The 71,194-nt window shown below is 39.2% G+C and overlaps 5 protein-coding genes across 7 annotated transcripts in view; 3 read left to right on the plus strand and 2 right to left on the minus strand.

Annotated features, from left to right (window-relative positions):
* Positions 1-10,389: 10,389 nt before the first annotated feature.
* LOC146465857 (RCC1 domain-containing protein 1-like) lies at positions 10,390-32,100 on the minus strand. 2 transcript variants are annotated; one of them, XM_085127954.1, is made up of 7 exons: positions 31,730-32,100; positions 30,280-30,534; positions 27,854-28,034; positions 27,252-27,373; positions 26,378-26,575; positions 24,840-24,869; positions 10,390-10,775 (listed from the first exon to the last, which is right to left on the minus strand). In XM_085127954.1, exons 1-7 carry the CDS (start codon positions 32,085-32,087, stop codon positions 10,636-10,638), a joined length of 1,284 nt encoding a protein of 427 aa, XP_084984080.1. In that variant the 5' UTR covers positions 32,088-32,100; the 3' UTR covers positions 10,390-10,635. The 2 variants fall into 2 exon arrangements, with proteins under 2 accessions (XP_084984080.1, XP_084984079.1); XM_085127953.1 differs by lacking the exon at positions 10,390-10,775 and adding an exon at positions 23,248-23,727.
* LOC146465858 (uncharacterized) lies at positions 19,798-22,691 on the plus strand. Its single transcript, XM_085127958.1, has 2 exons — positions 19,798-20,845; positions 21,142-22,691. Exons 1-2 carry the CDS (start codon positions 20,294-20,296, stop codon positions 21,175-21,177), a joined length of 588 nt encoding a protein of 195 aa, XP_084984084.1. The 5' UTR covers positions 19,798-20,293; the 3' UTR covers positions 21,178-22,691.
* A 250-nt stretch (positions 32,101-32,350) lies between the features above and the next one.
* On the plus strand, positions 32,351-43,831 carry LOC146465859 (uncharacterized). Its single transcript, XM_085127930.1, has 7 exons — positions 32,351-32,672; positions 36,247-38,016; positions 38,891-39,291; positions 40,347-40,630; positions 41,242-41,430; positions 41,650-41,773; positions 43,416-43,831. Exons 1-7 carry the CDS (start codon positions 32,360-32,362, stop codon positions 43,419-43,421), a joined length of 3,087 nt encoding a protein of 1,028 aa, XP_084984056.1. The 5' UTR covers positions 32,351-32,359; the 3' UTR covers positions 43,422-43,831.
* Positions 43,832-44,203: 372 nt separating this feature from the next.
* Positions 44,204-58,308, minus strand: LOC146465860 (SMC5-SMC6 complex localization factor protein 2-like). The gene is made up of 11 exons (XM_085127932.1): positions 58,201-58,308; positions 55,752-55,795; positions 54,214-55,599; positions 52,247-52,371; positions 51,010-51,264; positions 48,777-49,211; positions 47,876-48,097; positions 47,651-47,779; positions 46,868-46,954; positions 46,108-46,179; positions 44,204-45,368 (listed from the first exon to the last, which is right to left on the minus strand). Exons 1-11 carry the CDS (start codon positions 58,236-58,238, stop codon positions 45,213-45,215), a joined length of 2,949 nt encoding a protein of 982 aa, XP_084984058.1. The 5' UTR covers positions 58,239-58,308; the 3' UTR covers positions 44,204-45,212.
* A 6,732-nt stretch (positions 58,309-65,040) lies between these two features.
* The window catches only part of LOC146465861 (fibroblast growth factor receptor-like), a 10,842-nt gene continuing 4,688 nt past the window's right edge, over positions 65,041-71,194 (plus strand). Inside the window, exons 1-4 of one of the 2 annotated variants that reach the window (XM_085127956.1) lie at positions 65,041-65,345; positions 67,873-67,905; positions 68,521-68,817; positions 70,082-70,459. In XM_085127956.1, the coding sequence (XP_084984082.1) occupies positions 65,255-65,345; positions 67,873-67,905; positions 68,521-68,817; positions 70,082-70,459 (799 nt within the window). In that variant the 5' untranslated portion in view covers positions 65,041-65,254. The remainder of the gene's footprint in view (positions 65,346-67,872; positions 67,906-68,520; positions 68,818-70,081; positions 70,460-71,194) is intronic. The other variant, XM_085127955.1, reaches the window with a different exon arrangement.

Here is a 71,194-nt window from a genome sequence, read left to right on the forward strand (position 1 = left end):
ACAAGCCGTAAAATCTAATTTTCAACAATACTCGAAAACAGGCTACGTTGGTTTTCAAAACCAAAGAAAACCAAAAGAAAGCCTAGGAAACAACAATCTTAGTGTCCATGAAGTCGCTTTCTATACTGACCAAGCAATCAAATTTACAAAATCTGCTAATTTTAAAGTAATAGGAAGTGTTCGTGGCCTGGGGGGAAGGGGGTAAGGTTACTCCCCTATATGCCCTATACCGGTACATTCCACTTGAAGGGGCCCCTCTGCCCTGAACAGGGTACTGATATAATTTCGAGCGAGTCTGTCCAAATCAGCGTCTGGACCTATCCTAGACAGGGTATGTCTGCAAGACAAAAAACCGGCGTTGTCCTACACATGGAAGGTATTTTTAAGGTTATTTTTGTCCCAAACAGGATTAGGGTTTCAAACCCCCAGGGGTACCCCTATACCCAAAAATGGGTCAAGTACCCCCCATCCCTGGGGGAGGGTGTCATGGCTTTTCAACCAAGGCCATATTAAAGCTTGGATACTTCTTCCCATACTTATTTCTGCCTGTTTAACTCTCAGCTATAACTGGGAAACGTTATTACGGCATTGCTATAATTTTTGTTTTTGTTTTTGTTTTCTTAATCACCAAAATCTGGATCTCAAGCAGGATCTCAAGTCAGACCTGTTCAAACGCTAAGCACTATAGACAAGGTTGGCACAGAGTGTGCAATTCTTGAAAAAAGTATGGAAATCTGCAACCGAGAAATCCAGACGCGGGAAAGGTTTGGAAAACAAAGATGAAGTCTGGAAATAAGTGTAGAGTTTTGTTCAAATCTACAACAACTACTTTTAAAATTGTTAAGTGAAATCTCTCAGCTAGTCGAAAATTCTGTCTGTTGTAGGAGTGTGATATGACTCATAACGTTGAGTCTGGAAAAAGAAAATATGGAAAAAGTCTTGAATTTTGGATACAAAAATATGTACGAACCTTGTATAAAAAGACAAAACTTTTTGCAAACCAATATAGGCCCTTCAATTGCTCTGTTTCAACATATCCTACGCGGTGACAAATTATAAAATGTAACAAGGAGCCATCAGAGCTCATTTGGGCAGTGAAAACAGCGTTGGTCTAATGCACGGAGTTGCCTCGCCATGCGATAGATTCAGTTTAATTCAATGTTCTGTCTGTCCACTGTTACATTTATTCCATCGCGCATATGCCACACATGACATTCCAATCCTAACAGTATGCAAGATGTGTGTCCCTTGAACCTAGTATAATGGCCTTAGCTACCACAAGTCTTCTGTAGCTCAGTGGTAGAGCATCCGAACTAGTAATCGTAAGGTCTTAGCTTTGGTTCGACTCCTGACAGGAGCACTCGGATTTTTTTCCGAGTATGCCTGTGTCACTTACTGAATAATACATCATTCTTATTTATTCACCAGGCTTAAAATATTATATCATCACATCAGTTTATTCAAGTTAGAAGATTGTTTCCTCATTCCTTGATCTACTCAGACTAAATTCACACTAAAACACTGATGAACGATTCAAGCAAAAATGACCGTTTCCGTCTTTGATGGCGGAAAGCAGGATGCACAGATGTTACTTTATCAAAACCTGCTTGACTCCAGATGTAAATATTTAGCGAATGAAAAGTTGGATGCTTTTTCTTTTTTCCAAGCCACGAGCGTGAACACGAGAATTAATAAAGAATCAATCGCCTCGCACGTGAGGCTCGAAACTTAGTTGCAGTATCACAAAGGAAAGGTGGATCAGGGTATACAAGCCTATTTGCATACAATACAATTGGCGGTTCAGTCACTGATTCAAATTGATATTGCTTGTGTATTCAAAATTAGAAAACTAACTTCGATTTAACTCCAGATGTAACTATTTAGCGTATGAGAGCTTCCGTTCAAAGTTGCAGGCTCTTTCCAAACCACGTGAGTGAACACGAGAATTGAACAAAGAATCAATAGCCTCGCACGTGAGCTGACACGCAGTCTCTCAATTTTTTTGTTTAGTGCTGGTAATAATAGCAGGTTTTATCTCGAAAGAAGCGTATTTAAATGCAATAAAACTGGAGTTTCAGTAGTTACTAATTCAAATTTATAATGTTTTCGTATTCACAATTAGAAAACTGACCCCGGTTTAAATTTTAGCAAGCGTGTAACTATTGTTTCCAAGACCTTTCAACAAACTTCGGCCAATAACAACTGAGATCCAACATTGTGTGTGATGTCAGAACGTTAAACCAACTGAACTGCCTTTGTAATGCAAGAAAAGAGACAAGCATTTATATGCCTAAGGGTGTTAGTCCAGTCAGCTGAGGCACGAACTGGACAAGACTGATGTATGCTTATTTTTTGGGTGTCCTTAGATTATGCTCCAAGTGTTTTACGGCAATTTAACCTGAAATGATTCCATTCAATGTCACTGCAGGTGTAAAAGTATTCCGACCTAGGAATCTCCAGGATTTGTTCTAAAAGAAATCTGATAGAAACAGAATTTTGTTCTTAGCAGCAGTTTCACGTTTGTGTGGTTAGCATTTAGTTCATAATTTGTTCGTTTTACCAGCATGCTAATAGCTTTCTTGAACATCATAAGTAGACAAACACCGTTGTCTGCTAAGCCTTGATTGGTTTATTCATCACTGTATATTCACTGATAGGCAACGATTTATAGGTAAGCGTTCTAGGGAAAGTGCAATTCGTTTAGTTTTTCCGGTTACAATCATCTCTTAGCTTTGTCATCTATTTTTGTCGTCGCTTTCAAAATCAAAATACATTTGAATCGAGGAATACTAGGAAACAGAACACGATTGCCCAATTTTGATAATAGGCCAATCTGAATTGCCCAATTTTGCTAAAAGCTTTTATGAACACCGTTAGTAGACAAACATTGTTGTCTACTAAACTTTGATTGGTTTATTCGTCACTGTATATTTGCTGATAGGCAGCGATTTATACGAAAGCGTTCTAGGGAAAGCGCAGTTCGTTTGGTTTTTCCGGTTGCCATCATCTCGTAGCTTTGTCATATCTATTTTTATCGTCGCTTTGAGAAGTCAAAATACATTGGATAGTTGGAAACTAGGAAACGAAACATGATTGCCAAATTTTGATAACAAGGATATTCCAGTGTACAGAAATTTATTGGAAATGAACTCTGACTAGTAAAAAATGAGGCCCGACTTTTTAAAATCAGTTTTTCTTTACTTCTTTGATAGGATTGGTAAAACCAGCCTGTGTGTTCAGTGTGTTGTTCTTCACTGGAAAATTCACTGTTTGTAGATATAATACGACATTTCTCATAGTTTACAAACATGTCAGTTCGACATGTCCTTCCATAAATCCTGAAAGGACGTTTGCGTTTTGTAAGTTTACAAACAACTTTATAAACTAACCGGCAAATGTGGTTTTATCGCCAGCTACATTTGTTGCAGTTAGTCTGCCGCTATCTGCACTGAGAATTTTATTTCGTTTTGTCTCCTTGGTGGTCTTGGGGTAATTCGCGTATGACGAGGGTACTTGGATATTTAATTTACTAAATTCTTTTTACGAAAACCAAAGGAAAAAAAAAACACTAGGCAACCTTTCAGGCACGAATGTTTGGTTTGAATGCGGATTCACCCTGGCGAAGGGCTAACGCTCGAAACATCAGCACTCGAATCTCTTTATGGTGGTCAATTACCTTTAGTTATCAACTCTGTTGATAAACCAAACTACACTCCCCACCAAACGCAGCACCGCAGTTTCTTTAGAAGGTTACCCCCTTATCCCTTTCAGACAAGTTACAGTAATCGTTCCAGATAACACACATTTTTGTGTAAAATGTACGCTGGATATATTACAATCTTCTGTCACGATTCCGATGCTTTTGAGAACAAATTTTACCGGATTTGCCAAGAGTCCCTTGTTTCTTAATTACCACAATAAACTTTACACACACCAACAAACAACTAGGAAAGTTCGTCATCAGATCAAAAATGGAAAAAAATGTGCAACTTTCAATATACGAGAAGATTGTTAGTTGTCACAAATTGTACCATGATTTGTTTTGAATCGCTGCAAATGGAAAGTATGTCTCTCAACGATACAATGTTTTAAAGTTCCACCTGGGTTTGAACTGGCACTCGAGTCCTCAGCTGCAACTAATTGTCCTTTAAATAAAAAGGAGGGATGCTTTTGCGCTTAAAAACTAAGCGCCTCACGTGAATGCGTGATAAGTCATCGGCGCTCACACGAGTCAGACGTTTCCAGCGAGGACAGAGGAATAGTTGATCAGATCGTTTTGCATTTGGCAACGAAGAAACACAGTTCGCAGAAGATTAAAGGTAAGGCGACGCTAAAGGATAGATTGATATTTGACAGGAACTTACAAAAAGCAAGCTGGTCAGTTTCAACCAAACTTTACAACATTCTTCCAAACACGCTTTGCGTGTGCGAACTGATGAAATTTACACATCGACACCCTCTCAGTTATGCACAAGACTCGAGCTTCTCACGTGAAGCGTAGTTAGGTAACCAATACTCACACGAGCTGGTAAGTGCTGACCATTTTAAGGCGTATTTTAAGGAAGGAAGAGAAAGAAAAAAAAAAACATCTGAAAATTTGATTATGCATAGCGACAATTATCGCAACGCTTGATGTATTTCTATGTTTACCTTCACTTGGATAAAGCGAAAATAGCAACTTTAGCAAGCTTCTTCCCATGTTTTAAAACGTGACAGAAGCCGTCGTGTGAACGTAGAAAGGAATATTACCATGCTGAAAACAGCAGGATTTAGGTCACGTGCTTGGCAACCAAAATCGTTCACATCTCAAGTTTCATTCGGCAACAACACGACGCGAGGAAAAAAATTACGGAGGTTCTTGGAAGAAAACCTGGACGCTTTTTTGTCGATTGGTAAGCACGCAAAACCACCAAAAGAACACACATGTCCACCTTTGCGTTGCTTCGCGTATCGGAAGGAATCAGAGTGCGTTTGTAATTTAATTGTTTATACATAACGTATTCCGCAATGCGGCGTGGCGTCCATGAATCCTTATAGCGTAATTTGACGCGAGTACCGCTTTACGGTTACCACTATTCACTTCTACATTCTCGAGCTGGCTCACAGGAGCCTCTGATTTGTTATTTCAAAGGGTGCACAAGGACGAGCAAAAGTATACTCCGGGTGCATGGGTCCATATCGATACCAAATATTCGATACCAATCGATACTGGGGTTACCCTAACAGTATCGATACGCGAGAGAAACATCGGTTGTTTTGATGCGTAGTATCGCTGCGTATATTTCGTATTATTAGTATTTTGACAAGCCCAATGCGGTATAACTCGCAAAAATATATAAACAATAGCCTCCATTTGGCACGAAAATATGCTCAGATATTTGTCCGCGGACATTATCTGTACCGAGAAGCGAACAGTTTTCCGAGAGCGAAGCTCGAGGAAAACTGTGAGCTTCGAGGAGCAGATAATGTCCAAGGACAAATATCTGAGCATATTTTTAAAGGCAAATGGAAGTTATTGTGGTTATTATCCTTTAAATATTTTTCGCAACATGTAGCAACGAGCTGGAGTATTTAAACATTACGTTTAAGAACAGTTTACCGTCGAAAACGTTTAGAGCGTATTTTGTTTTCTGATACTGCTTTATCGACCAGCAGGTTTATATCTCCTTCTGTCACAAAAGCAAACCGTTTCCCCATCTTGACATTAATTTTAATTGTAAGCAAGACGCGCCTTGCAGTTTTTGAAATTGGGGAATATCACATGGGGAATGTCATAGGATATTCCCCAGTTTTAGCTGGGGTATATTCGGTCACGTGAGGCGTTTAGACCAATCGCGCGCGAGCGAAAATATTTGATAGATTATAAAAAGCGATACTACATGACAAAACATTTAACATGATATATTCATCGAGGAATACTTCCCTATATAAGCTATACAGGTATGTGCGGCGCCAAAGTTTATGGTTTTTGAGCCGTTTTGGGTCTAAAAATGGGTATAGATGTTAACGATTTTTGTCTGAAAGTCTGAAAATGGGCATAAATTTTACATAAACGGGTAGAGATTTTACAGACCAGAATTATGATTTGTTTTCAAGTTTAATCCCCTCATTTACTCTCTATTATTCGTTTTTAGTTTCAGATATGGAATGCTTTATTAAAGACCAAACAAAGAAAACAACCCGAAAACGACTAATGTCCAGAGAAAAGCGACTCTTAGCAAACCAACATGAACGAGAACGGGTCCGAAAGATGAACGAAGCCTACCAAGAGCTACGAAGCACAATTCCTAACTACGAACAAACCCGAGTGAAGACAAAACTAGAACTACTGCAGATCGCTACAAATTACATCCAAAGCTTGAAGGACTGCATCCAGAGTCTTAGTCAGAATGACTATAATTCTCCAATTAATTCCTTAGTGCACCCGTCCAAGTATGACATGGAGAACAGAGCTTTAAAGTCAGGGTCCCGGCTCCCCGATTACCCGTATCTGCCTCAGTCCCCAGCTCAGCCACCCCCGTTATCCCAGCTACCCCTGTGTCACTTCGCTCCCCATCAGACAGTTTCCATTGGATCGCAGTTCCCTGTGTCACAGACGAGCCGCCCTGAAAGCTCCAGCCATGATTTTTGCAGCCTGTTCACTAGCACTGTGCTGATTCGCACGCGGAAGAGAGTTTATTATTCAGCTTACAGGTAGCTGCTAGCTTTAGAGGAATGATTCCACGTTTAAACATATTAAAAATCGGTTACTATTTTTGTCTTTTTATACAAGGTTCGTACATATTTTTGTATCTAAAATTCACGACTTTTTCCATATTTTCTCTTTCCAGACTCAAGGTTATGAGTCATATCACACTCCCACAACAGACAGAATTTTCGACTGGCTGACAGATTTCACTTAACAATTTTAAAAGTAGTTGTTGTAGATTTGAACAAAAGTCCACACTTATTTCCAGACTTCATCTTTATTTTCCAAACCTTTTCCGCGTCTGGATTTCTCGGTTGCAGATTTCCATACTTTTTTCAAGAATTGCACACTCTGTGCGAACCTTGTCTATAGTGCTTAGCGTTTGACCAGGTCTGACTTGAGATCCTGCTTGAGATTCAGATTTTGGTGATTGAGAAAAGAGAAACAAAAATTATAGCAATACCATTATAACGTTTCCCAGTTATAGCTGAGAGTTAAACAGGCAGAAATTAGTATGGGAAGAAGTATCCAAGCTTTAACATGGCCTTGGTTGAAAAGCCATGATACCCTCCCCTGAGGATGGGGGGTACTTGCCCCAGTTTTGGGTAAAGGAGTACCCCTGGGGGTTTGAAAACCTGACCCTGTTTAGGACCAAAATAACCTTAAAAATACCTACCATGTGTAGGACAACGCCGATTTTTAAGACTTTTTATTTAGATACTGAAAATAATAGTCCTAAAATTGATCTGCTGTTGACTGATAACCTGCTCAATTAATACAGCAGATAAACGTCAGCAATCTCGGATTGTTCGAAATTATATCAGTACCCTGTTCAGGGCAGAGGGGTGTTCTGTCGCACTTTGTAATAATCATCGCACTTTGTAATACCGGTCGCACTTTGTAATAAAACTGTCACACTTTGTAATACCTGTCGCACTTTGTAATAACACTTGTCACACTTTGTAATAAAATAGCTGTCGCACTTTGTAATAACAAGTTGTCGCACTTTGTAATAAATGAAGCTGTCACACTTTGTAATAACAAGTTGTCGCACTTTGTAATAAGCTTTTAAATTACTTTTGAATACGATGTTTGGTGGAAAATAAGTGAATTAACTAATCACCTAGGGTACAAATGTGTTCTTCTTTTATATTTTACTTTGCACACTAAACTGAGGGGATGAAAAAGGAAAAACTCCTTCTCCTCCACAATTCTCGCAACTGTTAATTGTCTAGATCTTGACTACGATGTATCGTGACTTTCTCATCACTTTTAAAAATCGGTTTTGTTAAGCCGTTCCATTGACTCGGTACTAGTCTAATTCACCGTGCAAATGACCCTATTGCATGTTTAATTTGTAAATGATAGCTTAATTCAGGCGTTAAAAAAGGTATTTATCAACCGGTCTTAAGATCTTAAAAATAAATCGGAATTTGAAATATAATGGCATCTCCTGCGGATGAAAATAAAGAAGGCTTGTCTCCTTAGGGTTTTAGAGAGGAAGAAACTGGATAGCAACCTGTGATGATGCTCAGCTGGCTCAGGACGGAAGGAGAGATTTGGTGTTCTCGTGCAAATCCCGGGCAACACGTTTTTCTCTGCTCCCAACCAAGTGGTTAAAGACATGCTAGTCTAACTACTATGCCCACACCTCAAAGTGACTTCATCGATCTAGGGCAGAAGGCATTTGTACATCTCACACAATGGTTTCGACTAATGCTCGAAGAGAAAGGCTGTCACATTGCATCCATTCCACCCCAGTGGATCCTTTTGAAGGTTCTGGTTAATACTCAGTTCAAGGGGTAAGCATACCGAGACCTGTGGACCACCCTTCTAACAAAGAAACGCGACAAAGATGATCTCGAAGATGGACTCCACTTGGTAGAAATCGTATTGGTTCTTCATATCTCCGCTGTTCAGCTTGGAAAGGGCATAATCAGCCCAAAACAGATTCAAGAATGATTCACATTCCTCCCTTGGTGGAGAAACTCTTGCAGATCTCATGGGAATTTCACTGAAGGGTTCATCAGTTCTGGATTTTGATCCAGAGGCAGCAGTGAGAAAATGAGTTTCTTCATCAAAAAGGCACGAGGACCATTCCTCCAAGCTTGAGGATATAATGCATCAGATATTCAGTATATAGATAGAACCTATCCAGTCTTTTCTTTCATGGCCCACCCCTCATTGCAACTCCCATCTACTAATACCTCAGCACACACCAAGCGAAGAACGATACAACTATAAATTCGATTATTTACCGTGCTTGTATCTACCGCACAGAGCTATCGGCTATTTATACTGCGTTGCGTGTAAATTTCGAAGAACTGTGGTAATTGTCTTGTAATGGCGTCCAAGGTATCCCGACTTTTAGCCACGATTGTACCCTCCCAAAAAAAAAAAACCTCATATGGAACAAGTAACGAGTCACTTGAAGCCTCCGTCTCCCTTGCTTACCCTTGGACTCAACCCTCTCGCTCATCTTTTTATTTTTACCTGGAGCTATTTCTCCTCTGTTCAGTTATTACACTCCATCGTTGCTAAACAAGCTCTGTGATCTCCAAAATAACAATTGGGAGAAGCGTGGAGTAGAACGGGTTCGTCCCCTCAGTTAAGTATGCAGAGTAAAATATCAATGAAGAACGTATTTGTGTCCCGGGGGGATTAGTTAAGTCATATATTTTCTACCAAATATCCTATTCAAAGGAAATTTGAAAGCTTATTACAAAGTGCGACAACTTGTTATTACAAAGTGTGACAGCTTCATTTATTACAAAGTGCGACAACTTGTTATTACAAAGTGCGACAGCTATTTTATTACAAAGTGTGACAAGTGTTATTACAAAGTGCGACAGGTATTACAAAGTGTGACAGTTTTATTACAAAGTGCGACAGGTATTACAAAGTGCGATGAGTATTACAAAGTGCGACAGAACAAGGGGCCCTTTCAAGCGAAATGTACCGGTATAGGGCATATAGGGGAGTAACCTCCCCCCCCCCCCCACCCTCTAGGCCACGAACACTTCCTATATATAATCTTAAAATTAGCAGATTTTGCAAATTTGATTGCTTGGCCAGTATAGCCAGCGACTTCATGGACACTAGGATTGTTGTTTCCTAGGCTTCCTTTAGGTTTTCTTTTGAAAACCAGCGTAGCCTGTTTTCGAGCATTGTTAAAAATTAGATTTTACGGCTTGTGAATGCTATCCAGTGGTTCAAACAGATTTTGCTTCAAACGCAACCTAGTGTTAAAACAATTTACATTGTAAAGACTGTAATACTGTTAATAAACTATTTTTTGCTGTAGACAGGCAAAATGCAGTAAAATCCTAGATTTTTTAGCGACTGTTGTAGAGTTTTGATCTGCTTCCACGAACAAAAATTCGACTGTACTGAGTTTCAAAACGACTAAAACAACCAACGTTTCTCATCCTTTTAAAGTCTGTTAGCACTCCATCCCTTACACTTAGAAATTGAAAGTTTCTGTACACTGAGGGGTCGAACTATGTCAGTCGAATTTTTGTTTGTTCTTGACTTTTGGATTTGGCCGACTTGCCACAGCGTTTGCACATAACCCGTGTAACTTACTGGCAAGATATCGACCTCGAATTGTCTTGGCGATTTCACCGTCTTGCAGAGAACATTCTATGAACAAGAGAGCTAACCTAAGGACACGTTTTTTCCCCTATTTCTTCAGGCGGTAAAACCTTTGAATTGACAAGGCTGACCGTAGAATGTCACACGGTTCTCATCCGCCTCGTTTTACAAACGCGCTTACTATGAGCCCTCGCGTACTACGCTAGCACCCAGTTCCCTGTTTCGTGTCGGCTCACATATTAATTTATGCCAATACCGATTATCACAAATGACTGATCCTGTACGATTGTTGAAATAGACTAGCGGCCTTGGAAAGAAACGTTTGTGCGTGTGCACTAGCGTTAAAAAAAAGATCATTTTGAAATAATCACAAACGTCGACCAATCACCACAACAGAGTGTCATTGCTCTGTGTTTCATTGAAGAGAATGCTTCGACTTTGCATGGCGTAAATTTGTTTTCTCTGTTACCGTGTCCAAGCTGGCCACAATACCCTGTTAAGTAATAACTCGATGTTATTTCTTTCCAAAGGTGTGCTAGACAAAAGGTTAACGGTCCATTTACTAATCTCGTTGCTAGGTTACTGACGGTTGCTACCCAAGTACAATTTGACTTGCGGCTCCCTCGACCAACAAATTTCATGTGCTTTTTCTGTCGGGAAAGTTGTTTTCCTCATTCCTTGATCTACTCACACTTTTTCAGTTGATATTCTATAACTCTATCCGGTGGATAAATCGCTATCCAGTTGATACTGAATGTACTCCAACCAACACATTTCATCCGCTAGATAGAGTTATCCTCTCTTTGAACAACTGGAACCTGTATGATATGAGAAATTCTGTGTATTTTGTTGTATTTTGTTCCGGTCACGTGATTATAGGCGTGGTCCAATGACGGCATTGATTGAAACAAACTTACCCTACATGAATATTGTCCAAATTAGCTTTGATATGACCAAATATGTCCTGAGTTATATCAAACAGAGTTTTCCCTAGAAAGGCCGCAAAAGATACTAGGTAAATGAACCCATAATCGAAAACGTGATCATTGTAGTTGTAGAATGCTACCGTTGTACAGTGGAACCTCGATTTAACGAACCTCTGTACAACGAAGTTTTTAGCAAATGAAAAGTGGAATGCTTTTTCTTTTTTCCAAACTACCAGCGTGAACACGAGAATTAATAAAGAATCGATTGCCTCGCACGTGAGCTAGCAAGCAGTCTCTTAATTTTTTTTAATAGCATTTATATACATGCAAGTCTGCTTATTACATGAACGTAAAAACACGTAATAACGTTACAAATTCCTCATCCTTTCTGGAGTTATGTATATCTTAAGTGCATATAAAGCAAACCGTTTACGCGAAATATTTCATTGAGCGCTTAAAATTAATTAGAGCGTGTTTACAAATATGCGCTGCGAGATTTGGCGTATGAATTACACAAGTCTAACACAAAATGTTCAAAACAATTCATAACTCTGTGAATATTTCTCTTACAGAAATAGTTCTAGTCTCTAGGTAACTATTAACTAAAGGAGAATACAAGAAAAATAATTTTTGGTTGTGGTCCGAAATATTTAAGCGTTTACTGCGTGTTTACAAATATGCGCTGCGAATGAATTTATAATACACATTAAGTCCAACACAAATTGTCCAAAACAAGTCATAACTGTGAATAGCTCTGTGAATGTTCAAAATTAATTTTTCTACGAATATTTGTCGTATGACAACGACTTAAGTATTTGTGTGGTTTGAAAATGTTAAATATGGAAAATTACCGACAATTGTCTGCAAAATTGCATTTAATTTCTGAGCGACTTGCGACTTGCCTACTCACCAAATGTTAGTTTTCAACTGACATTTCGCCTGCTTGTTCGCCCTCACAGTTGCTCTCGGGTTTCAAATTTCCTTATTACTCGCCTACTTTCTCGACATAAGTCGTTCCTCGAAGTATTCAACGAATACATCAATTAGTTTTCTTCAAAATTCTCGTTTGTTTTTCTGAAGGAAGTTGGCCATCCCACTTCCCGCCGAAAAAATCCCGGGTTGCAGCACAGGGTTTGACTGTCTCATTTCACATTGGATTACATGAAGAAACGTGCGTACGGTCGGACGGAAGTGACGTCATAACCAACCCAAAATTTCTCACAATGATGGGTTTCCCAAATTTTCTTAGCTATGGGCTCCGTGCGGAGCTCCGCTATTAATAATGGCACGGCAGGTGTTAGTTCGAAACTTAGTTACAGTAGCACAAAGGAAAGGTGCACTATATCAGCAAAAATTGGGCGGAGCCAACCCGTGCGAAACTTTATTACCATGGAAAATTTCCAACAATATTATGTAACCACAGAGGCTAAATTCACACTAAAACACTGATGAACGATTCAAGCAAAACCGTTTCAGTCTTTGATAACGGAAACAGGATGCACAGATGTTACTTTATCAAAACCTGCTTGACTCCAGATGAAAATATTTAGCGAATGGAAAGTTGGATGCTTTTTCTTTTTTCCAAAGTACGAGCGTGAACACGAGAATAATAAAGAATCGATCGCCTCGCACGTGAGGCTCGAAACTTAGTTGCAAAGGAAAGATCAGGGTATACAAGCCTACTTACATACAATACAATGGGAATTTCAGTCACTGATTCAAATCGATATTGCTTGCGTGTTCAAAATTAGAAAACTGACCTCGATTTGACTCCAGATGTAACTATTTAGCGTATGAGACTTCCGTTGCAGGCTATCTCCAAACTACGAGAATGAACACGAGAATAATTGCATAAAGAATCGATAGCCTCGCACGTGAGCTGGCAAACAGTCTCTCAATTTTTGTTTACTGCTTGTAATAATGGAAGGTTTTATCTTGAAACAAGCTTTAAATGCAATACAACTGGAGTTTCAGTATTTATTGAATCAAATTTATATTGTTTGCGTATTCAAAATTAAAAAAGTGACCCCGGTTTAAATTTTAGCAAGCGTGTAACTATTGTTTCCAAGACCTTTCAACAAACATCGGCCTAAACCAACCGAGATCCAACATTGTGTGTGATCTCAGAACGACATCAAACCAACTGAACTGCCTTTGTAATGCAAGAAAAGAGAAAAGCATTTATATGCCTAAGAGCGTTAGTCCAGTCAGTTGAGGCACGAACTGGACAAGACTGATATAGACTGCTTAGTTTTTGGGTGTCCTTAGATTATGCTCCAAGTGTTTTTCGGCAATTTAACAAATGATTCCAATCAATGTCAGGATTTGTTCTAAAGAAATCTGATAGAAAGAGAATTTGAAATCTTTGAGAATTCCTAGAAATTGTTCGTTCTTAGCAGCAGTTTCACGTTTGTGTGTTTAGCATTTAGTTCATAATTTGTTCGTTTTTCCAGCATGCTTATAGCTTTCATGAGCAACGTTAGTAGACAAACATCGCTGTCTACTAAGCTTAAATGATTGGTTTATATATTTGCTGATAGGCAACTATTTATACGTAAGCGTTCTAGACAAAGCGCAGTTCGTTTGGTTTTTCCGGTTGCAATCATCTCGTAGCTTTGTCATCTATTTTTATCGTCGCTTTGAAAAGTCAAAATACATTTGAATAGTCGGATACTAGGAAACGAAACACGATTGCCCAATTTTGATAACAAGGCTATTCCAGTGCACCGAAACTTGTTGGAAATGAACTCTAACTCGTGAAAAATGAGGCCCGAATTTTTAAAATCAGTTTCCTTTACTTCTTTGATAAGACTTGTAAAACCAGCCTGTGTGTTCAGTGCGTGGTTCTTCACTGAAAAATTTTCTGTTTGTAGGTATAATACGACATTTCTCAAAGTTACAAACATGTCAGTTCGACATGTCCTTCGATAAATCACGAGAGGACGTTTGCATTTTGTTAGCGGTTTATAAACAGGTTTATAAACTAACCGGCAAATGTGGTTCTATCTCCAGCTACATTTGTTGCAGTTATTCTGCCGCTATCAAGACCGAGCATTTTAATTCGTTTTGTCTCCTTGGTGGTCTTGGGGTAATTCGCGTATGACCAGGATACTGGGATATTTATTTACTAAATTCTTTTTACCAAAACCAAGAAAAACCTCATGACACTTGCCACCCTTTCAGGCACGAATCTTTGGTTTGAATGCGGATTTACCCTGGCGAAGGGCTAACGCTCGAAACGTCAGCACTCGAATCTCTTTATGGTGGTCAATTACCTTTAGTTATCAACTCTGTTGATAAACCAAACTACACTCCCCACCAAACGCAGCACCGCAGTCTCTTTAGAAGGTTACCCTCTTATCCCTTTCAAACAAGTTACAGTAAACACTCATTTTTGTGTAAAATGCACGCTGAATATATTACAATCTTGGTCTAATCTTCTGTCACGACTCCGATGTTTTTGAGAAAAAATTCAGTACCGGATTTTTCAAGAGTTCCTTGTTTCTTAATTACCACAATAAGTAACACACACACACTCAAACAAACAAACAAACAAACAAACAAACAGAGCAAGTTTGTCGATCGTCAGGTGAAACATGGAAAAACAACAACACAAAACAAAACAAAAATGTGCCACTTCCAATATACGAAAAGATTGTTAGTTATTACAAATTATACCAAGATTTGTTTTAAAACGCGGCAAATGGAAGGTATGTCTCTCAATGATACAATGTTTTAAAGTTCCACCTGGGTTTAAAACCACTCGAGTCCTCGGCTGCAACTTTAAGCTAATTGTCGTTGTTTACGTAAAAAGGGGGGTGCTTTTGCGCTTAAAATTACTAAGCGCCTCACGTGTGTGCGTGATAAGGCATCGGCGCTCACACGAGTCAGACGTTTCCAGCGAGGACAGAGGAAGAGTTGATCAGATCGTTTTGCATTTGGCAAAGAAGAAACACAGTTCGCAGCAGATTAAAGGTAAGGCAACACTAGAGGACAATGAATGATATTTGACGGGAACTTACAAAGAACAAACTCGTCAGTTTTAACCAATTTTAACAAAATTCTTCCAATCACTCATTGCATGTGCGAAATGGAATTTACACATCGACACCCTCTCAGTTTTGCGCAAGACTCGAGCTTCTCACGTGAAGCGTAGTTAGGTAACCAACACTCACACGAGCTAGTAAGTGCTGACCATTTTAAAGCGTATTTTAAGAAAGAAAGAGAAAGATCGCTTGATAGCTCAGATCTTGTTTTGTTTCATAAAATTTTTAACATCGCTGCAGCAAAGGTAAAGATCCCAAGAAAGTAGAACAATGTGGGCAAGAAATTCGAAACAAATCACTGATCGATAAGTTTCAAAAATGTTTTATGTTCTTTCCGCGAAACATCTACACTCTTAAGTAACAACCACTTTGTAAAACATCGCAAATTCATGGTCGTTTTGATAGCCACCGTAATTAACCTTTGGCTTCCCCTTGGAGTGCGAAGGGACAAAAGTTGGTAAACTTTCAAACACGACTGAAAACACAACATAAGATTGTTTGACTTATCTTGAACGGACGTACTCAGGAGTTCATAAGTGATAACATCGCCCTGAATAATTTTCACTTAAACAATAAAAAAAAAAAGAAAAACGAAAACAAGCGAGACCTGAGTGAAAGGTGATATATGGACTGTAAGAAAGAGAGAAGACTACTATACGCAGCAAGCACGCTTTAAAACGAGATTTTAATTTCATTAATTTCATTAGAATTTCATTTTACGTACATTGAAGTCATGTACAAAAGCTTACCGAGAAAAGATAGGACTTGACCCAGGTTTACCGGAAAAAAACAGGATTTTTGTTAACATTTCTTTTTTTGTTTGTTTGAGGAAAAAGCCGCAAAATTCCCTGAATATAAAGTCCCCTAGAGGTAAGCCTTGTCTAATTTCTCGCACACGGGTCGAAATTTCAAAAAGACGGGATAGCCGAACTGGAACAAAAAAACCAAGGAACGGCACATTGCCCTGAAATTGTCCTGAACATTTTTTTTTTGGCCAAATGCAATTCTAGATTGCATGGTGCACTGAACCGAATCGAAAATCAGAACCGAACTGACTGGGTTTGTTGGCAACAAAGCGTCATGCGACTTTCTCAACTGAAAATTCTTCTCTTCGCTTGGATTTCCGGTTTTAGGAAGGTCGGCGCACGAAGAACGAACTTTGCGGTCATCCCGAGACTGAAAAAAAATGTAGTAAGTGTCCATTTTTCGTAAAGTTTCGGATTGCGGAAGGTTCACCACGACAGGTTGACGAGATCTCAGTCGGCTTTATTCGCACGGAAGATCCTTGTATTCAATTCAATATGGCTGCCGCATCTCTCGTGCGTGGATTTTCAAGGTGACAGTTTGTGGTTCTTGGAAGGAAAACACAGGTTTTCAATACTGTAAATCAAAAGAACAACTTCTAAGAAACACTCGGCTGCTTAAAAAGAGGAAATCAGTGAGTTCATAGCGAAAAAATTCCTGTTGGAGATTGTGTCAAGGCGAAGCATGTGCGATCGCAAACAAGATCTGCAAATCATCACATGAGCTGTAGACGTTCTCGGAAACTTTTGTGGGCTCTTGGGAAACCACTTTACAAAATACTACAGGTTTGCATGTGAATTTTACCGTGCTTTATTTTAAATTGATCGATTTATCATCTTTCAAATAGCTTTCGCGAAATTTTCGAAAAAACGTGCTCAGGTTAATAGGGTCCAGAGACTTGCAGTTCGCTTGGATCGGTCGCCTTCACGTAGCTTCACTCGAGGCGAAAATTGAACGAATTTGTTTTTCAGGGGTGAACACAAGTCTGACTGAATAAATTTTTCAACTAGGAAAGCTTATGGTCTGTTCATCTGTGTCTTGATTCACGGAATTTTTTCACCATGCGATCTTATGTAAACCATGGGAGAGCCAAACCATATCTATTACTGTCACTTGTGTATTAATATAAAGTGTAAACAGACCGAAATTAAATCCTCCAGCACATACCAAATTCGCCCATATGACAACACGATCAAATTACGCTGCACAATTTTGGCACTGACTAGAGCTGTTCATTTACCCCTCTTAATTTTATACAACATTGCTTTTATTCTTCAATATTCTACAAAAACTAAAGCAGTAGGCACATGCAGTCATAGACTGCCTTTTATTTACAATGATTTTGTGTTGTTTTTTACTGCTAACAAACCTAAGGAGACAGAATTAGAACTCTCGAGCAATATATCGGTTATTTGCTTGGATTATGGACGGTTTCTCCGAGTTTTCAAACAAAGGAAAATGGTGATCGCTGAATCAAAGTGTGTGTTTGGCTTTCGTGATCGAGCAACTTGTGCAGCCACAGGTAAACCACCTCTGTTTGTGTGGTGTAATTGCTGTTTGGAACTTGAGACTTTATATTCACGCTTTATATTCACGCCTTTATGTAGAAATAAAGTTTCAACGAAATGTTGATTGAGTCACGCGTGGTGTTTTTTTGCCATTCCGAGCCGTAGAAACCTTTCTCTGGCGAGTTTACTGTTACCGGCCGAAGGCCGGTGCAAGAGCGAAGGAGAACAAGAGAGGTAAGTCGCCGCCGGCGACCGCTACGGGGCGCTACTTTAAACCGGAATTGTCGCAAAATTTGAAAAATTTTTACCTTTCTTTCAGGGCCTCCGATTAACTACATATTTGGCGAAGTCGTGGCCGAGATTGGGTTTCATTCGTCAAATTTCCTGGGTTTCAAACTATGATCTGTAGCAAAGTCAGCGACCAAAGGAAATCTAAACATGCAGTCCTTTTAAATCTGCCAGTCAACGTTTTGCGACAGTTGCCGGGCCCGAAGCAATGATTGGCTGATTTAAAATGGACCGCATGTTTAGAATTCCTTTGGTGGCTGACTTTGCTACAGATCATAGTTTTAAATCCACCTGGAGGACTTGAGCTTCGCTCACGCTTGGTCAATAACGCATATATAGTTTTATAATTCATCAAATATTTTCGCTCGCGCGCGATTGGTCTAAACGCCTCACGTGACCGAATATACCCCAGCTAAAACTGGGGAATATCCGATGATATTACCCAAGTGATATTTCCCAATTTAGGCGCGTCTTGTTTACAATTAAAATTAATGTCAGGATGGGGGAACGGTTTGCTTTTGTGACAGAAGGAGATATAAACCTGCTGGTCGATAAAGCAGTATCAGAAAACAAAATACGCTCTAAACGTTTTTGACGGTAAACTGTTCTTAAACGTAATGTTCAAATACTCAAGCTCGTTGCTACATGTTGCGAAAAATATTTGAAGGATAATAACCACAATAGCCTCCATTTGGCTTTAAAAATATGCTCAGATATTTGTCCTTGGACATTATCTGCTCCTCGAAGCTCACAGTTTTCCTCGAGCTTCGCTCTCGGAAAACTGTTCGCTTCTCGGAACAGATAATGTCCGCGGACAAATATCTGAGCATATTTTCGTGCCAAATGGAGGCTATTGTTTATATTTTCAAAACTTGTGTTATTACTAGAGAGATACCTATAATGGCAGTCTTAAAATCCCCGTTCATCACTTGGAAAATAACTTCCCTACAAATTTGCAACCCCACTAAGATATAACATACACCTACCGAAGTAACACCTCAGCTTTGCAACTTTTTCATAAATGCACAAAAAGGGAGTCAATAAAGCAGACAAAAAAAAACCTACAGTAAATGTAACAGTCACATATAATTTATTGATCTTTGAAGAGGTTCCCTGTCATTTTCTTACAATGACTTTTTTCAGGGTCACTCGAACACAGGCAATAACTTTTCATTATGGTAGCTGAAACCACATGCACTCCTTCGAGTGCCTATTTTTCGTATTCCAAACACTTCTTGCAAAATGTTTGAAAAACGTGCTCCGATAAATTCGATTCAAAATTGACTTCAAATCGTTTGCAAGTCTCCTCACGGCAAAAATTATACGCTTTTGCTTTTTAGGCCTGTAAAAAGACTTATTTAGGAATTCTTTTTGTCTCTTTTTCTATTTTTATTGATGAAACGTGACAACTCGGCGTAATCTTGTGTAAACAAACACATGTCTTCGTAACTAGCGGATAAAATTCGCCCAGGCAGAAGCTGCAATAAATTCATTTGGGGTCCAGTGTGAGCGATAAGATCGATTCAACAGAACAAATGTGAACACTGAAAATTTGCGTATGCATAGCGATAATCATCGCAACGCTTGACGTATTTCTATGTTTACGTTCACTTGGATAAAGTCAAACTAGCAACTTTAGCAAGGTTGAAAGCTTTTTCCAATGTTATAAAACGCGACAGAAGCCGTCGTGTGAAAGTAGAAAGGAATATTACCATGCTGAAAACAGGGGTCACTTGCTAGGCAGCCAAAATCGTTCACATCTTAAGTTTCATTCGGCAACAACACGAAGGTTCTCGGAAGGAAATTACGACTGTGAAAATCCCCGCACATTTAAATCTGTCTGTCTTAAATGTAATAAGTGTGGTAGTCTTGCTCAGCCTTGTGGTTATGTAATTTGACTATTCTTATATTTTTTTAATTTTCTGGGCCTGCAGTAACTGGCTCACGCTGTTGTGGAATCCCTGCCACTTTTTCTTCGTTACTTTGTTTGATTACCTGAATGTATTTACATTATGTTGGCGAAGCTAAGTAAATAAAATAAAATAAAATAAAATCTGGACGCTTTTTTGTCGATTTGTCAACCACGCAAAACCACCATGTGATTCACGTTCATTTTATTGACACATCCCCGCATGAGGCTTTTCAATGATCAAGTGAGCAACACATGAAAAATATTTTAGACTAATATACACTGACAATACTAAATTCCACTAACTTAATTAATAGTGGGCTTTCTAGAATGATTTGCAATCAATATTTCCGGATTGTTTATACAATGGTTAATACCCTAGGTCGGTGATGTTTTCTCTTTAGTATCATCCTCGGAGATCCAGGGGTAGCTGGTCGGGACTAAACTTTCGATCATGAATTTACGTAACTTTTTCTTTTCCAAGTTTAACCTCCTAATTCACCCTCTACTATCCGTTTTTAGTTTCAGTCATGGAATACTTTATTGAAGACCAAACAAAAAAACCAGCTCGAAAACGACAAATGTCCAGAGAAAAGCGACTCTTGGCAAACCAACATGAACGAGAACGGGTCCGAAAGATGAACGAAGCCTACGAACAGCTACGAAGCATAATTCCCGACTACGAACAAACCCGAGTGAAGACAAAACTAGAACTACTGCAGATCGCTACAAATTACATCCAAAGCTTAAAGGACCGCCTCCAGAGTCTTAGTCAAAATGGCTATAATTCTCCAATTAATTCCCTGATGCAACCGTCCAAGTATGACATGGAGAACGGAGCTTTAAAGTCGGGGTCCCGGCTCCCTGATTACCCGTATTCGCCTCAGTCCCCTGCTCAGCCACCCCCGTTATCCCAGCTCCCCCTGTGTCACTTTGCTCCCCATCAGACAGTTTCCATTGGATCGCAGTTCCCTGTGTCACTGACGACCCGCCCTGAAAGCTCCAGCCACGATTTTTGTAGCCTGTTCACTAGCACTGTTGCTGATTCGCGTGCGGAAGAGAGTTTCTTATTCAGCTTACAGGTAGCTACTAGCTTTAGAGGAATGATCCACGTTTAAACATATTTATAGCCCGTTACTATTTTTGAAATATTTGTATTAACAAATCTTGAGGAGCTGTTGTTTATCATACTAGTTACATTTCTCACATTTTGGCGGAAAAATTATTGACTTGGGTTCTCTGAGATTCAAATTTCATGGAAACTGTTTAACAGCAGACGTCAGTTTTGCCTTGTTTGCCGGCATATTCTCTCAAGTTCATGTAACTCAATTCCATGTAATTCTATAATAACATTTGTTCAATTTTTTCTCTCAAACAGAACGCAGCTTCCAGCTTTTACAATGAAGACCAGTAAGCCTGATCAGTGGACAGACAGAACATTGAATTAAACTGAATCTATCGCATGGCGAGGCAACTGCATTAGACCAACGCTGTTTTCACTGCCGGAATGAGCTCCGATGGGTCCTTGTAGCTACTTGTTATATTTTATATTTAGTCACCGCATAGGATACATTGAAACAGAACCATTGAAGGGCCTATATTGGCTTGCAAAAAGTTTTGTCTTTTTATACAAGGTTCGTACATATTTTTGTATCCAAAATTCAAGACTTTTTCCATATTTTCTTTTTCCAGACTCAAAGTTATGAGTCATATCACACTCCTAAAACAGAAAGAATTTTGGTTTAGACGATTAAGATGAAATTCGACTAGCTGACATAGATTTCACTTAACACTTTTAAAAGCACTTGTTGTAGATTTCTTTTAACACTTTTAAAAGCACTTGTTGTAGATTCGAACAAACCTCCACGCTTATTTAAAGACTTCATCTTAATTTTCCAAACTTTTTCCGCGTCTGAATTTCTTGTTTGCAGATTTCCATACTTTTTTCAACAGTTTTACACTCTGTGCGAACCTTGTTTATAGTGCTTAGCGTTTGACCAGGTCTGACTTGAGATCCAGATTTTGGTGATTAAAAAAACAAAAACAAAACAAAACAAAACAAAATTTATAGGAATACTGTTATAACGTTTCCCTGCAACAAGTGAGAGTTAAACAGGCAGAAATTAGTGTGGGAAGAAGTGTCCAAGCTTTAACAAAGTCTTGTTTGAAAAGCCATGACACCCTACCCCCCCGGGGGGGGCATACTTGACCCATGTTTGGGTATAGAGGTACTCTTGTGTAGGGAACGCCCTCTTTTTGCTGCCGCAGCGAGGGAGCCTGAAGCGACCGAGCAAGGTAGCACTGTAATCCGCACAAGATATAGGGCCTTTCGTTCAGCTTTCTTGCAAAATGCAAAGGATTGTGGTCGCGCAAAGATCAAAGGAACAAGGGATTGTGGTTGATTATGTGGGCACCACAATGCCACGCGCTTCTCTGCTCTGCCCGACTTTTCGGATCGACTGGAGGAATATCGCAGTGAGTATTTCCTCGTTTTTAATGCTTTTATATTTTTAACTGCATCGCTTTTAATTTTATCTTTTTAATGTCAGCGTTTATTTTGCCTTTTCTCTAAGATATTTACAATTGAGTGTTTAATGTATGGCGAGGTGACCTCTAGAAACCACCAGGCTTATAGTTTGGGCCACCTCGTACCTTTAGAACGCAATATGTTGGCCATTTAAACTTAAGGTATATCCCCGGTTAAGAATAAATAAAGGAAAATTCTTGAAAGTTGTGTTGTTGACATTGATTACCCGGGTACACAGCAGATAAACGTCTCCAATCTCGGATTGCTAAATACTCGACAACAGTCTTGCAGCCATACCCTCGAAATTATACACCCTGTTCAGGGAAGAGGAGCCCTATCCAGCGGCACGTCCCGGTGTAGGCCATATAGGGGAATAACCCCCCTCCTCCCTCCCCCCCCCCCCCCCCCAGGTCACGAATACTTCCTATAACTTTAAAATTAGCAGATTTTGTAAATTTGATTGCTTGGTTACAGCCAGCGACTTCGTGGACACTACTTGAAGATTGTTGTTTCCTAGGCTTTCTTTGGTTTTGAAGACCAGCGTAGCCTGTTTTCGAGCATTGTTAAAAATTAGATTTTACGGCTTATGAATGCTATCCAGTGGTTCAAACAGATTTTGTTTCAAACGCAACCTAGTGTTAAAACAATTTATTTTGTAAAGACTGTTTAAGTAATATTTTTAATAAACTACTTTTTCCTGCAGGCAGGCAAAATGCGGTGACGTCCTAGATCTTTTAGCGACTGTTGTGGAGTTTAATGCACAACCAGCAAGGTGAAATTGAAAGATTCTGTACATAGAGGGTCTATCTATGTCAGTCGAATTTTTGGTTGTTCTTGACTTTTTGGCTTTGACCGACTTGCCACAACGTTTGGACATAACCCGTGTAACTCACTGGTAAGATATCCACCTGGAATCTTCTTCGCGATTTCACCGTGTTGCAGAGAACATTTCATTAATAAGGGTTAATAATTTAATAATTCATTTACTTATATAGCGCCCTTTAACGTTCTAACCTAAGGACATGTTTTTCCCCTATTTCTTCCGGCGATAAAACCTTTGAATTGACAAGGCTGACCGTAGAATGTCACACGTTTCTCAACCGCCTCGTTTTATAAACGCGTTAACCATGAGCCTTTGCATACTACGCTAGTACCCAGTTCCCTGTTTCGTGTCGGCTCACATATTAATTTATGTCAATACCGATTATCACAAATGACTGATCCTGTAAGATTGTTGAAATAGACCAGCGGCCTTGGAAAGAAACGTTTGTGTGTGTGCACTAGCGTCAAAAGAAGATCATTTTGAAATAATCACAAATGTCGACCAATCACCACAACAGAGCGTCTTTGCTTTGTGTTTCATTGAAGAGAAGGCTTCAACTTCACATGGCGTAAATTTGTTTTCTCTGTTACCATGTCCAAGCTGGCCATAATACCCTGTAAAGTAATAACTCGATGTTATTTCTTTCCAAAGGTGTTACAGACAAAAGGTTAAAGGTCCATTTACCAAGCTCGTTGCTTAGTTACTGACCCAAGTACAATTTGACTTGCGGCTCCCACGACCAACAAATTTCGCGCGCTTTTTCTCTCGGGAAAGTTTGAAGTTGTTTTCCTCATTCTTTGATCTACTCACACTTTTTCAGTTGATGTTCGATAACCTCTATCCAGTGGATAAATCACTATCCAGCTGATAAAATGTACTCCAACCAATACATTTATCCGCTGGATAGAGTTATCCGCTCTTTGAACAACTGGAACCGGTATGATATACTGACGAAATTCTTGAAAAAAACAAAAAACAAAAAAACAACAACAACAAACAAAACAAACCAAAAAAGAAAAACAAAAAAGAGAAAACACTTTTAACCTAAATGAATATTGACCAAATTAGGTTTGATATGACCAAACATGTCCTGAGTTATAGCACACAGATTCTTCTCGAGCAACGGCGGCAAAAGATAGGTAAATGGACCCTGAATGGAGATGTGATTGCTGTGGTTGAAATATGCTACCGCTGCACAGTGGAACTTCTATACAACGAACGATATTCTCCAGCCCAGCCTTTTTAAATGTATGGGAAAAGAACCTCGATATAACGAACCAATTTCCCTAGTACCTTGGCAGGTCGTTAAATCGAGGTTCCACTGTAGCCAGGAGGTTCCTTTAGAAAGACATCATGACACAAGCGATTTTTGATGTGACTTTGAAAAGGACTAAATGGTATTAAAAATGGCTTGTACCGATAATGGGCTGATCAACTGGAACCTTCAACATTGGACCGTGTACCATGCCCGCAGAGAGGGGAATTCGATCTTTGCCTAGGAAGGATGAGGAATTTGAACCCGATTTATTTTTTAGTCTGATGAAATTCGCACGTGGGTTTTTTTCTGGTTAGTGGGATCGAGGAGTACTTCAGGTACAGGCTTTCACCGATGGAGTGAATGGCTGGTTTTTGAATAAAATTATGTCATTAATATATCTCTGTGTACAAAGCATGATCAGCTACTGATTGAAGCTGAAAATATGTCCTGGAGCATTAAGATCCTTACCCCATCCCCACGTCCAGACACTTCCATCACCTGAAATTCAATATAATGTCAGTTACATAAAACACTGCTTTAAGACTTCAAAGAATTCCAGACTCTGCCCAAACGCTGGATTGATGCTCATTCACAATAAAAAGTTCATTGGAGATTACATCTCTCTCCTTAAAATGCCTCCAAAACGATAAACAAAAATAATTAGGAAAATAATTGAATAAATAAATAAATAAATAAATAAATAAATAACTAAATAACTAAATAAATAAATAAATAGATAAGAAAAAGGATTCAAGCCCCACTCTGACCACTAGCTGAAGTTGTTTCTTGGTAGCCACGAGTTCTCATCCGCGCTTGTAAATGGTCAGCTGGTCTACCTCCTGCCAGTTGAGATTTTAAGTGGTTGCGCTTAATCTGATTATGAGTGGAGTGCCTGTAATCTGGTGGTTAAGCTTAGGAGATGCACCTCCAACAATGCATTTTCATTTGCATGTTTTAGTATCTTTTTTTAAGCTGAGAACCCAATTAATAGGGAGTTTAAGAAACGAGGACGGCAACGGTAACGAGAACGTCATTTAAAAATATAACTTCTCGTGTTTGCAACTCTTTCGCAATCATTTAAATTTGTTTAACTTGGAAAATGCTGGCGAACTCTCCAGGAACTAAATTGGTATGAACGACGTCAAAGTAACGAAAAATAAAGAAGATTTTGCGTCATACGCTCCCATTCTCGAGAAAACCTAAAATTTGGTCATTTCACGTTGTTGTTTTGCAGAGGACGGCAAAGAAATGTACCAAAATGAAAAACGCACGTGCAAAGCGATTGTTTTTGCTCATTAAGCCCATTGTTTTGTGGCGTTCTCGTTTCTTAAACTCCCTAATACTGGATGAGTTAATTGTAAATGAACAACGCTTATCAGACTCATTAATAATTCATAGAGAGGAAGCAAAGGAAATCACTACCGTGAAGGAGGTTTGGAAATGTGGAATTATTGTAAAATTTGGTTTGAGAAGCTACAGTGTGTATCAAACACTCAAAAGAGTGTTTCATCTGATTGCCAAACACCTCGAAGTTGGCTGAAAAACTTGGCTGCACATCGTTTTCTCAACCCACTTCCTGGCAATTGGAAATCAGATGAACTATTCTTTTTTTTTTTCATACGTGCAAATTGAAGTAAAGAAAAATTATTAAAATTAAAAGTAATTTATTTAATTTGAATAATATGGGGAGTGCTTGTACAATCTCCCAAGCCAAGGCTCATGATAAAGTACTTGACAATAATCCAGATCGAATTGGAATTTGAAAAATAATGTTTGTTTTTGATGAGAGGGGACAACCAGAGTACCCAGAGAAAAACCTTTGAGCAAGGATGAGAGCCAACAACAAATTCACCCCACATGATGCCGAGTCTGGGAATCGAACCTGGGCGACATTGGTGCCCAGGAGGCGCGTGCTCTTACCACTGCGCCAGCCCTGCTCCCCAGGGATATATTATACAACAACCAGGGCAATTTACATTACAACCAGGGTAAGATCATTGTCATACCAGCAAGTATGGCAGTATGCCTTGTTCCACAGCCAACTGTCAGTACATCTAAATCACCAGGAATGTCAACAGGTACAGGGACTGTCTGACACTGAATATGACCACTGGATGACTGTCTGTCACCATCACTATCTTGATTGACAGTCAGTCCCAGCTGTCCTTTCTCATTCCATCCCCACATGTAAAGGTCACCAAACTCTGAGGAGAAGAGACAATTTAAGTGAAAATTTAATTAATATTAATAATAAGTTGTAGAAACAAGTCATTACTCAATTTAACCTTATCTAGGCCCATTAGGGGGTGGGGTGGTAGGGGGTCCTCTGACCAAGCAAAAATTTTAAATTTGAGAAAACAGCAATATGCTGTCAAACCAAAGTTTTACTTTCAGTGGAATTTGCTTACATACCAATTTCTTGGCAAATATTCACTCCTTTTCAATTTTTTTTGTTATAAAATGGAAAGTTTATTTCTATGGATAATAACTGGAATCTAAAAATATTCCATCTGAACATACACAGTAACTTGAAAAACCCATAAAATTGAACACCATGAAAATTTATGGATTTTTCAACATCATTAAAACCCAAAATTCATATAGTACGCCATCGAAATTTAAGAACGTTTTCATGAGTATTTCAGAATAATGTGTAAAATGTCATGGGCCATGAAAGTGCTGGTTTTCACAGGAATTTCATGGATGTTTCATGTTTTTTCTATGGTAATTTCATGGTAAAAAATCCCATGAAATCACCCTGAATTTGGACCATGGAAATCCTATGAAAAAGCCTTGAGCATTCCATGGGTTTCATATGAAAAAATTCATGATTTTTGTGGGTTTTGGTTGCATAGTGACTGCAGGTTATTGTTTTCTCACCACTTATTGCTGCTGAATGCCAACCGCCCGCAGCTATAAACTGAATCCTGATTCCTTCCAATGCTGGAACAATTGCTGGAGTTTGCTCATCTATTATCAAACCACGGCCAAGCTGTCCGCGGCTGAAACAACAACAACAACAACAAAAACAGTCAAATGTCACTTAGAGGTAGTAATGCATGTCCATATTAACTCTTAACTTTGAAACTCGACTATGGTGGCATATACAGTGCCAATTAAATTTTTTTGTAGTTAGCAAGATGAAGTCATTTTAACCAACTGCCTTTCACTGTTAACTTTGGTCAAACATAAAAAAAAAAGACTGTTTAAATAAAGATAAATCACTTTGAGAGGGTTTTGTGAGTCTAAGAGTTTACCAATAAAATCATTTTATCATTTTTCTAAAAAAGTTTCAAGTTTTTTAAATTGAAGTATGTCACATATTCTAACAGTAAAAACAGATACACAACTTGCAGATCAGTCTCCTTTTGCTTTACTTTAAAAAACTTCAGTCACCTTAGAAGCTTAGAAACAAGTTCAAGACATCACATTAAGTATTTTGTAGGTTGGATTTTCTGGATTTCAAATGTGAGATGCATTACCTCCCACCACCAAGACTGTACACTTCTCCTGATAAAGACAGCAGTAAAGCATGTTCCTTGCCACAGGCAACTGATGTCATCTGTGTTGTAACATCCATTGGTCTGAACAACAAAGTTGATTTGCTTGAATCATGGACATCCTGGACTTGTTCTTGGACTACATAACCTGCCAGTCCACTGTCTGTACAACACAAGAATGTACAGCTGTATGTATGCTGGTAAACTTGACTAAAATGGATTACTTATTTTGTAGGCGCCTCACTTGAAGTTTGTACCATTTCGTAGAACAACAAGATTAGGGAATTGCATGAAAAGGTTAAAGTGCACCTAACCCCCAAAATTTTTTCGCTTGAATAAATCTTTGCACCTGTTCGAAATGCATTGAGCCTTTTTGCACCTTTTTTGAACCAAATCTTGACTTTTTATAGGCTGTAAAAGTTATGAAATCTAGCCATCATCTGTCCCATGACCGAGCTAGTAAGGGGCATGGGTCTATTCCTTACATGACGTCACAAACTGCTTTGCATGTATTTTCACAAAGACTTAATACAATGCAAATCAGTTTGTGACGTCAAGTAAGGAATAGACCCATGCCCCTTACCAGCTCGGTCATGGGACAGATGATGGCTAGATTTCGTAACTTTTACAGCCTATAAAAAGTCAAGATTTGGTTCAAAAAAGGCGCAAAAAGGCTCAATGCGTTTTGAACTGGTGCAAAGATTAATTTAAGCAAAAAAAATTTTGGGGTTAGGTGTACTTTAAAAATTACCTGCCATGGTATATTTAATGGCATATTTTCTTTTAATTAGTGGAGAGTGAAGATTGTCTCTATTGTCCTGTAGTCCAGAATTTCCACTGTCAGTTGAAATCATGCACTATTTGTGAATCTTCATCCAGTTGACCATCTCTGTTCTCCTTCAGTCCAGCCTCTCAACTCCACTAAAGTATTATACCATTATTGTGGATAGCTGTCTTTTATTGCAGGAAAAAGAGGCATTATACTGTAAATTAACAGGGTACTTTTTCCTAACCTACAGTGTAAGAAGAAAATATGAATCCTACTGCTCAAGCTAGGATCTTACAAAGTCAAACATTTTATTCCCTAATACAAAACCTGTATAGGATCAGGATCTTGTAGGATCTTAACCTAAGGTCCTGTGAAACTCCTGAAGCTAATCCTGATTTAACATTGAAATTTTATTCGAGTTTAATAACTAATCAACAAAGATTCTTTCAAAAGATGTTTGTTCTTCAGTGCTTTGTAATCTTTTCTTTACCATTAGCTTCAAATTAGCTTTTATAATCATTTTAATGGGAGAGATGAAAACTGCGATTAATTTTTAATTTAATTCAATTTAATTTTATTTTCAATTTTATTATTATTAGTGTTAATCAGCTTTCAAACAACCATGAAGGCTCTGGGGAGAAATTTTCAAAATTTCAGTTTTTTATGTAATAATAAAGGTTAAGGTTTCCCTATACCTTCAGAGGTGTCTCGCATCCAAGCGATGTAGCGCGTCCGGTTTAAACTGTAGATACCTGAACTCTTATATCAAATTAAAGCTTATAGAGCTTGCTATCAAACTAAACCAAGAATTTTGAAATAAAATAAATTGCCGAATTTTTAGTGCTGATTTCTTGAATCGATTTTTTCACTTGGAGGAGACACTTCAAAGAGCTAAAACTCAAAAGGAATTTGTTTGTTTGCCTTCAAATTTGGACAGTAGGTAGTTTAACATATAAACAACAAAAAGGTGTCTGCGGATTTTTTCTTTCGAAATATTTTTTCTTCGAGAGCAATTTTTGTATGATCACTCCACATTTTTTTCATCCTATTTCGAAAATGCTCTATAACTTTTCATTGCGATTGAATATGGCAAAACGCAGACACATTTTTTTAGCGCTTTGGGTCCGGGAACTGAGGAGCAAATTAAATTAGTGAGAAACAAAATTCGCTTTGACTTGTAACTTTAAAAAGGTAATTTGGACGCTCACATTTAGAGGTCGTGAAAAATTCGACAATTCATTTTATTTCAAAATTCTTGGTATAGTTTGATAGCCAGCTCTATAAGCTTTAATTTGATATAGGGGTTTAGGTATCTAGAGTTTAAACTGGACGCGCTACATTGCTTAAACGTGAGACACCTCTGAAGGTATAGGGTAACCTTAAAGTGATGTGCAACACAATCTGTGTTTAATATAATATTTTTCTGCTTTTTAATCTTTAATTTAATATACTGTACCATTGCTATTCATCTGTCAGCAGTATCAGTTCACTGGTGTCACTATAGCAGTCCTCGTCTATAACCACTATGAACATTCACATGGCAACAGGAATTGGCTGGTTTTTGTTTCCTGAAAGGCAATTCTCAGGGATGCTCTATAATAAGAAACTGGATATTACTGAAAACATTTTTAACAGTCACCTGTTAGAAGAATGCAGCTTGTTTCTCTACAACCAACAGCTTTGAATTTTGTGCCACTGGCCTTGACTTTCACTGGATCGGAGTTTTCCTTCGTGTAATTACTCCAAAGAACACACACTCCATCTCGGGTTAGAAACGCAAGCTGTGTCCAGCTAGAGCAAGCATCTGTAACAAAGTAATCTGGCAGGAGATTCTCCTGTTCTCCTACTTCTTTTGTTCCAGGAATCCAACCTAAGGAACTGACTGTGCCATTTTCTTAAAATAAGAAATCAGAAAATAAAAGTTTCTAGTAAACAAGAAACCACTGCAGTATACAGTGTATATCATCACAGGTTGCTGAGCCCTATCACTGTTCATGTTACTAGTGTATATACAAAGGTTATAATGCTCTTGGAACTAAAACTCCTGACAGATTGAATCACTTCACATGGACTAAAGAACAACCAGGACACAAAACGACCACTAAAGGAGTTCTAGTTCTGGAGTTATACAGGCTTAACTGCAGAACACCCCGCCACTCGGAATCTCTTCCCAAATACCGGTAATAGCGGTCTCCCTAGCAGCCGTTCTGCGTCTCGTCACGCAACGCTCCTCCCCACCTGTTGCATGACAAGACACTGAATGGCTGCGAGGGAGACTACGGTAATAGTGGCTACGTGGCTATGCAGTGAGAAAGATCACCCGTCGTAGGCCGTTTCAATAGACCAGTGAAGCTTCTTTCTCGCTGTGTAGCCGCGTAGCCACTTCAAAATATACTCCACAAAATCAGAGGGGTGGGGTGGTGTTTCTCGCTGCCTTGCCGCATGAGTAACTATTCTTGTTTGGGGGGGGGGGGGGGTGGGGGGAAGAGTTTCAGAGTGGCAGGGTATTCTGCCGTTATTCCGTTATCATGCAGCTATACCTGCCAAGTCTCACGCATTATGCGTGAGTCTCACGCCTGCGGACTAAAGACAGCAATCTCACGCATCAAGGACAATTTCTCACGCCTGACTCACAAATCCGGACGAGTTGTTCTAAAAACACTTCATTTCATTTCAGATTTGTTATGTATTATTTCTTTGCCCTTTTTAACAATCGCAAAAGCTTTCAAATGTCTACAATCCGTTCGAATCATAAGTGTTCAAAGGTCTTCAAATATCTATGGACATTCTCGGCAACGTTCGGAAGTCTTCGTAAAATCGTCGAAAATCTTCGCAAGTGGCTCGGACGTTTTCGGAAATACCGCTCATGACGAGGCAAAAATCTCACGCGTTTGACTCTGAAAAAGTTGGCAGGTATAATGCAGCACTGTTGCTTTCTAAACCCTCTTTCACAAACAGCGAGTATGAATAGAGTTTGAGTCGCAAAATGTAAGCTTATGCATGGGGCTGTGCTACATTTTGTACTAATACACCTCTTGAGTTTTGCTTTCCTGGTACAATTAACTATCGCTACCGACTACAAAACCTACCTTTTAAATATAAAGTGTTCGACCATGATGCCACGATTCTACTAACACGGCCCACATTCACGAGTAACGGAGTTAAAACAGAGGAACGTGGTAAATCTACAGGAGTGACTGGGCGATCTTCATTCACATTTTTGTGGGTAGCGAATTGCGCAAAGCCATTGTATCCAAATCCAAAACATTGAAAGCTCCCTGAAAAGGCAAACTCAGGCTTCAAGGTAGCAGTTTGCTCTGTTTTAGCCATGAAAAACGCCATGAAATCTCCGAAAGGTTTTTCTCGCTTCTTTCCCGCCAGTCGCCATTTTGTTTTGCATGTATCCTGGCCTCCTTTCAGAAGGCCTGGTTTCAAAGCAATAACCATGGAAAATGTAAATATTCACATATTTGAAACTAGAACGCTGTTGTTTTGCGGTGTGAAATTTGTTGTTTGTAAGACATTTTTCATTGTTTATTATCCCATTTGGAGATACTATTCTATTAATACAACCTTTATGAGAAATTCCTGATGTCCTTCACTTCAAGTATGCTGAGAGAAAAGATAGAAGCGTAAGGTGAATTGCACACTTCGAATGGTTCAATTCAGTGCGTGCTAACGGTTTTTTCTGTTGAACGTTGTTATCGGAACACGAAAGTATGAGTACAAAAAGAACATTAGTTAAACAAAGAGTGACTTATGGATCCGTGGGAGATGAGAATTTATACGACAGCGACGACGACTTCTCCGGAAAACGAACTTTAACGAAGCGAGTGTCGTTTGAAAGTCACGAGTTGAGCGATTCAGACTCGGATGCTGAAAATTCCCTGGGAAGGATTAATCGTACTTCTTCGGGGCAAGCTGGTGATTCCCTGGATGGGTTGTTCAGGGAAGCAAGTACTAAAGAAAGGAAAAGCTCCAAGGGGCTGATAAAAGGAACATCAGAGGAAAGCTTCACGCCGAAAGACAAAGGCAAGATATTAAACGTTAATCAGTTATATTAATTAACAGTGTGTTGTTAAAATTGGTGCTCTATTCGGTGCTGTATTGGTCCAATTTGACTAGCCACAGTGCTCCTCGCTTGCTTGAAAAGCTTTGCAAGACATAATTTGCAAGAAATATTGTAGCCAAATGTAAACTTACATGTACAGACGTCAGCGTAGATACCTAATGCAATGCGTGAGCCAACTTGTTGCATCGGTTGCAAAAAGTAGAGAATTCAGTTCCTACTACATGTGTTTTGTAAGGATTGCAGCTTTAATTGTGGTTCATGTGATTTTTTGCTGCATTTTCACTTCCAGTGTACTGCACACGCAACTTTTGTGTGCACCTTTTTGTGTGCAACTTTTGTGTGCACCTTAGCTATGGCGTGGGTTGGTTATGTGTGCATGCATGGCTAAAAACCCTTTCAAGCTTCCTAATAACAGTTTATTTACTGCTTGAATGCCTCAAGTCTGTTTTACACATACAATGCAAGCGATAAGCACAAGAAACCTACGTGTAAAATGGTGCAACGCAAGCATAAGTGCCTTGTGCTTGAGCTTGTGCTAATGCTTGCGTTGTCCCGGTCTACATGTGCGACGCAATGATGCAAACATAAGCAGTGTTAAGCACAAGAGAATGGAATGATTTTCATTCTCTTGTGCTTGTGCTTGCATCGTTACATTATACGTGTAAACCGGGACAACGCAAGAATTAGCACAAGCACAAGGAAAGGAAACTGAAAAACATTGACAAGTTGTCAGCGTACATTCTAGTCTGCCATGTTGGAATCAAATCTCGCACCAAAAGGCAGTCCGGCGGCGCGATTGTGCCAAATTTTTATGCTTCTGCGCTTGCGTAAGTCACCTTATGCTTATGTCTATCGCACGTGTAAATATCTGGGCTTGTGCTTAATTGCTTAATGCTTGTGTCATATGTGTAAACCAGGCTTCAAAAATATCCATGCCTACCCCGCCCCAAGGAAGGTCATTGGAAATTCCAAGGGGGAGCCGGGATCTGGAAAGCCAAAAAGGGAAAATATGAAGCTAAACTGGAAATTCTAGGGGCGATGGGGGGTTTCAATGAACGAAAATTAACCCTCCATGGGGGTCAGGTATTGATTTAAGGATGTTATCTGGAACCACACAATCAGTCACTGTTCAATAATTACTTTGCATACAGAGATATATTAATGACACCTTCAAAAACTATTTTGAAGCAATTTTTTTAGTGAGCCGTTCACTCGCAAAGACAAAAATAATAATGTCCTTAGACAAACTCCTCAACTTCCCAAAACCAGAAAAAAAATCCATGTCTGATGTGCAAATTCCTAACTACATTTAATATTATCCATGGAGATACATTTGGGAGAGCTTATGATCAGAAGGATGTTTGCAGATCTAAGGATTCACTTACTCACTCAGGCTCATAATTTACCCCCAGTGGAATAATAAATAAGGCCTCAGCATCTTTGATCAAATTCTTGCTACAAAATATAATGTTAAATCCCCTTTCAATGATGACTGATTTACATTAAAATGGCAGACTCACAATGGTACCCTTAAATTCCTCAAATTCCTTACATTGAATTAAAAGCTGGTTGTGTATAAACTATGATAATTGCATATTTTTAACGTGGTGTAATTAGTAAATAACTTAAAAATCACCAAATCAACCTCTCATACAAGTGTACCACATGTAGGGTTGGTGTTTTAGATGGGCTATATTAAGGAACTTCATGGTCCATTGATTCGTGTAGGCAACCGCATAATAATATTATTGTATGTCAGCTAAGGGTGACCAGTTCCAAGTTTTTGTATTCTTCCATACTTCAGCCATTGAACCTTTCCATATCACTGAGTATGATGACAGAGCTAAGTAAAGACTGGTTCATACGAGCAACACAAACACAAACACATGTGAACTACCACAATGCAAGCGCAAGTGCCAACGTAAGAAATGGAAAAATTTTCACTTGCATTTGCGCTTGCGTTGGCATTTCTTATGTGTGAACCGGGGCAACGCAAAGGCAAATGCAAACACAAGATAAAAAATACTTGTTCCATGCCTCTACAGTTTAAGTTCAAACCAAGATGGCGTCCTCCTCCGCCATCTTTAATCTCGTTCCCAGAACCCTTGTTTGCTGACTGCTGGTATAGGCCAGGCAGCCCAAGTTCACGTCACTTCAGAGCATGTAATAATTAATTACTAGTGGGCATGATGACCTTTGAGTGCAAGCAGCCATTGAGAATTAAAACGCATTATAAGACTTTGTATGGGAAATAAAATACTGTCGATTATGAAGTTTAATATCATAAGATGTAGGGTAATGACAGGGATTTCAAAGAATGCCCGAAACAGCAAAATAAACCCGAAAACGCACAAGAATACACCAGAGGTGAGTCAGTTTTATTCATTTTATTGAATGAACTTGTTGAATTTAGCGTTTTTTTAAGCGTCAGAATCGTCGGTATTTTATTTCCCATACAAAGTCTTATAATGCGTTCAAATTCTCAATGGCTGCTTGCACTCAAAGGTCATCATGCCCATTAGTAATTAATTATTACACGCTCTCAAGTGACGCGAACTTGGGCTGCCTGTGGTATAGGGTAACGGGGACTCTGGGAACAAGATTGCCGCCATCTTGAGGTACTGAAAAGTAATGCACAAGCATATCTCATTCTTGCTTGTGTTTGCGTTCGATGTGAATGTCACTTGCATTTGTGCTTGCGTTGGCATGTCATGTGTGAGCCAGCCTTGAGAGTCTTCATCCTAGACATGACTTTTGAGGGTGATCTTAAGGGTTAGAATAATTGAAGGTGTGAGGGCCTTGGTCATAAAAAAATTATTGATAACAAACAAATCTAGTGTGTGAACCCAGTAAAGAAATTTATAACAAGCTGCCAAAACATTAGTTATCCTTTTTGAAAAGGAAAACTACTTTAAATTTAATTAGTTTCTGATAACAAAAGCGCCAGTTTTATTGTCGATAATTTGTTTTTCTCAGTCTGAGAGGAAGTTGTTCATGGCAACTACACTGTATGCTATCTTAAGTGTTGTTGTCAGCGATTTGACATGTTGTCACCTGCCACGACATACACAGGAACACTAATTACCAAACTTTAGCATTTAAAAAGTCTATCAATCATTTTAGCCTTTGCTGTGTGAAAAAACTCTATCGAGCGCGAATAGTTGTCGAATCATTTTGTAGTTGTCTATTAACATTGTTCTCAAAACTTCCTTTTGGTCTGTTGAGGTAAGATAAAAGTCTAGGCTTTGTTTTCTCAAGCGACCACCTTCCCTTATGCGAATTTCCTCCACTCCAAACTCCACCCCTACCCTAGTCTGAAATGCCAGCCATCTCTTTCCCCTAACCCACAGGGGGCACGGGTTGGGGGGGGGGGGGGAGGAAACAGCTGACATTTCAGGCTACCCTTTGCCAGACACTTACTTTGTTCAAATTAATGAGAGGATTATAGAAAGTACAGTGTAGAAGATAATTTATAAGTGAGAGGTCGGATTAAATTTTCGTAACTGGCTCTGTTTGTTGCCTTCATTTTAATAGGAGAGCCAAAACCTGCTGCTAGACCTCGTCCAACTATTTCAACTCGGCGGCCGCATTTTGAAGGTCATCCACAACATTCTTCGGATGAAGATAGTGATGATGTGTCTTCTGTAACATGGCCAGTTAGAACACAAGAGCTCAAGGGAAAACGCCCAGTTGCACCGCCGAGGACATCACCACGGCAACATAAGGAGGAAAGCTCTGCTGCCAACATGACCTCTCCAAGACCTGTTGCTAGGGCAAGACCTGCCCTGTCCCCAAGGGATGGAAAATTGAAGTTATTTGAGAGGGACTCAGATGTTGATGGATATGTCGTTGAACAAACAAAAAATTTAGAGAGGGATGCTGAAACTTTTGGATACAAAAAAGATAGAGATGTGGAACAAAAACCTATGGTTCCTGTAAGAAGGAAGACAATTGAAGAAACACGTGATGAAGGCACAGGGAGGGTTGCTAGAGTGTGTGAATATGAGAGGACAACAAGTGTATCAGTAGAAAAACCTATGGCTCCTTCAAGAAGGAAAGAGACAATTGAAGAAACAAGTGAAAGGCGAAAAGATGACGAGTTTTATGAAAATGAAAGAGGAAAAAGTTTATCAGAAAAACCTATGGCTCCTTCAAGAACGAAAAAGACAATTGAAGAAACACATGAAAGGCGAAAACATGACGAGTTTTATGAAAATGAAAGAGGAAAAAGTTTATCAGGAAAACCTATGGCTCCTTCAAGAAGTAAGAAGACTGTTGATCGTGAGGAAACACACGAAAAGCTCAGAGAAAAAGATGACGGAACTTATGATTACAAAAGGACAAAAAGCCCCTCAGAAAAACCTATGGCTTCCCCAAGAAATGAGAAGACTGTAAAAGAAATGCACGAAAAAAGGAAAGGAAGAGATCGTGGAGTTGATGAATATGAAAGGACAAGAAGTTTATCAGAAAAACCCATGGCTCCATCAAGAAGGAAAAAGACATTAGGAGAAACATACGAAGAAAGTAGAGAAAAAGTTGATACAGGTTATGAATATGACAAGACTGCTTTTAGAAGGAAAAAGTCATTGGAAGAAACGCATGAGGTACATTCTAGAGCTCAGATTCCCGTTATTACGACATCTGCATTTGAGGATGATGGCCCGTTTCTAGACAGGGGTAGAGCAGAGATGGAAGAGTATGGAAACTTGAGACGCGGACAGCGACCTGTGAGCTCAGTAACAAGAAGGACGGATTCCACGGAGGAAAGTGAGGACGAAGATGATTCTGGAAGGGTTTTATACAGAAAACGTTCGTTTGGTAGTAAAGATTACGATCAGGAAGAGATGGACGGTGATAGGAGAGTCGCGGATGGTCGGGAGAAATCTGTTAGCACGCCACCAAGGCCATCGCCTCGTGGCCGCAGTATGGTCGATGATATTTTGAAAGCACATAGTAAAGTGACACAGCCAGAGGAGGTAGTCAAACCTGCAAAGCGTCCAGGAAGTGCGCCCTCGATGAAGAAGGCATCAAGCCTTGAGACCCTGTCCCCCAAGCAGGGGTCTCTTTCAAAGAAAGTTCCCTCTGGATCCAGTGAACATGGGACTCAGAGGGTTCAATTAAAAAAGAGCCTTACTCCTCAACGTCCCATGAGTGGCAAGAAAGGTTCTTTGTTGACCCAGCTACGGCAGAAGGCACAAGCTGATGCAACAGACACGTTTGAAGAGCACGTTCCTACTGTGGAAAATGTCATCGGAACTGCTGCAGATGACAGAGGATTTAAAAAGAAGGGTGCATGGGATACAGGTAATATTTAGATGCCTATAATGAAGCATTGCAGGGAGGGACGAGTGTTGTGTTTGTGCTTTTTTAAAGTGCAATATAATTTTAATGGCCAAGACTTCTTTAAGTTGTTTGAAGTCCCAGGCTATTCTTAATATGGATATTAAAATGTACATGTATAATGCGGTATCAAATTTTTGACTTTGTTAAAACAGAATTACAGTACGGCAAACGGCTGAAATGACCACGTGACCAGGTTTATCTTACATTTGTCCCTCGATGTTTTCAGTTTCTAAGCGAACCTGATTAGTTTAATGTTAGCATCAAAGGCCAGAATTGTTTCGCACTATTCTCATAGATATGTACTCGTTTTTTCGAGAAAACGTACGATGTAAACGGGAATCTCACGTTTGCCGTTTGCCTTAAAGGGACAGTATCATGCTATTCTTAGTAACACATTGAAAATCGGAAAGACGCTATTCGGTTGATAGCAGCCAAGATATAATGACCAAAATTCCATTAAAAGACTATCAGAATGCAAAGAAACTATTCACGGATATTTTCGCTGGCAGATGACCAAGATAGAGAGGGGTTCAAATTTGAAAACGTCTGGCGGACGTTTTCAAATTTCCTTGTTGTAACGCACTAAAAGTCGCCGGTTGTAGTACTATATTTTGGTTCAACCTTTCGTCTTAGAATCACTATTAATATTTCTTTAAATTAGCGATTGAGAAATTAATTAAAACAGTGTTCAAAGTTTAAATTTAGTGAATTTTGACCCAAAATCATATCTCCCATCGATCTCCCATGATACTGCCCCTTTAAACGCGATTCTAAATCTCTGTAATATTAGTTGTAATGGGATTAAAACCCCATAATTATCAAGGATTATTTTCAGGAGATGGTGAAAGGTGGGATGTGTCAAAGTCTCAAAGATCAGGACCATTAAAGGCCAACCAGGGGATCGAGACAATGACCAGATCGCCACACCCTAGAGAGGTACCCACAGACTACTGGGCAGATGACAGAGGTGCATCGCAGAGAGGGTCACTGACTCCAAAGAGGTCCTCCTCAATGACAAACTTGAGAGAAACTAGCCCAGATTCATGGGGTGGAGACAGCACAGGCAGGAGCTCACAGCGCAGTGGCTTGATGGACACTGCGTCTATACGACAGGCTGTGTTTGATGAGTGGAAGTCGAGAAAGAGTGAAACGTTGAAGGAAACAGCGCGCAGAAGGTCTACGGAAAAGAAGAAACAAGAAGAGAAGGAACAGGAAGAACGTGAGCGGAGGAAAGTGGTAAATGCAGCCGTAACTCATAATTTTTTTCCCAATCTACACGCATTTACATGTACATGACTGTATTATGACATTCAAATCCTAGCAGTATGCAGGATGTTTGTCCCATGAACCTAGTTTAATGGCCTTAGCTCTCACGAGTCTCCTGTAACTCAGTGGTAGAGCATCCGAACTAGTAATCAGTTGGTCTTAGGTTAGACTCCTGATAGGAGCACTCGGATTTCCTGTGTCATTCACTGCATAATACATCATTTTCATGTATTATGTAGCTCCAAAGTATATACTGTCGTTGTCTGTCTGGGGTCTACTCTACTGGCTGTGAAAAGAGACTATCAAATCAACGACGTTTGGATGCCTTCATGACATCATTGTCAAATTCAAATGAAAATTAAGTTGTCTGGGTGTTATATGTACAAGATGTATGTAAGAAGATATACATGTTAATTTTATTTATTATATAGACACCGGCGTTTTACTGGAAAATACACCAATCGTAAAATTCGTAGGAAACTACATCCGGGACCCGAGTGGCGTATTCTCCATATCCTCACTGGTGAGGATATTGATTACGTCATTTCCCGCTTTTTCACGGCTGTTAATGCAAACAGTAGGTGAAAAATGGCGAGCGATAGATTGGTCTATATAATTAAAAGACAATTACACGGTGGCCTGAAGATATGAATTTTATTTTCTCGTGTTAAAAACAATATTTTACCACTCGAAAATAAAATTCATATCTTTCGGCTGGCTGGTCCTTGTCGTATTTCCCATGTTTCTCTGGAACTAAACTCTATAAGGCAGACACTTCTCTAAAGCGAAACAAACTTTGCAAACTTCTGGACACTAGAATTGCATTATTTTGCACTGATAATCAATCGATTATGGGCACAAAAAGTTGGCGGTCGTTTGTGATGTAATCTGAGAGATGTTTTTCCCCTAATTGGAACGAAAAATCAAATATTCGTTCCCAATATCCCGGTTCAGGTCTTTTTTAGGTAAATGAAATGGCAACGTAGATTGTAAATTCCAGATAATAGTTTCGTCTTTCCCTTTAGGCAAAGAGAGCATTTGAAACTTGGAATGAAAGGAAGCAAGAGAAAATTAAGGAAACTAATGCTACGAAGAAACAGTTGATGGAGAAAGAGCTTGAAAAACAGACGGAGAAAAATCTCAGGGCAAGAGACGCCAAAAAGTATTTTGAGTCATGGAAAACAAAGAAAGAAGAAGAACTTAAAGAGCAACATCAAAAGAAGAAGGAAAAGCAACGAGACGAGAAAAGGAAGGATGAAGAAGAAAAACAAGAAAAAAGGAAAAGTGCGCAAAAAGTTTTTGAAAATTGGTGAGATTTTTGTTTTTTGACTTTTTCAGGATTATTCGTCAAAAGTATTAATTCTGAAATTTTATGTTAATGGTTGTTGGCTATATACTGAATAATCTACTGTTTGATACAGTTATGTTAGTTGTCCTTGTTAATGAAAAAAGAAGGTCGGTTGTTTCTTAGAAATACGGTATAAGAAAAAACTTGAAATTCGCACTGATAAAGACAATAGTCAAACCGTTACCACAGCGGCTATGCGATACATCAAAGAAACTTCTGAAACTATCGTGCGAATCCTACAACATTCCTTGTTGCTTGTAAACCGACAATTATAGCTGTACTGACAAATGACAAATGCATGAAAAATGCAAAAAAAATGGCTTCGTAGCGGGGTGGGAGACGGGGGTCATGAACTCATTGCTTGAATTCCAAGGGGGACCAAGTAAACATTATCCTAGATTAAAAAAATTCACAACCTCTCTTCCCCTCCCCTATCAAAAGAAATGGTTCCTCAGTCCGGAGCGAGAGGTGCGAATCTTGTCGGAAACACGCGAGTTGGTTGGCGTGTTAGCACTCAAGGTTGTGAACAGCACTCTAAAGTGAATTATATAAACCTGTGTTCTTCACAACAGGAAAAGTAACAAGGACGAGAAAATCAAAGAGGATATAAGAAAGAAGAGGAAGGAAGAAAAAGAGAGCACCATGAAACAAGAGGATGACAAGTATGAGAGAAGCATTCAGTGTGCAGAGCGTTACCAAGAATGGGTGGAGAAGAAAGGAAAGCCTCGGAAAGGACCTCCCCCACCTACACTGACACAAAGGTGCTTGTTCTCTTTGATAACAGTTCAGTGATATTTACAATTTGCTATAAGATTGCAATATTTGCAATGGTTATAAAAAGGTAATTTACAGAAAACTATATAAAGAAAATGCCTGAAGATCATGGGTTCGATTGGCGGCTTACATGAAGATGGCAGTGAAAAATGAATTAAGTTTAGTACCAATTTTTTACTGGCTAAATTTAATACCGTTCGTTGTAGGAGCTGGTGCCCAAGTGGCAGGAAGTCGGGCAACCATATTCCTGAGAAAGTTGGTGACGTGATTCAGAAGCCTGTTCCCAACCGATCACGGACCATGTCAGGCTCGTACTACTTCAAAAACAAGGTATATTCTTGAGCACTGTGTAACAGTTAAAGGGGAAGTGTCACCTTTTTTGAGTGTCACTTCGAAAAGCGAAAAAAACTTATTTTAATTGATGGAAACGTTAAAATAAGATTTCAGTTTTGTTAAAAAAAAACCTTACTAATGCACAGAAACTATTATGAATCATTTTTGTTTGCAGATGGCTAGGATGGAAATGGATTACAACTTGAAAAAATTCGCCAATTTTTAAAAGTTCCTTCTGTGAGTTTTGGAGAAACCACCAAAAACTGATTTTAGTTTATCCTTCCTCGGAGAAATAGTTTCACATTTTCCTCCAGTGCTGCTCTAAGAACAATTTCTCGTTAAAGAAGAGGTTCTTTGTCAAATATTTGAGCAGTTTCGGCCAACATACAGCAAAACTTCCGTAACAGTGCCCCTTTAATCTGGCGCATAAAATTTGCTCCTGCGCGTCATTCGTGGAACGCAGATTCCATCAAGGAAAGCCGAGTTCCTATTACAGAGGTTGAAAAATAGATCCTTCTCCAAAATGGCGGCAACAGATTTGAATGAGCTAAAATTGCACTGAATGAAAAACTGATACCAGCACTAGAAAGAGCACTATTACTTTAGTAACCTTGCAAAGTTTCAGAATATTAGGTGTTATATCAGCTTATAAAAGGTAAGATGAAATTTGACAAATTTGCAGACGTTTGTATGACTGGGGGTATACGTCATACCCCCAGTCATACAGACGTCTGTAAATTTTTCATTTTTCAACTTACATTTTCTCAGCTGATATTACACCTGATATGCTGAAACTTTGCAGGGTTACTAAAGTAATAGTGCTCTTTCTAGTGCTGATATACGTTTTAATTTTAACTTATTTGAATTGTCGGCCGCCATTTTGGAGAAGGGTCTATTGACAGCTTTTGCGAACACGGTCATATAAGCGGCCTGCTCCAGGCGTTCAGAGCGAAGAAAATTGCGATGCCTGCGAATGTAATAATAAGGGGGTGGGGGAGGGGGGGGGGGGGGGAGAGACTTGGGAGCTTCGCCCTGTCTTTTCTCGTTTCTTCGCGCGCGCAATTATTTCTTTCACGCCTCTCCCCACTATCTGAATGTCTGGGACAGGCTACGGTCATATCTGCACTCAACACCTGAAAACAAGTTACGCCACAGATTTAATCTGCTATCAAAGTAACAAACGGAGGGGCCAGGACTGGACTAGAATAAGCCCTGCTGCTGTGTTATATTTGAAAGCAATGGTTTACTTTTGGTAAAACAGTCGATGAACGACTTTGTTTCCACTCAGACTGAGCGTGGCATATGAATGGGTGGTCTAAAACTGATAGTCAGAAACTGAATAGAGAGGTTTCCAATTGAGTGTCGTAAAACCAAAACCAAAGTAATTACTCTGGCCAATCGCAAAAGATGTAAACAACACAACGACCCAATCAGAATTCGAAGCAAATACCAATTATATGTAACTGACGCCAAGCGCGGGAAAACGCGTGCGGCCAAAATATGATTGGTTCTGGTTTGGATTCCCATTGGTTGAGCAAGTGGCGCAAGTTTTGCCAACCAATCACAAAGCGTAGTAATGCAAAACCAAAGCAAACGCGAAATTGCTTTCAACACTCATTTTCATATTGTTCTTTTGCAGTTTTAACTCGCCAGTTGCAGTACTGCTGGGGCTGGGTAACGATACAAGACATCCTATGTGTGTGTGTACAGTCTTTTAGCAAATATCAAACATGACTTTATTTACAGGACATAATGCAATCTCTTGTTTTATCGTGATAACTTCTGTTTTAGTGATTCCATTACGATGTATTTGAGGGTGCTCTGTAGCTTTTAATGAGTATCAGAAATAGTAGTTTTCATTGTAATAATTACCTATTACAGTAATGTTCAATTATAATAGCCAAATTCTTAAAAGGTTGTAATACACGTTTTAAAAAATGGTGCATTATTGAGATTAAGCACCATTTTATAATTATTATGTACAGTTGAGCTTACTGATCAAAAGAACTGGTCAGAACTGGTCAGCCGAACAATATTAAAGAGATAAATTACTCAACGCAACTGTGAAAATTATTAACGATCAATAAAGGTTTGATAGTGCAGCTTGAAAAACCATAACCTGTTATCATACCCTCCCTCCCTACATCTGGCTGATCGCAGGTTAGAAAAACTACAAAGAGAACATAAACAGCTTTATTACATGCAGCAATGTTCTTTTTTACGCCATAACTTTTCCTTGCGCGTAATACATATAGAGTAAAGTGCTTACCATTAATTATTATCCGTACAAACAAAACCTCCTTTGACCTAAACTATCATACAAAAATCTTTTGGAATAGAAATGACATTGAACTTTCTCTCAACTATTTACAGTATAATTTTGTCTTTAGTACAACATCTAACTATCAACTCGCCTTCATATTTCAACAACGCCGCTTCAAAGTCAGTATTGTCGGAATATCAGTAACAAGCATAGGAACTGCTTATTAGTAGCAGCATCGATGAAAACCGTTACGAAAGGGTAAGTGTCATGGGGCTTTTGACCTCTTAAACAAGAAGCGAAGGCATTGCATTCTGCCGTTACATTTTTCCCGCAAAACAAAAGATACTGGTAGATTTGGCATTGATGACCCAAAGGCCAGCAACAGCCTAAGGATACTCTTGTTACATTTTGGTTGAAACAAAAATTTGAAAATTATACTAGTGCGACCTTGTCTTGAGAAGGGCAGCACAACCATTGGACATTGAAAACGACGTGTATGAATATATCAGATTAGCTTCCTTGGCCTCCACGATTGCTCTTTCACAGAACACAGTGCATGTGGAGTTGTGTCCTTCCCATTGTGCTCCATTTCCCCGTTTCTCCTCTTTGATGAAATGCAACAATGCATGGCGAAAGAACATTTGCATTGTTTTAGCTAAATCTACAACTTCTTGACTTAACCTAAAGGAGAAGTATCATGGGGTTTTTAACCTCTTTTGTTAAATATGGTGAAACGAGACCTTCACTTAGCTACAAAATAATTCTACAACAACGAGAGGAAAGAAATCAACTCAATTCTTGAAAGGAAAAACTCGTGATCTGTTATAGCGCATTTGGAAACAAAAATGCGAGAACTTGAAAAACGTCAGCCAAACATTTTTCAAGTTTCAAACCACTCCGACCTACTCTGTCTCCGGCCAGAGGCACTAATCGACAGTTTTATTGTACTGAGGTGATAATTTATAACAAAACTAGACAATTACCTTTTTGTTTCTGCTGACAGACAACCTTTTTTTAGTTTTGAAATGACAAATTCGCGTTATACTTCCCCTTTAAAATAAACGCCTGAATCGATAACCTTTGCCAAAAGAAAAAAACCTTCAAAATAACCAAAATCAAACCCGAATTCCTTATCAGGATTATTTGGGAAAAATATCTTATATTGTTTTCTTTTTAATTTGAAGTACTGCAATCCATTTCTGGTCTTGTTGAACTTTCTCTCTCCTCGTTACCAGATAGTTCCTCTCCATTCCCATTTTCGGTTTCCTTTAATAGTTCCATCTCGTAGCCTGATGAGCTGGACCACTCAAAGTAGCTGGTGATGTGTTGCTGTCAGGAGCAAATTGGAGACTATTTAGTAAAGTAATCGCGACTGTAGAGCGGTTTATTGAACGTCGTAAAACCAAAACTAAAGTAAGTACTCTGCCCAATCACAACGGATGCAAACATCGCAATGAACCAATCAGAACTCGCAACAAATACATGTAACCGTTGTCAAGCGCGGGAAAATGCGTGCAAGCAAGTCACGATCGGTTTTGGTTTTGCTTCTCATTGGCTGAGGAATTGGTGGAGTTTTTGCCAACCAATCACAGAGCACAGTTAAGCAAAACCAGAGCAAACACGAAATACTTTCTAAACTCAATTGAAAACTGCTCTATTACATGGCTTCAACGCAGGGGTTTTTCTCAGGACTCCATTAGCATATGAGCTTAATTGTAACAGGAATTTTATGTTAGAGACAGAAAAACAACAACAAAACAAAGCAAACGGAGAGTTGAGGCAAAGCTACAGGGTTGATAAAAACAGACAAAAACATACATGTACTGCTTTTCGTGTACACTTCAGACCGCCTCCTAAAACCTTCCATCTTTTTTCAGACTACAATGGCATCTTGAGCCTCTATTTCAGAGTAAATTGATCAAAGTGTAGGGTGGTTTAAATTGAGTCAAATAGAACCAAAACTTAGAGAATCACTCAAAATTCGAAGCAAATGATGGTTACTGGCGTCAAGCGTGCGAAAACGAGCGAGAGTCAAGATTCGTTTTCGCTTTGGGGGGTTTAATTTTACCTCTCTTGATGGTTTGATACACTGTGTCATATAAGCCAGCCTAAGGATTGTCCTCACTAAAAGATCTTTTACCTGGTAGAAAAACAAACAACACAATATTTAATTTCAGACACTCTTGAGAAACCAGCAAACATTTACCTCATGGTTTAAGAAACCAAGCATCCCAAAGTGCCTCTTTGTAAGGTGGACCAGGGGTGGGGGCACAGTGTACGTCAGCAAATTTGACACTTGTTGTAACCCTTCAACTTCGGACTTATAATCTACCTTACTAAATTTCATTTTACGAAATATTGAAAAAAAAAAAAAAATAGCACCATAGGAAATATTGTTTTTTGTTAAAAGTTGAAAACGCCTTCTAAAGTGTAAAACCAGCATCATAGGAATCTGAAATACTGCTCAATGGCTTTCAGTCACTTGAAACGACTGCAAATCAAGATTGCATGGAGACGCCTTCTACAGAATAAAAAAGAACTTACAATGTACTACTAGAAAGAACTACTCAATAGCTTTCACTTGAATGATTAAACCCTTACAAGTTCTTCCAGTGACTTATAAAAGGTTCAACCACATTTTACTGTCATATGAAACCATGGAGTAAATTCCAAACTTACACTTAGATATTAAAGGGTAAAAATTGTTCTGCAGATGCAAATGGCATAAACAGTACATGTCAACCTACTGTACATAAACTGCAAAGAAGAAGCAAAACATGCATCTCTTAGTAGTAAGATGCACATGTTTATTTTGTTGGTTACTGTACCTTTGTTCTGTTCATGAATGCAGCCCTTGGATCTTTGATATCTCCATTCAATGTTCTCAGTTTATTTGTCAATGTTACAAGGAATCCCTTCAAAAACAAAAAAATCATTAGCACAGCTTGTAGTAAAGAACGAGAGAGAGAGAAACAAAATGTATCCAACAAGAGAGAGAAAGTGGTTCTAAAGAGGCTGACCTGGAGATAAAACTTCCCACAAAATTTTAACAGGATCTAATAAATCTGAAGGGCTAACAGTGAAGCACACTGAAGACACCAAGATGCCTTTTAGTTCTGGTTGCTCAAAGATTGAAAAAATTGATGTAAGAGGGCTCATCTGGTTGATAAGGACTTATGAATCTTCAAATAAGGGTCTTCAAATCTTTGAACACCTAAGGATCCCAGAAAGGCATTGAAGTACCTTCCACTTGGTAGGAGAAATGTGAGAAGACCGAGAACAACCTGGTGTAGAATGGTTGAGAAAGAAAGATGTATTTTAGATTTAGGGTGGAAAAGTTGGGAGGAAGCCCAGAAAGTGGTGGCCCACCAGGAGAAGTGGAAAAGACCCACTGTCTGCCCTGTGTGTCACTTAGGCTTTGCTGGGATGATGATGATGATGATGATGATGATGATGATGATGACGATGAGAGTAATAAATCAACAACTGAGAAACGGAGGAGATTTAAGGATTATTATTATTATTATTATTATTATTATTATTATTATTATTATTATTATTGTTGTTGTTGTTGTTATTATTATTATTATTCAACAACTGCACAGTATTACCCTTTCTTTTGGTGACAAGTCCTCACTTCCCACTGCAAGGTTCACCAATGAAATTATTGTATGCAGCAGATAATAATCTGATTCCTCTCCAGGTCTTATCCTTTCCACAATTTTAACGAGGTTTGAAACCTGCAAAAAGTGGACAAAATTTAAAACAAACTTATGTAATTTATGAGTCCTGCCCTCTTTTACTTAGATTAGTTCCCATCTAAACTGTACATGTACCTCAATGCCATCTAGAACAGACGCTTGACATCTCTCATCTTTATGACTCTTTCCAGTTTCTTCCTGATTACAAAACTTTAGCACAAGCCACTCCAGCAGAGTGACACTCAGGTGACGCTGGAGTTGAACACCCTGGAATGATGGAGGTTGAATCTGAACAAGGTGCAAAAGGTTCCGATGATTGGTACTCAATTTCGCCACAATCCTGCACAATTCTTTCATCTGAAAGTTGAAGAAATAACAGTAATTACTTTTTTGTGTTGTGTGAAACAAGTCAATTCATGCAGCTGTAATGGCGACCTTTTCAGCATTACAGTTTCTGTTCCTTTTATGGGACACGAACCCTACAGGGGAAAAGCTGTTTGAATGCAAAATTATGTAAATACTGAATTTTCAAAATCCATGACATTTAACATACACGTACACGTATATCAAGGGGATGGAAGGCGTGACTCAAAGCACTTGTGTCAGGCTTTTCTTCCCTTTCCCTTATTTTATGCCCCCACCTACGTGTACATGTAACCCTTCCCCCTCCCCCACCCCACCCCCCCTTTCCAAAAACCTTGTAACATTTACATTTTATTTAATTTTGCTCTTGAGCATTTTTGGTTACATTTTCAAGAGTCAGTTTGGCTGGTTTTCTGAGCTTTTCAAGAAATCCAGAAATCTTAGAATGATGGTTAAGATGGTGGCAGTCCAGAACAAAATAATAATGCAATTCCTACATCATGTGACATCCCCTTCATTTTGTGAAGCCCAAAGGAAAGATATTTGGATGTACTGTATACCCACCACATCTTTGTCAGCTTTAGAAGTTACAGGGGTGGTGCCCCCATCTCCACCAAGGCTCAGAAAGTAAAAAAAATAAATAAGTAATAATAAATGTAAACATGTCAAATACCTCATCAGGCCATTGCATTTCCCCATAACAGTTCAGCACTGCTGCAATACACATCTCAACATCAAACACCACCACCTGAAGCCTAACATCCAAAGCAAACTGACACAACAGAACCACAAGGTTTCTCAAGTCCTGAACTGTGAATGAACGAGGACACTTTTGAAGGCAGTGTGTAAGAAACTGCACAAGATGCATTATGTTTACAACAGGAAAACATTCCATTTGGGGACTGCTGCTGGCTGTCACATCTTCTATTTGGATTTCTCCAGAAGAAATCTCAACTGATAAAATTTCCTTGATGTTTAACTGCTCCACAAGATCCCCAGGATAAAGCCTGGGTACAGTAGCACCAAAAGAGAGTATCTCTCTGATGATCCTTTTAATACTTGGAGCCCATAGTGAGCCTCTTGGGGTCTGTGGAAGATCTGTTCTGCTCTGGAAGATATAAGAAACCACCATTTGATACTAGTAAGGTGAATATTGTCCTTTAATTATTGAAACAGCTTGTATAATTATACATGTACAGGACTTGTAAAAGAACACTACTTGTACATCATGGGCAACATTTACAAGTATTGTTTCTTAACTTCAAGATGGGGATAGCTCTCCTAACGGTGTATTTTTGGCAGGAGTTTCTTTGCTAGTTGAAAAACAACTAGACAAAAAGATAAACTGGAAACTACAGGGTTTGCCCTCCAAAGTCATCAGCTGATCTGAGTGCCCTGCATCAACTTACAGAGTTTCAACCCATTAAGCTCAGTACTCCTCAAAAGGGAGGGCTTGCAACATCTGGAATAGATGCTACACTGTGGTCATTAATTTGAACTGTTTTTAGATCAGTGGGCTTGCCTCACACAGCTTCTGCCCCACACCCATACACTGCCTTCTTTACAGCAAGTACACTCACACCTGCCCTATACAAGAACCTCCTTACAGACCCCCCCTTGCTCCCCAAGCAACAGCAGTCTCCTAGCAACCAACACTAGGTCTGATCTCAGGTCACAAACCACCATCTCTTGCACACCAATTGACTGGCTTGGTGCATAACCAGCCTTTAGTGCTTTTCAGATCATTCCCTTCATGTAACTGGCCCTTTGAAGCCTCTGTCAGAACCCACTGCTACAGATTTGCTGGTGTCAGGGTAACATCGCAATATATGTTGCATGATTCTTAAACTACATTGGGCGATTCCAGAAAATATCCATACCATACCGCGGACGGCTTTTAGGATTTCCGAAGGGGAGGTGGGTTCATGATTATGGAATTCTGAGGGCATAGGGGGGGGGGGGGGGGGGTATTTACGATTGGATATCTGAAGGCACTGGTGAATTCCACAGGTGGGATTTCTGGAGTAGAAAGTGTAGAGTGAGTTCCTTGAAAACGCTATTGTTGTGGACTTTTGTAGTTCGTAAATAAAATTATCCACAAACATATGACAGTGGAAGCAGAAGACAAGCATCGATAGATCATGATACATTTCATGTACACTACATAAGGCATATGGGTTGAGAACACTTTTCGTGCACACTACATGACATATAAAAGGACGCAACAAGACTCGACGGTATATTTAACCGCTGAAAGATTTTAACTGTCTGAATTTGAGCTATTCTGCTTTGTAAACGTCAAAACAGCACAAGAAAACAAAGAGGAGTAAAACTGCCGTAAATAGTGTTTGTTATTATAGCCAAATTCGGACTTAAAAAAAGGTTTTGACAGCCTGGCCACTAGCGGTAGGTTTTTCTTGTTGCTGAAGAGTAAAGCTTGTCGCCTGGCGCCGCTAGATAACAGCCCTGAGGAGGCATAAATTCATGTTTGTTTGTTCATATAGGCATTGCTCAAGTCGAAAATGTACTTCCCAGAAAAACCGGAAATTCTGAAGGAGAGGGGGGGTTCACGATTATGGAGTGAGGGCATGGGGGGGTAACGCATTTTGGAATTTCCGAAGGCAAGGGGGGGGGGGGGGGGTTAAAACATGGAAGCCGTCCGTTGTTGGGTATGGATATTTTCTGGAATTGCCCATTGTACAACTGACCAGTCTCCATCATCCACCAATCACTCCTACTCAGCTCCTTTTGCCTGACACCTTCCCAGTTTAGTCACTGTCCTCATTGGACCTGTTAGCATAAGCTACCCTCACCTCATCTTCACCTGCTCCCCCCCCTCCCACCACCTCACACAGCTTCCTTCAACTGCAACCTCTAGTCTCTGATCAAAACTGCTCATATCTTACCTCTGTTGCTGCTTCAACAAGTGCCCAGAGAACTTGAAATGATGAGCTGACAATGTGCTGATCACTGTGTCGACACATGATCTGAAAGAGCCAATCAGCTACTTCGGGTGGGCATGGCCTGTCAAGGTAGTGCTGCAATATCCATCCGCCACAGAGTAACTCTTGTAGGTCACTGTCCAATGCCGTGAACAGCTTGCCTTCAAAAGTGTCACTTACTGGATGAGGGACCATTGACAGACGGGGAAAATCTTGTGACTGGATTTAAATAAGAAGCATACAAAATACACACATATGTAAAATAATAATGGGTGTTTCATTACAGTTTTGAAAGGGAAGGCAATTTATTTTTACAGAGGGGCAAAGATGTTTTACACTAACCTCTTTAGAAGAAAAAACTGAAATGCTTATAGCAACCAAGCAAATTCAATCAGTTAATTTGCCCCATGACCAGCCTTTAATGAAAACTCTACAATGTTAAAGAGACAGCTAGGTGGTTGAAAGAACCAGATATCAGTTCTTAATAGAACTTTCTGATAATTTATTATTTTAGACACAGCACTACTGGGAAAAGATTCCTGGTAGATTCTTTCACAACCCTTCGCCAGACATATAGTGTATACATGTATGCACACGTACATACATACAGTATAGATGTATTTCTTTTCCAGTTAGTGATACAGGCATACTTGGCTAAGGAATATTTGAGTTCTCCCAACAGAAGTCAAATCTATAACCTTCTGATTACTAGTTTGGATGCTCTACCACTGAGCTACAGGAAACTCATAAGTGCATGACATCACATTTCTTTCACATGTAAATGTATGTAACATGAATACATCTCAGCATAATCAAAACGGCCCTTGACAAAGTGAAGGTCACCTTCACTTTTTTTATTATTGTTCATCGTTCATGGGTATGAGTAAATTGTGCACAATATGGCAGATTTACACATTATGCACATGTGTAATGCTACTATTCCTGTGGCCAGTATTGTACTTTTGATTGTAACAGATGAAAAGAAAATGATTAAACGTTCATTAATATGTCACTGTGTTTTTGAGATGTGTACCCATATCTACAGTGTGTACATCTTCTATAGATTAACTATACTGTCTTGCAAAATCCACTTTGAGGTTGTGCAGTGTTTAGGTGTGGTATCTGACATGCCAACTATTAGGATGGCCAACTACATGTATACTACACTAAAATGTTAAGCTGCATAGCATACAGAACTTACTGTGACATAAGGATGGAACATTGGGAAGATATCCTCGCCAGACAATTCTTCTGAGAAGTCATGCACATCCACAAGGAACTTTTTGATGTCCTTTGGCAAGGTACAGTCTTTCAGATCCCGCCCATCTGATTAAATTAAAACATTCTCAAGATTGCATCATGTTCTATATTACATGTACATGTAAACACTACACACTGGCCATTTGCTTGCTGTTTCTTTAACCCTTTCAGCTCCAATATCAACATGTACAAATGTATAATTTTTATTCCCCTCACTGTCCTCCATATATTTCTTATGTTACTAGTTGGGACATTTTGTCTAAAAATCAAGCAATTTCACCTTTGGTGATTATTTCCTTTATTCTCCTGACTTAAATGTTTAATCAAGCAGTGACATTGTAAGGAGAGATTAGATCTTAGTCACTACTGGAGTTCAAAGGGTTAAAGGTCTCTTTGATACAAACTGTTGACACTCAACTAGCACTCCCTGGATTGACTCAACTCAGTGGGTCCAAAATTATCCAATACAATCATTCTTCACAAAGTGAGGGCTGAACATGCAGTTCAATGGTTTATAAATTTGTCACTGCTAGAAATGAAACATCCATGCTGCTCTGCCTGAAGGTTAATTTACCAATGGGTTTACATTATTTTATTCTTATGGATAAATGGAGGGCAACATGCAGTACCCTGGTCTAACACTTTAAAATTGCTTCTGCATTAAATGACATTCCCCACAAACATAAAAAGAAAGAAACAAATGAGGGAAATGCAAGTAAACAAAGATTGAGTTCTTGCACTAGTAATATGATTGTGTCAACATTTATAAAGCAAGAGGGTTTCTAATCAGGTCAACTGCACTTTTCAACTTTCCACTGTAATCTTATTTTATTTTTGGACATAAACTCTTTGAAAAATTCCATCTAACTGAAAAAAAATGAGGGAAGCACTGTAAGAAAAGAAATGCAAGATTTTTTTCTCTTTATAACTGAGGGGGGAGGGGTCTACTGTCTATAATGGACTATATGGGAAGGCTCCACCAAAAAGGGTTTCCTTTTCAGGATGGAGGTATATACATGTATAAAGGCAGGGATTTCATGAGCCGAGGTAGAGAAAAGGGTGGGAAAAACTTTTATTTAGGTATATCAAAGGGCCTTTCAAAATGTCTCAAACAGACCCAATGAAAAAAAAAAAAAAGACATTAATAATGTTTCTACTGAAGGTTTGTGAAAGAGGTACCATTTCCTATCGAAGGTATATGAGAGGGTTACCTTTCCTGTCAAAAATGGTATATACATGTAAAAGGGTAAAGGTTTGGATTTCAGAGTGGAGCCTCCCTGGCCCATAAAAAAACTATCTTGAGTACCCCTCCCCCCCCAAAAAAAAATCATGTGGTAAGAATATGTATATCATAATAAATTACCCTGTAACTTATAATAAATTGGAGGTAGATAACGGTGGATATTTATAGCATGGTAAATATCCACCTCTATAATCACCAACTCTGAGGTAAGTACTCTGTAGTAAGTTATTGTTCTAATAAAATTATTGGTGGTTCAAAATTTTATTTGGTCTAAAAATTTTCAAACAAATTTGATTTGTATTTCCCTTTGTCTCAGATTATGGTAACAAATACTACAGAAAGGAAAAATAAAAAATTAATTAAACAACTAGTTTGAAAATTTTTAAACCAAAATAATAACAATAATAATAATAATAATAATAATAATAATAATAATAGTAATAATAATAATAATAATATACATTGTACCAAACCAGTGAATAGCCAAAACCCCAATTGGTCAGCTAATTACTAACAAACTGACGGAAAGAGTTGTACAAAATCCAGAGCGATACCTGGATGCTACATATATCTGGGGTCTCAGTAGCCAATCAGAGCATGTGAAAACAATCCACCAGCCACCAGTTTGGTACATACTTGTACTAATCATAATTATTGGATTTTACCATCAGTTAGTTCTTCTTCAGATTCTATATCACTGAAGGTACTTGGTACATGCATTTGACCAATGCCTCCCTTCTCCAGGCCTCGCTGTAACTCCGCTTCCATTTCTGCAAGCTCTGCATCTTTCTCTCTTTGTTTGACTTTCTCCTTGATCAACTTGTCAAAAGAAAGTTTGTATTTTGTTCTGTCCTCTCTCTCAACATCCTTGGTGATTGGAGATGGGGTGGAATAAGCTGGAGCAACTCCTTTTTCTGGAGTTTTAATATTTGGTTTCAGTTTCAACTTTTCGGAGAGAAATACTGGTGGTGTTAAAAGATCCTCGTCAGAAGAATCAGAGTTGTCAGTGATACCACCATCATTTGAGTCTCTGTCTAAATGGATATCATTTAATGGCTTATCAATCTGATCACAGTCCTCATCAAGTTCTCCTCCCTTGCAATCACCACAACTTCCATTAAGTTCAGCTTCCTTATGATCATCAGACAAATCGGATTCCTCAGCATTAGCTGGCTTGTTGATCTGGTCAGAGTATTTGTTGCATTCCTCTTCTTTGGAACTGTCACAACCATACTTTTGTTCTCCATCCATAAGATCATCACAGCTGCTATTTTGGTGTTTATTGAGTCCACTAGTTTTCAACTCTTCATTAATATAACCAAGCGAATCTACATCTTTGAGCACTGTTGATGGTGTGGAAATCTTTTCAATGTTTTCCTTGAATTCCTCATCACAAACTCTATCATGCTCTTTTTCTTTCACATCAACATGACAGCTGTTTTCTTCTTTTGGTAGGTCTTCACTAGTTAATTCGGTATCTAAACAACCAGACAAGCCTGATTCCTTGTTTCCGCTCAGGTTATGATCTGGTTCAACTTCTCTATTGCTAAGATTCATGTTCTCGCTTTCATCATGTACAGGATTGCATGATACACTGGTAAAACTTTCACAGCATGTTTCAAATAAAGAATCACTTTCTTCATTCAGTGAATGGAAAGTTTCATCACAGTCCATAGCACTCGGTTCTCCCTGATCTTTCTCAAATGCTGGACTGTTCATGTTGTCCAGTGTCCTCTGACAACTGGCTGGGGAAGAGTGCAGCAGTGTCTTACATTGTTCTATAGCTTGAGGAGTACAGCATACTACTTCGTCATGTCCAGGAACAGAAGGACTTGACTTATCATTTAGCAAAGCTTTGGTCACTGAGTTTTGGCCGTTCTCTTTGTCATTTTTTGCACTGTTGTCTGGGTTCAGTATTGAGTTACTGTCTTTAGAAATAGAACTTGTTTCTGCAGCTTGAAGTTTTTCAAAAAGTGGTGTTCTAAACTCCGTTTCCTTTGCAGTTTTCATTCTTGCAGAGTTATCATCAGAAAAAGAACTTCTTTTTGGGCCTTAAAAAAAAATACATGCTAGTTAAAACTCAAAGTAAAGTGAAGAAGAAACAGCTACCAACATAACAACTGTTTACCATGACATTGAATTTGAGTAAAAATAACTTAATTGTACCAAAACAGCTGTACTATCATGTACTTTTAACAGTTACCTTGAGACGTCAAACTCTTGAAAAATTTTGTAATTGACTGAATTCTAAAGAAAGAAAAAACAAACAATCAACAACCATCTCAGTTTGCAATGTAAATGCTTCGTTACAATGTAGCTTCCCATCCCACATGTGCGATTTGAGCATAAGTGCTGTACAAGTTACTGGTGTAACAAGTAACTTTTAAAGGAACATGTCCATTCTTATGAGCTTGCATCTGATACATGTAGCTTCAACACTGACACCCAGGTAAATAGGTGTTGTCAACCTTGCTTTTCTGGAGGGAGGGGGTGGGGTTACTCTTTTAGGAGTGGCAACTGATTCAGATGGCACACACGTACTTCTGCACTTAAATGCATCAGTTGATACCAGCATTGCCCATTTTGCCTCCCACCCGAACACCGTCAACAAGGGAGTCTCTCTGAGTTTATAATAAATCAAAACCAGTTTTGGCAACCGATCACCGGCAACACTGAGTTACACGATCAATCAATCAATCAATCAACTTTATTCATCCACGGTAGAAATTAAAGCTAGAAAGCTTATGGGGCCGCGCCCAAAAAAAAAGATAAGAATACAAAACTACCATCATTATCATCATAAAATCAGTAACTAATTTACATACTACAATATTACAAGCAATTGAAATAGCATCGGGGTATTTATACCACAAGATCATAACAAGATTCAAAATAAAATTTCCTGACCCTCGCTCTACCACTTGATCCATATCTCAGATAAGTACAAAATCTAATCATAAGTATACAAAATCTGTGCCATTTGCAAGCGGTGAAAGGGGATTCCAGAAGATCGTGGTCTGTGCTATTTGTTACTGGATAGCGTGATCGTGAAAGTATCAATTAAGGACGTTCGCGCTAATTGTTTATGCGCATCTTTAGTGCGCAAGTAACGCACAAGCCACGCAATGTCACGCGCAATTCATGGTTGACGATACACGGAGGTAAACACACATGTCAGTCGATGTGAAAGCATTAAAAAGGGGAAAAGGGGGAAATTCATTTCCGTAGCACAGTTTCAAAAACGAAAACTCGACGTGAAACGATTAGACGGGTTAAGGTTGCAACAAAAAGCCCAAGTAAAGGCGTTGATACGGTCCTGTGGGTATTTCGCGCGAAGAGATTTATATATTTACTTGACTCGATATAATAACAAAATAATTGAAATGCAATACTTTATGTAGTCTATTCGTCAAACGAAGTCACCTGTAAGCTTTTTTAAGTTTTGATAGTAAACGAGAAAGTCTTACCTTACAAGAGAGCAATTTTATTGATCACCAATCCCGTGTACAATCAATCTCCACATACCCATTCTAGGTAAATAAATAAGCTTACTTCTCACATTTTCGCCTCGCTAACGGCTATAGATGCATTTTCTTGGCATTGGCTAAACAGCTCTATAAGTTTTGAAGGTAGAATAACAATAAACAACTTAAACGATCAGAGTTTTGACAGCACACTCGAACGAAAACATTGACTCGAGCAATCATTGTGAGCTGTGCATGATGGGATAGATATCCCTGTTTAGGTTCCAGTGCTTCTCTGACCTGTCACGCAAAAACGTGACTTTGGAATCTGTCACCACAGCGGCTAGCTTGTCTTCATTATTACTCTCTTAGATGTCTGGTGACCCCCACTTTTTTTTCAATTGATCACTTTCTTTATCAATTGTCTACGTTTTAGAGAAAAATGAATAAATCTATGGGGCAGAAGTTTGATTATTTTCTATTTTTCTGTCCACGCGCCATCGAATTATACTCATTTTTGTCTGTGTGACGATCACAAATGTCTTCTTTAAGGGCTACATTTAATTACAAGGATGACACCAGTTGGACTTATTTACGAAACATATACGCTTAGATAAAATTTGACTAAAATAGTTTGTCTCCAGTTACTCATCTTGAATATTTTAAACTTAAAACTGTGGAGATCATTTTGAGTTACGAAGGCCCAAATTTTCAAACTCAGGGTATTTTTCCAGCGCTGTATCTCTGAAACGAAGTCGGTGACCCCCAAATTTTTTTGCATTTCTGACATCAATAACTTATTAGCTGACCATACCTAAAGTATGAAAAAAATCTGTGGGGCAGAACTTTTTCGCGCGAACGTCCTTAAATTTCGTTATCAATCTTTATGCAGTGTGCTGTGGGGTAAATCGTGCTGACAAAATCTTGAATATGAGCACTTCAATCGCAAATGTGAACACAAAAAATGTATGGAGCCTTGCCGAAATCTTGCCTCAATCTTTGGAAAAGTGGTCGAATATTCTATAGTTTAGCTTACACAGTCTTATAGTTTTGATAAACCACGATTAAAATTGAACTTACTTGTAGCTCAAAAATTCTGCACCCGAATATGATCTAATTGGATTGCAACTAGTTTCTGAGTACAAGCACAGCTCTAAGGAGCATATAAATGACATTATTTGTTCTTACCCTTTCCCCTTTTCCGCGGAGGGCAGCTTTCTTTTCATCTTTTAGAATAGGACTTCAACAGCGGCTTGCCGCCATATTGTTTTTCCGCGCCAAATTTTACCTGCTGTGCGCTTGCGTCACAGATTCACACGCTGACCAAATGAAGACCTGAATCTGCGCAGCCACGCAGCTGCGGAGCGCGCAATCTCGTCCCCAGAGCCCGCGCACGTTTAAGGCCAGCGGTGGCCACACGTCCACGAGCTCTGGGCTAATCAGAAACCGGAAGCAAAGATCCTGCTTCCGGTTTAAAGGGGCATACTGCTGAGCGAGAGGAAGACAGCCTCTGGTAAAGGGCATCAAAGGCCAAGAAAACGAGTGAAAATGGCGACAACCTCCATCCCTCCCGTTTGCCAGTGATTGTCATTTATGTGAGACTTCTTCGAAAACAAAACAACCAAAACAAAGGCTGCGTGAAATCTGGGTTTCTCGGTGATTTGCCTCTCTCGACCGCGACAAAATCATTTTGCACAATTTCAGGTCGTTTTAGAAAACCAAACATTTTCTTCAGGCAGGGGCAAAAACACATATATAGGCTATATCGGTTAGAAACCATTTGTTGGACTATACTCATTTGGAATTAAATTTATTTTGTTTTCGCCTGTAAATGTAGTTTTTAAAACTTTAAAATGGTAGTGAACTGATACGCAGTCTACGCAGTATGAGATAGCCAAGTTTTTTCATGATACCACGGTAAAGTTAATAGCGAAACGAAAATAGAGCCTGGTCGGAGGTTATATAAGCTTCAACCTAATTAACTAACACAGGGTAAAGATTTTCAAACGACATTCAAGAAACTTCAGCAAGATATCGTTCCTAACCTGATTGCCGTCGACAACAAATACCAACACTGATGTTTACAAACGTAAGATTAATTTTTTCCGTCGTAAAATTTACAAACGATAGGTTTCACAAGATCAGATACCACGATACCACGATCCCAGAATAAATACAATAAAATGGCAGAAGTACATTTAATAACAAGACACAATTAACTCTGTAAACGTTCAACCGAAATAACCAGCAACTTGAAAATCTAAGCTTATCAGAAAGATCGGCAATTTTTTTTTTCAATTTACACATTCAGCTTAAGCTTAAGAAACTCACCCTGAAAAAAAAATATTTTACCTGCACTCGATGTAGTTTATCAGTCCTATAAGCTGGAAACTTACAAATGAACTTTTGCTCACAAATGAACTGTTGTGTAAAGAGTGACAACGATCGCTATTCCAAGCGTTAATATTTTTGTCTTTCTGTCCGTCCGCTTTCTGAACCACTTTTTGGGCCACGCATTCTTGAATACTCCGCTTTTAACGCAGTGGTGACAAAGGCCGTTGGTTTTCCTTGTTCAAGTTCAATTATGTTTCTGCTGGACTGCTGACAAAATATCTGTTCCTGTTCAACAAAGTAATCTTCAATAAATTCTGCTCCAGTTAAACTCCGCGGCGCGAATGGATTACAAGTTTGCTTCTTTCAGTTCCTTCAGCAGCGCGAGAAAGGCTGTTAAACTCTTATCCGCTTTAGACTATGTTAAGAACGATTTTAAACGGCCAGCATCGACTATGAACCACATTTCAGAGTCGATAATTAGAGAAGTGTTTCCGAAAATTGTCAGGTCTACCGTTAACCTCGACCGTTGCAAGTGTCATACTCCTGTCATTCAGCTTTGTCAAACGCTGCAACATATCGCAAAGGTTTTCGCGCCTTTTCCGTTAAGTCATGTGATTTGACTTGTTATCTCTTCACTGCAAAAAAAAAAAGCGTATTAAATTTAGTTCCATTTCGATTCTATGGCGGCTTTTGCTCCGATATCCTTGACCGGCCGGCAGTCTATTTCATTTCTTGTTTTGAAACTTCCGATTCAAAGACACTTCCGGTAAAATGTAATATCCAATCAGATTTCGATTTACTGGATTTTGACATTGATAAGCCCAGAGGTCTTGCTTCCTTGGTGCTGACCAAAAGGAACGCAGCCTCTGGGGACGAGATTGCGGAGCGCGGGGAAAAAGTACGTAGCAGGCGTAATCGGAGAGGGGGAGGGGGAGCGTGAAAAAGAGAGAGGAAAAACAAACGGGAACTTTGCCTCCTCCCCCCCCCCCCCCCCTTACGTCTGCTACACAATTATGGACATATTTTTCGTCCATGCATGTAGTACTGGTCTCGTGTATTGCAGTTTTTATGTAGGGGCGCGCCCCTGGTATAAAGATTCAAAAATTGTTTATTCGATATTCCCTCTCGTTTTGATGCCTTCTTTTCTAAGTGAGGGAGATTCATAATTATAACACAAGATCTGCAGCTAAACAGTCATATTACCTTCCCAGAACTAGGACTAATTATGGTCAAGAGTCAACCGATGAGTAGATCAAAATTGCTTCCTAGTAGACTGAAAAACCCCACAATCTTTCGTTATACAGTTTACTGATGATACTCTGCCTTAGTATATAATTTTGTTTATCAATTCTCAACTTCCTTCCTGCTTCTCGGTCGGTATCCCACAAAAAACGATTTTAGTGTGTGCGAGCCTCAGCATATATACGTACCATGTTGCATCTCCGCTATCAACATCTAATTAATTTAGTTTATTTAATCCGGCTCTCTGGCACTATTACCTTCTTAGATCAGGAGCCCACTCATCGTCTCCTGCTTAGATATATTACAGGGAGTCGGTACCCTTTAATAAATGAAGTTTATTCTTTTGTAAATTAACTTTAACTTCTGTTATGGATCCAATAAAGTCCTGTTGTCTCAAGTGCTAAAATTGTAAGTTTTAGATAAAATTTTGCGAACTCAAGTCCACTAGGCATCCCAACATCTGTTCCTGCACTATTCATCTCCGCCCGCCACCATTTTGAGCTGTCCAATGATGGGTAAGATGCCCCACCTGCCCTATACCGGCAGCGCCACCCTTGCGAGAGTGTGTCGAACAAGAGGGCAAAAGCAACGAAAATAAATTACACACGGTCTACAATGAAGGCGTGGGAAAATGTTAAGCCTGGCGCGAAGTATAATTTTCATCAATGAAATGTTACTTGGTAGATGGAGGCCTTGGATGACTTATGAAAACTCACACAGCGGTGGTCAAGCGAGCGAGCATGCGCGAGGCAGCATCTCTCAGCTCACTTTTCTAGGAACGTGTTGGAGTGAACACTGCACCATTTGTGAATCAAAGGTTCTCAAGAATCTATACATTATAACTTAATTTACCCTGTGATCTCAGGTATGAAAAAGGCAAAACAAACCAATAACAGAATCGCAGGGGATATTGGGACGTCAAGATTTTTCAAGATGGAACCGAGATACAACCTCGTTTCTCGATTTCTCGCGCTTAGGAACATGCACAACGACTCGATAAGGAAGCGTCTCCTTCGTCGACGCAATAATTTATGGCGAAGAAGTGCCTACTCCATGCTTAGGTCTTGAGTTGTTGTTTTTTTTTTTTATTTTTTTTTTTCTGCGCCCTTCCCGTTGTGCGTGACTCGCGCTTGCCTCCGCTCGCCTGAAAAACGCAAAAAATAACGCCTGTTCTGCCGACTGCAACAGAATAATTAAAGAATACATGACAATGTGTGACTAGAAAGAGAGTTTTAAATTTACATGGTGCATTGTTTGGAATCTTGCAAGTGTTTGAATACGCGAGAGGCCCTATCAGTGGCTAAGTGCTCACGAACGCGTGTGGAAAAATGACGGGTAGTTTTGCCGACGTCACAGACATTACCGCCCGCGTACAGAAATCTGTGTATATTACACACGAACGGAGCCCCGCTTGGGAAAGGGTGATTGCAGAATTTGTTTCAATGTGCCGTGATGGACTTACCTCGTTACATGACAGCTTTAAAGAAACTCTACCAGCGTTCTTATTACGATCAAATTGGTAAGAAATGTTTATTCTCGCTTCGTGGAGAAATTTTAAAGCGATAATTATCTCGCTTCTTGGCCGTGTTTCTAACATTCGTTGATTCGGCATGTTCGAGGGAATATGGCCTTGTTAGCCCGGAATGTCACAACTTTCACCTCTCACTTGTGAAACAAAAACCAGTCAGGGATTACAGCCAAATGTTTTAACCGATTTTCACAGACGATGGATGGAACTTTCCACTGATATATAGAAGAGCCTGTGAGTACGAGCTCTTTTGCAATTTATTGCTCTGAACGTGGGCTATTTTAAAAATCGCGTGCTCAAAGTAGATAAACTCTGTGCCCTCAAATTTATTACAGTAATTAAAACTTACCAGTGATTGGAATTCATCATATTATAAAGGTTTTGGATGGTCTGTATTCTCCCGGAACTAACAACTGCAAGTCAGGTCGACTTGTAGCAAGTCTACAAGTCTTGCAAAACTCATTATCTTGGCACTACGTTTAGAGCACAGCTCGGGAATCAGAAAATTTTAAGAAAGTTTTTAATAAATTTCTCCGTTCGTATTTCATATTTGGTACCTACCGTGCCAAGAAAAGTTGATGTAAGGTTATCAGCGAAATCTATTTTTAGATCAAACTGTTGAACGAATATCTCAGAGATAGTTGCACGTTTTAAAGTGTTAAAGACTATCTAGGACTGAATTGAATTCTCGTTAAATTCTCGAAAGCCGGGACTGGAGCGGGGGGGGGGGGGGGGGGACGTTTTAAAAGGTATTTCTACCTTTTTACCTCATAGTTGGTTGGCTACAAATAGTATTCATGAATAAATTTCAGTAATATTGCGTATGTTACAATACATAAAAAATATAGCTTATTGCATTAAGGCAGGGTACACCCGAATTTGAGTGAAATTTGAAGAGGTTTTAAGAATGGATAGAAGAAAGAAAATGATTTTTGGAGCACCCCGGGTTTCTAGTGGACTAACTTGGTATCCGTCTATTAATTATTAACCACAAATTCTAATTTTAAAACTTCACTAAATCTTAAATATTTCTTATTTCTCTTAATTTTACTACTCTTTTGAAAAAACTATCTCCTCCCAAATATACCTAATAATCACCCAAAAATTTACAAAACACCCCAAAACATTGATTTGTGTAATGAGCATAGGGTTTTTGTATTGCTTGAAACGCGAACGAGATCAGTTCCGTTGAACCGATTTTAAGCGGCGTGAAAACGGCTTTCAGGTGTACCCCCGCCTTAACAACATATAAAACGGTATGACTTAACGCAGGGTCAAGAGAAGTTTCATTTGATATGTTCTCTTCGAATGCCTGAGCTGAACCCTATGAATGGACGGTTTTTCTTGCAAATACTGCGGGATGAGGGATACACTTCTCGCCTTGTTCAGACTTGGCTTACCGAAAAAGTTCGTTGGTCTTTGTGAAACGGATAATGTGCCGGCGTTCACTGTTTACTGAACATAAACCATGCCAGAAGCCGTACGATCGATACAGAATCGAATAAGATAAAAACAGAAAACGGTTAGGATTCCCAAGGGGTCGTGGCAATTTTTGTTGTACAAAGCAAAAATGTTTTGTAATCTTTCTCCTCCCTGAGGCTTCATAAAAAAAGAAGATCGAAAAGTTGGAAAAGGGAAGAAAAACGGAATCGAAATTGAGTGAAACGGTGCGCAGGGGACGACGGGAAGAGCGAGCTCCTATTTAGTTCACTCTCTCCAGTCCCTTGTCCTCCGCTCAAGCGCTAAAGAGGCCGCTGCGGAGGAGAGGGTTTTATAGTCATGATCACCAACGACAGATATTCGAAGAAGACAGCCGTCCTATACGATGGAATAGAACTCCTCTGGACCTCACTCAGACCCTGGCCAAAAGTTAGCTCCGAGAGGACACTTATTAGAGAAAATACTGTAGTTGATAGCTGACCGTTTCGATAGACCCTTACTGGCTAGAGTGCTTAGACAAAGCGCTATTTTATGACGCCATAGAAAAAGGGGCGATTACGAACGAAACGAGTTTAAAATTCTGCGGTTGTTTCGCGAATGTGATCGTAAGTGACGACTTTAAGGGCCTTTAAGCGTTTTCTACTACAAAATATGGCTCGCAAAAATGTCGCATTCAGCTCGCTAAAACCCCAGGGGGGAGTACTCGGGTATAAACTTGACGGGGGGGGGGGGGGATCCGACGGAGCCTAATATTTTGCACCCAAAAAAATACATGGACCTTATGATTGTGCACCCAAAAAAATACAAGACTGGAAATTTTAGACCCAAAAAAATACATGACTTTATACCCTAAAAATGTAATCTTAAGAACAGTATACATACTGCCTTTCGGATCTTGCGGCAACTTTGGCTTGATTTGCGTAAGAACTATTAGCCTGGCAGAAATTCGAATCCAAAAAAATACGTGCAGATTTTTCAGACCCCAAAAATACATGGTTAAATCTTCAACCCAAAAAAATACAGAAGTTGAAAATTTTTAGACCCCAAAAAATACGTCGGACCCCCCGTTACGTTTACACCCGAGTACCCCCCCCCCCCCCCCGCCGGGGGCTAAAACTCGCATCAGTATGCTTAGTATTTGGCACAAATCCAAGTCACCCGCCTGAAGATATTCCCCGGCTGAGCAATGCTAAATGCATAGCGCACGCACGCAATTTAATGATTATCTATTATTACAACATTGAACTTAGCTGTGAATGAAATGAGGCTAAAGAGATCAATGTAATTAATTTTAAAATACTCCTAAAAAATTCGATACTGTCCCACTATATGGCGTTTAAGGGAAAGGGTTCCGCGGTGCATGGCTGTTACTTGTTCTTATATCAGCTTCTGCAGCGAGTCCCACTGTAAATGCTCCAAGTGAGTAACAGCGGTTCCGTATGGACCGTATGAGACCTTACGCGCCCGCTTGACGTGACAAATCTTTTGATTGGTCACGCCAAAGTCAAATATCGCATGTCAGCTGAAGGGGCTCGCAGACTACATAAATACAAGATCTGATTACGCTCGAGATTATAGGAAAATTCGTCATTTGCCTTTGCATATACTCGTCTTACTCAGTACACTAAGGAAGTATCCTGAAACTGGTTTTTAAAAGTTAGCTGACCCTGTAGAAAGCAGGGAAAGCGAGTTTTCGGCATGTCCCAGTCGACAAAGTCGTTGTTCATAGCTCTGTGTCTCCTCGGCCTAAAGATAATTTGTGGCGAAGAAGTTCCTACTCCATACTCAGGTATATACGCTATTTTAAATAATCTATGCGAAGCGGGTTTTAAACAGAAAGATAAGTGTACAAACGTCTGTACTGTACTCAAATCAAACTTAACAGCACGGTAATAGGGGAATCAGTCGTGACGCTCAGTTTAAACTAATCGCCGGGGGTAAAACGCTATGTGTCGTCTGAAACTTGCTCATAGATCTTGCAATTAGTCTGGATTGGCTTTGCCGTCTGATTTGAAGCATAGTATGGCTTTAAACAAAGGATCCACGAGACTATATGAATGAATTGTAATACTGAACTCATTTCATCGTCAAAAGCCAGTTTTGCTGATATCCGGTTAATAGAGAGTGTCCGCTTAATACAGATTTGACTGTATATTATTTGTGTAGTGCAATCCTACGAACCATACAGCGTTCACCAGTAGACTTTAAAGTGACTTGGTTTGGCCTTGAAAGAATTCATAACCTCAGATTAAAGAGCTAGTTCCTCTATATCCGGCCAAATTAAACTTGGGGCAAATTCCTCCTCTTGTCAATGAAGGAGCGTTCTAAAACGCACAAAGAAACATCACGTACTTATCTGAAAATTAGACAATCAACCCCAAAAACAGCTGCAAACTATTTTCAACTATTTCCCAACTCGAAGTCGAATCCAAACTCGTTAATTCGAGATTCACCGTTTTCACTCTTACTGCTAGGAAATAATTCTCTCTCCATGCCAAACAAAATGATGTGTTTGTGTTTTTGCATCGCGGTTGGCAATAGATATTTCGGGAACTTCCGTTATAACTTCCGCTGAAATTAAAGAGGGTAATGGCACAAGGTTGGCAGTTATCTCTAAAATATGGAACGTGGACTAAAGGAATGGGGAAAGAGGAACGAGGAATGGGGAATCTCTAAAAGCGGGCTAGAAGCAGGAAACTGATATGTAGTGTAACTTTTAACGAAAGCGAACTACGTGTATTGTTTTCGGTTTCCACCAGTGTGACATTAAAAATGCAGGGAACATCACTATATACCGTTTAAAGTACAAGGAGCGGCAAAGAGCAGTTGCAGTTTAGCCTTCTTTCCACATGTGAGCGATCGCCATACAAGCTTATTCCCAGGGTCTCTCTTTTTTCCCGTCCCCAAAAAGAACTTTCTTTTTGCACGGCAAGCCTCGCACTGAATTCGCGTCTGGCCGAGGCTTGCCGTGCGAAAACAAAGCTTTTTATTCCTCCGAGACTCAAACCGTCCACCATTTTACAGTGGTCATATGAAGACAATTATTAAGGGATTCCAGGGATTTGATTGGCTTAGCGGCCATGGTATATGAGCCATTATATCATTACCGAGAAATGGCGACAATTAACTTGTTCTTGCAAAGCGGAATCAGCAAGATCTAGCAGTATAGTTGTTGGTTGTTTTTAATAAAACAATTGTTCCACTCACGCTTTGTAACCCCATCGATGATATCTTTGTAGTTTCAGCTTCTAGTTTGAATTGCTGTTTTTATCAGTTTGTAATTTTGTCTTATATATTGTATTTTTCAACCTTTTGTATATTTAATCTTTATGGGACCTTTCTGAAAACCACGTTACGTGATGGAAGCTTCCTAATAAAAGATTATTATTACGCTTGTTGGATGCGAGATAATTATAGCCAACTCGGCGCTACGCGCCTCCGGCGTTGGGCATTTATCATGTCATATCCAACGCGCGCTCGTGGAATAATTGTTAATTACCGTCAGATAGGTAATGGCTGTCCATCCTGATGAGATTCTTTTACTGTATTATCTGCAGCTCCGCCTGAAGTTAAACATACATTGTACATTGCTTTGTACTGGCCATGGTCCGTTGATACATACCATTTTTTGTCCGATTTTTTCGCGTTCGAGCTTGCGATGGAAATCGCAGGCGCCATCTACAGGTGGCGATTTTAGTGCGGCAATGCAAAAGTCGATACTACTACCCTTTAATTGTAGGTGCTTGTAAGCAATTTTCAACCACGCGTGTGGAGCAGGAATGGTCTGTTGTCATGATTATGCAGGTTTAGTTTGTGCGTTGTTCGTGTACTTCGGTTTTTTCCTTCCTCGAAACAGCAAAATGAACGACAACAGCTTCTGAATCACCCAACGCAGTGCGCAACAGTTTTTAAGGCGAAGCAATTTAAGAATGTACACACGCCTCAATCGTGACATGCGCACTGAAATTAAAGGTGGACTCACACAAAAAAGCGAAACATGGGCTGCTCGTTTCATAGTTGTACGCTGTACGTAAAATTAACCCTTCAACCTCTAGTATCAAAGAACAAATTCTCCCATCTTTTCTATACTCCACTCCTCCTATCCTTTCTATTCCATACATTTTTACTTTTCTTATAAAAGTACTGGGGAGAAGTTATTAAAATATCAAGAAAATTCACCTTGGGTGATCATATCCTTTATAATAATTCTCATGACCTCAGGGGTTGAATAAGCATTGACATTACAAGGCGAAATTTGATGCTGATCACTGTTACTGTAAGTAATCTCAATATGGGTTTTCTTTTCTTCATTTCAGACCCGACTGTTTCGCCTACCGGCATCACAGGAGGTATATAAAAAATCCTCTAGACAACACCAACACAGAAATAGATAACCTAAATACAGATTTGTAAACAAACAAGCAAAGAAACAAACGTCTTTGGTTTTCGATATAATTACTTAAAGCAGCTGATAAACGTGAATCAAAATGAACTTTTGCCTTTTTCTCTCGTTTAATTACCATTTTACCCCTAATATCAAAGAAGAAATTCTCCTATCTTGTCTCCATACTTTTCTCTTAAACGTACTGGGGAGAAGTTATTAAAATATCAAGTAAATTCACTTTGGGTGATCATATCCTTAATGTTCATGACCTCAGGGGTTGAAAAAGCATTGATATTAGGCACCAGCTGATAGGCATTGATAGGTTCAAGCGTTGTTTGCTAAAAGGCATTTTCATCGTTTTCAAGATTAGTGAAAGTAAAAACAAACAGAGGAAATCCTCTTTGACATATGCAAGTTGAAATGCAACCGCTGTGTTAGCTTATACTCCAGTTTTGAACTACTGGATCAGTTCACAGGGATTCAAGTTTGCCACCTCGGTGGGCGTCAATAAATATTAATAAATTGCTCAGTCATTCTTCCATTTGCTTGAAGCTATTCCAATCTTGTTCTGGTGTTGCAGTAAAACCACAATTTCTGTACCCAAAACAAATGGAGCCAGTAAAGGAACATTACAGGGAAGGCAACGCGTTTGAACTTACGTGTGAGGCAAAAGGCGTCCCCAGTCCTGTGGTCACGTGGTACAAAGACGGCGAAGTCTATAGTGGAAGACATCGGTCCGGACATGTGATAACACCCGGTTCATATGACTATAAGATAATTTTCACTGGAGTGGACATCAGCGATAGAGGAACATACATGTGTAATGTGTCCAACGCGTATGGATGGTTAAATCATACCTACACGCTTTTTGTCGAAGGTAGGTCCAGTCGTTAACCTGAGTTTTTGGATTGTTAAAGGTGATATTACACGAATGCTGGATTAAAAATCATTACCGTGTAACATTGTTTTAAGGAAGCAAGTTGTCATAGCAACAACAACAAAATGCTTGTTGTTAAAAAGGAAGTATCACGCGAATTTGATGTCGTTTGAAAACACAAATATATTTGTTTATCAACAGAAAAGAAACAATAATTGTCTAGTCTTGTTAGAAATTATCACCCCAGTGCAATAAAACTGTCAATTAGTGCCTCTGGCCAGACACAGAGTAGGTCGGAGCGGACTGAAACTTGAAAAATGTTAGGCTAACGTTTTTCAAGTTCTCGCATTTTTGTTTCCAAAATGCGCTAGAACAGATCGCGAGGTGTTCCTTTCAAGAATTGAGTTGATTTCTTTCCTCGTTGTTCTAGAATTAGTTTTAGGTAAGAGAAGGTCTTATTTCACCATTTTAAACAAAAGAGTTTAAAAACCCCATGACACTTCACCTTTAATCATTTATCAAAAACTTGCAACACATTGGCACAACAAACTGTTGAGTTATAAATCGTCCGCGTGCCATGTTAATTTTGAAAGCGGTTGTTGCTTCCCTTCCAACATCGTCGTTCAAAATTGTGCCATAACACCCCCTAAAGTAACAAATCATACATACATGCATATTTGTTCCCGGGTTTGAACTCGGAGAAAACACCCGAAATGGTTGCGACTCTTACCCTAAATTAGACCAAGTTCAGCTGCATTTTGCAAACCTATACTAGTCTAAAGACCAAAAATCCCTACCTTATCCAAAACTAGCTAGTTTCCAGAAACTCGGTCACTAGCACAGTCTAGCCAAAACAAAATATTCTACATGTTCAACAAAAACTAAAACACGTTTAAATCAATTCTCGCGAAACCTAGTGTAAACTAAATTCTCTAAGCAATATATTGATCAGTTTCCTTGGAACTGATACCCTATTCTAGACTAAAACGCTCTGATCCCTGAAAATCATACCCTTCACAGCGGTACACACCCATGTACCTTATGTATGGGAGTAGCCATGTGTCGAATCGAGAAACGAATACTTCAAGTCATCGGTCTGATGCTATCCTCTGAACAGTGTAAAAAATGATACTGGAAGATATACAACACTTAGCTTTTGTGACTCTACGTTAAGGGTAAGATCAATGACAGTATTTCTTATGATCTGCCACACTGAAGTGAGTATCTGAGACCGCTGTCTGATTGTGATTATTGTTCTTTGCAGAAAGAGTACGTAGCGAGCCTCATATATATTTTATATGGGAACAGAAATCCCCCCTCTATGTTGGTGAAAGCGTAGAAATCTTTTGCAACATTCTGACCAGGGATCCCAAGACGAAATACCGCTGGTATTATAGCGATTCAGACAGCTCGGATGGAAACAAGTTAGGCGGCCTCATCGATCTACGCCGGTATAAACAACCGCCTTATACTACTGTAGATGAATTGACTTTGGCAGAAGTGAAGTTTACCCTGAGATTAGAAAACTTGACCATTGACCAGTCTGGTTTTTATGGATGTCAGGCCGAGAATTCCCTTGGAAATGGATCACGTCAGACGGACGTTACTGTTGTATACCGACCTGTTATTCCAGTGACAACAGGTAGGCCATGCTTTAACACTGGAATATATTTAGCAATGATTTCACCAGTGCGTGTTGGATATGAGAGTGATAGCCAACGAGGCTTTTAGCGCCGAGTTGGCTATAATCATCTCATATCCAACAAGCGTGAGTGGAATATATGTTTTATTGAAAACAATCAAGAAATATTGCTAGATCTTTCTGATGTCAATTCGCTTTGCAAGAACAACCAGAAGACAATATTTTGGTCTCTATTTCACGGGCATGGAATAATTGTTAAATATACCATAGCCGCTAACCCAAGCAAATATCTGGAATTACGTTATATAATGATCCAGTTTGTAATAATATTCAATATTTGAGATTGAATGTACCAATGTTGAAATACTAAGTTATTCAAAAATTGGAGTAAAGTTTTCAAAATTTTAAAAAGATTTCAACAATCTTTGGAGTGAATTATTTACAAATGTCATTCATATAGATTTTTAAAATCGTTCAGTTGATGGTAACCTGCTAAATTAAAACATCCCGTTTTACCTGCTCTTGTTTCACCTGAACAGAACTGCATCGCGTCGCAAAACCACAGGGAACCCAGGCTGTTTTAGGCAGCGACAAAAACTGTCAATTAACAGTCATTAAAGTTTTCATACCACATCAAATGTTATTATGTCCCATTTCTTGACTGTCGCATTTCAGTTGAGAACTTTAAAAAAACTGTCTAAAATGCGACTATTTGTGTTTTTTCATCGGACCTAT

Source organism: Pavona decussata, unplaced genomic scaffold (assembly GCF_977016875.1).
Source record: "Pavona decussata unplaced genomic scaffold, jaPavDecu1.1 SCAFFOLD_155, whole genome shotgun sequence".
Lineage (NCBI taxonomy): Eukaryota > Metazoa > Cnidaria > Anthozoa > Scleractinia > Agariciidae > Pavona > Pavona decussata.

What these genes read in the sequence shown, in the direction of transcription:
- LOC146465859 (XM_085127930.1), top strand. Translation starts at nt 32,360, where the DNA reads ATGAGTACAAAAAGAACATTAGTTAAACAAAGAGTGACTTATGGATCC. An exon ending in CTTCACGCCGAAAGACAAAG is followed by an intron (nt 32,673 to 36,246) that starts GCAAGATATTAA and finishes TCATTTTAATAG; the next exon opens with GAGAGCCAAAACCTGCTGCT. An exon ending in CCACCTACACTGACACAAAG is followed by an intron (nt 41,431 to 41,649) that starts GTGCTTGTTCTC and finishes CGTTCGTTGTAG; the next exon opens with GAGCTGGTGCCCAAGTGGCA.
- LOC146465858 (XM_085127958.1), top strand. Translation starts at nt 20,294, where the DNA reads ATGGAATACTTTATTGAAGACCAAACAAAAAAACCAGCTCGAAAACGA. An exon ending in GTTTCTTATTCAGCTTACAG is followed by an intron (nt 20,846 to 21,141) that starts GTAGCTACTAGC and finishes TCTCTCAAACAG; the next exon opens with AACGCAGCTTCCAGCTTTTA.
- LOC146465857 (XM_085127954.1), bottom strand. Translation starts at nt 32,087, where the DNA reads ATGGTTATTGCTTTGAAACCAGGCCTTCTGAAAGGAGGCCAGGATACA. An exon ending in AAGCTGCATTCTTCTAACAG is followed by an intron (nt 28,035 to 30,279) that starts GTGACTGTTAAA and finishes TGTGTTGTACAG; the next exon opens with ACAGTGGACTGGCAGGTTAT. An exon ending in GCATACTGCCATACTTGCTG is followed by an intron (nt 24,870 to 26,377) that starts GTATGACAATGA and finishes ATTGAATTTCAG; the next exon opens with GTGATGGAAGTGTCTGGACG.
- LOC146465860 (XM_085127932.1), bottom strand. Translation starts at nt 58,238, where the DNA reads ATGAAAAGAAAGCTGCCCTCCGCGGAAAAGGGGAAAGG. An exon ending in TTGTTGAAGCAGCAACAGAG is followed by an intron (nt 49,212 to 51,009) that starts GTAAGATATGAG and finishes TATATCTTCCAG; the next exon opens with AGCAGAACAGATCTTCCACA. An exon ending in ACTTGTCACCAAAAGAAAGG is followed by an intron (nt 46,955 to 47,650) that starts GTAATACTGTGC and finishes TTGTTTTTGAAG; the next exon opens with GGATTCCTTGTAACATTGAC.